Source organism: Molossus molossus, unplaced genomic scaffold (genome assembly GCF_014108415.1).
Source record: "Molossus molossus isolate mMolMol1 unplaced genomic scaffold, mMolMol1.p scaffold_m16_p_18, whole genome shotgun sequence".
Classification (NCBI taxonomy): Eukaryota; Metazoa; Chordata; class Mammalia; order Chiroptera; family Molossidae; genus Molossus; species Molossus molossus.
Window position 1 is genome coordinate 39900877 of NW_023425353.1, and position 55205 is coordinate 39956081.

Consider the following 55205-nt stretch of genomic DNA (forward strand, 5'->3'; position numbering starts at 1 on the left):
CACACGGAGCCACTGCTGTTTGCTCCCGCCTGCTCCTGGCCTCCCTGTCTCAGTTGATGGCAACTCTATTCTTCCAACGACTCAGACCAAAAACTTGAAATCATCCTTGACGCTTACTTTTCTCTCACACTGGATATCAACTCATCAGCCAGTCCTCCGTGTTCTTCCTTACAATATGTCCAGATGCTGATCACGTCTCATCACCTGCACTGATGCCACTTTGGACCACGCTCTGATCATTCTCATGGCAAAGTGCCTTAGCTGGCCCCCCTGCTTCAGCCTTTTTCTCCCCCACCGTCTAATCTCCGCACAGCAGCAGAGCCATCCAGGTGAAATCCAAGCCGATCGTGTCTGTCCTCTGCTCACAACCTCCCATCTCACTCAGAGGCAAAGCCACGTCCCTACAATGTTCCCTCCCCTTAGCTCTCACTCCTCTATCTCGCATTCTGGTCCCCATCATGCTGCACCCTGTTCCAGCCACGCTGCGCCTGCTGGTCCTCACACAGGCCAGGCACACTCCTCAGTACCTTCGAATGTGTTATTCTCTCTGCCCAAAATGCTCGTCCCCAGGTAGCTGCCTAGCCCTCCTCCTTACACAAACGCTAACTCTTTTGTGAAACCTTCCCTCACCACTTAGTGTCAAATGTCAACCCCTCGTCCATGATCTCTAGGCTCTTTCCCCCATCCGTGTTTTCCTTAGCTCCTATCACCGCCTGACCCACTGTCTGTTTTAATGAATTATCTGTCTGTCTCTCTCACTAGAATGTAAGCGCCATGAGGCACAGGCTTTGGTCTGTTCTGTGCATTGCTGTACTCCTAGTCCCCAGAATAGTTGGAGCACGAGATGGGTGCTCCTCAGTATCTGTTGGTTGAATGAGGTTTTACAATGAAGGAGCAGGCCATTCCTCTTGCAGCAGCTCTGGCCCTCCGTGCTCAGCACATAGGCATTCAGATGCTCTGTGGGCAGGAGAGGCTTACATAAGCACCCCCCCCCCGCCCCGGCCCCCCGCTTTACTCATTTTCAGGACAAGGATAGTGGTCTTCAGAAAGGGAGGAAGAGTCTGACCTGACTTGACAGATCACCTATGGGAGGCTGAGGGTGCAAATAGACAGCTAGCTCCTTGCATCTACGCCATATGTACTGCCTTTCTGAAATCAGGAGTACTCCTTCCTGCCCCTTTGGGTAGGGCAAGAAGTCTTCCTAGGAAGAAGATTCAAATCTGAACCCCTGGCATATTTCTGTTTGGGTTTGGTCCCAGCAGTGATGACTGTTATTTTCCTCTGGAGCTGTGCTCCACGGGGTTGTGCAAAGCCTGGGAACAGTGAGGGCATTAGGACCAGGAGCGAGGCGCACGCCGGGCTCGGGCTGTCTGGCAGAGGGCTCGGCTGAGCGCGGAGCTATGTGTGAAAGGAAATCAGGCACTGCCTGCCGGCTTCTCATCTGTTGATCTGACCTGACTTGAAGCGTCCAAAGGACGACGGCTGTCAGCTCTGCTGGACTGAGGAGCCACCAGCTCCCCCCAGACATCGCATAGCAACCTGACCACTCATGCAAGGGGGGAAACGAAACACATGGGACTAAACACCTGAACAGAATGGAATAATTGTTTTTTCCCAAGGAGACAAAGGGGGGAAAGGGGGGCAAACAATTTAATTTGAAGACCCCGTGAATGGGCTTTCCGAAGGCAATTAAAGAAATCCACTCAGAGAGGACCTGGGGTGGGACTTGGGTCCTCTGGCTTTCTGGTTGTAAGTGGAAGCTGGCCTTGCACACGCTGTTGGCAAATGTCAGATGGGATCAAAGGAGCAGGTTAAGTGACCGTCACAAAACTTCCAGGTGGAACCAGGAACCCAGGTTCTGCGGCAAGCTTGGAAGAAGCTGGAGCAGGAGGAGAAAGCAAACTCGAACATGACCTGTTGCATTTGGCAAGTTCCAGCAACATGCTTCTAAGGAAGCGGTGCAGGCATGGACCATGCCGACTGCAGTTCCTGCTGCTCTTCCTGATGCTGGGGTGCGGGCTGCTGATGGTGGCCGTGCTGCACCCTCCCCCGCATGCCCTGCGCCAGGCTGGCACAGCCCAGGCCGCCCAGCACAGCCCTGCAGCGGGGTACCGCCTGGACTTTGGGGAATCCCAGGAATGGGTACTGGAGTCCGAGGATGAGGACCAAGAGTACGGTCCTTTGGAGGGCCTGCCGCCCTTTATCTCGCTGCGGGAGGATCAGCTCCTGATGGCCGTGGCTTCACCCAGGGTCAGAAGGAACCAGAGCCAGGGCAGGAGAGGTGGCAGCTACCGGTTGATCAAGCAGCCAAGCAGGAGGCTGGACCAGGAGACCATAGAGAAGGACTGGGGGGCGGAGGAGGAGGACGAGGAGGTATCTGAAGAAGATGAGCTGACCCCGCTGAGCCTGGAGGAGACGCTCAGCGCCCGCATCCCCCTGCAGAGGGCGCTGCCCGAGGTACGGCATCCGCTGTAAGTAAGGCCCCTGCCTCCCCTTCCCCTCCCCACCGCCCCCGTACTGGGGTGCTATCACCAAAGGCGGGGTGCAAGCTTTCTGCACGCTGCCTCCACTGTCCCTAGGGCAACGCTTCTCAAGGTGTGGCCGCTGGACCACCAGCAGCAGCCTCACCTGGAAACCTGCTAGAAATGCAGGCTCAGACCCTGCCCAGACCCACTGAGTCAGAAACCTGGGTGGGTCCCGTGATCTGTTTCTCATCAGCCCTCCGGGTGAGAACCACTGTCCTGGAGAACAGAAACAGAGCAGCTCATACTTGTTCCGTCTCTTCCCCATCCTGGGTTCTGGTCCTTCTGTCTCTGGATCATCAGGTCAAACAGCTTTATCTGTATCGCACACAGGGCACTCGGGGCAGATGTTCTCCAAGGCACCGTCCAGCTCCGATACTGTGACCCCAGTGCCTTTTGATATCATGGCTGTTCTTAGTGTTTGCTTTTATTTTGGATCAAAATAACAACTGCAGCTAGCATTGATGTGGTCTTGCCATGTGCTTTAATCTAAGAACTTTTCATGTCTTAACGTACAAGGTTCTTACAATTCTGTTGGATGGGTGCTAGTATTACCATTATGTCTATGTTACAGAAATGAAAATAAGGCACAGAGAGGCCAAGAGGCTTCCCCACAGTCACACAGCTAGCAGGTGCCAAAGCAGGGACTTAAATCTAGGCAGAAGCTCCAGTGTGCCTGAACCACCATTCTATGCCACCCTCCTTAGTCCACTAGACTAAAGGGACAGTTCCAGTGCCCAGGAGCTGGACCACTGCACTGATGCAGTCTAACCTGGCAGGGTGACCCCACTCCCAGGAGCAAGCTGGGACGTGTGATGACATGCAGGCTGTGCCCAGGGAGATGACGGGCTCATCCTGTACACTCTTGCCCTTCTCCCCCTATTTTCCACCATCACATGACTGGCTGCCGAGATGCGGGCCTGGTTACCAGCACCCGGAGCAATGCAGCTGGTTGGTGTGGGTGATCGAGGTCCCATCCCTATACGCCACAGCTCTTCCCAGAGCCCAGAGAGTTTCCTGGGAAGCAAGTGCAACCTCCAACCCTCTGGGTGAGAGGACCCATGTAGAGCAGCAGTTGGGAGCCGAACCACATATTCCTCGGATCCTTCCTGGGGTCCCTCTCTGCCGGCCACTCGGTCGCTCACTCTCAGGGTTGTGCAAACGCAGGACAGCCCATGGGAGAGACGCCTCCTTACATTGTGTGCCTCCCTCACACCCCCCTCATCCCAACCCTGCTGTTCTGACTTCAGGTCTTGGCTTTAAAAGCTCTTTTTAGGAAACTCCCAGACCCAGCCAGGCCCACCCCCTTGCAGTTTTGTGCTCTCTGGGGTGTTAACTCGTAACACTCGTTACCACCAAATCTGAATGGTCCTCAATGTGTTGGTTTGTCCAGTGCTCGCTTCCCCTGCCGTGCAGTGAGCCCACAGGGGCAGCAATCAGTAAAGAAATGATTGCTGAATGAGTAGATACAGTTTTCAATTTTTTTTCATACAGTTTTTTCACTGGCCTAGAGTAAGAATGAGTATCTTCATTTTGTCAAAAAGAAACATTGCCTCAAACAAGAGGTCTCTTTATACCAAAGGTGTATGCGTGTGTGTGACTGTGTGTATTGTATTGTGCATGTGTGCTGTGCACATGCATATCTGTGGGTGCATTGTGTATATGTTTGTGTGTGTGTGTTGTGTGTGCATTGGGTTGTGTGTGTATTGAATGGCTGTTGTACATATGGATTGTATATAGTACATGTGAGTAGCACATTATGTGGTGCCTATGTATGTTGTGTATATGGTGTGATGTGCACAGGTATGAGTTGTATAGTATACTGTCATGTGTGTATGTGTGTTATAGGTGTGTTAGTGTTCCTGTGTGTCGGTATGCATTGCAATGTGTATGGTGCATATATATATTGTGTGTTGTGCATGTGATGTGATGTGTACATGTATCATGTATGTGTATGCACTGTGTGTTGCCTGTGATGTTTGTTTTGCATATGTTTTTGTGGTACGTGTGTGCATGTTGATTGTGTTTTGACCATTAGCAAGTGTATAATGTGTTCATGTGTGTACTATGCAAATGTGTGCATTGCATCTGCTGCATGAATGTGTTATAAATGTATGGTGTGATGGTACAAGTGCAAATGTGCCGTGTCTGTTATGCATGTGATGTAAAGTGCACGGATATGTTGTGTGTATGGCTCAAGTGTGGGCGAAGTTGAAGCATGTGCATGTGTATAAGTGTGTGTGTGTCATGCTGGTGGCACGAAGTGCATGGGTGTGTGCTTTGCATGTGTGTGGTGCGAGTATGGGTACATTTTGTGTTGTGTGTGATGTGCACATATGTATGTGTGCATATGTGTGTGCGCACCACTTTAATGGTTGCCCCTTCAAGCCAGGGTAACCAGTTTGTCTCAGTTTGCCTGGGACTTTCCTTATTTTAGCACTGAAAGCCCCTACAGGTCCCAGGCAAACCAGGAGGGTTGGTTTCCTCACCCTCAGCTTTCCAGCATTCTCACAGGACTGCCCCCAGCTCTGTCTGGAGGTGTGAGGCGCCCTCTGCTGGCTGCAGCTGGTCCATGCAGCCTGTACTGCCCAAACCTGGGCCCTCAGACTCCCTTGTCCCATTTGCACTTCAGCACTGGAGCCTCCTCTTCCCAGCAACCCTCTAGGGTACAGAAGGGATTCTCTGTTCAGTGAGACAATAACACCCCCCCACACACGCACACACCCTCCCCCCAGGGTGACAGGACTCTCCTCCTTCCACTTCTTTAAAACTAGACCAAAACAGCCCTGACCAAAACAGTTTGGCTCAGCGGTTAGAGCACCCACCTGCGGTCCGGAGAGACCCGGGTTCGGTTCCCGCTAAGGGCATGTACCTTGGCTGCAGTTTGTCCCCGGCCCTGGTTGGTCGTGTGGGTGGCAGCCACTCGATGTGTCCCTTTCACATCGATGTTTCTCACTCTCTCTTCCTCTCTCTCCCTCCCACTCTGTCTGTACAAAAAATGGAAAAATGTCCTCGGGTGAGGATAAAAAAATAAATAAATAAATAAAACTAGACCAAAACAGAACCCATAAAAGAACAGCCATGTTCTAAGCACGTCCTACCTGCAGGTCCTGCACTGTTGCTTTCTCACCAGAACCAGAACCCTCGACATCCCGCAGCTCTGGCCTCACACCACTACCCACCTCGAGCTTCTTGCAAGCCCATCCTGGTTCCCAACCCGGAGGAGCTGCACTGGCCCTGGTTCCACACCAAACCCTCATACCAGCCCTGGCCTCTGCTCACTTCGCCTGCCCGGGCCACAGGCCTTTTCTAAGTACCTGTAGGGTCACTGTTGGAGGTCAGTTTGAAAAGGGGGCACGAGGAGAGTTACCAATAATGCAAGACCAAAACAGAAAAGAAACAGCATAAAAGATCCAAAGGTAGCCTCTGGAAAGAGAGGTAAAACTATAGCAAACGTTTATTAAACACATACTATGTGTGCCTGGCCAGTGTGGCTCCGTGGTTGAGCATCGACCCATGCACCAGGAGGTCGCCGGTTCGATTCCTGGTCAGGGCACATGCCCAGGTTATGGGCCAATCCCCAGTAGGGGGCATGCCAATAGGTGTTCTCTCTCATCCATGTTTCTATCTCTCTCTCTCTAAAATAAATAAAGAAAAAAAATTATTTAAAAACATACTATGTGCTAGAGATTCTGCTAAATGGTGTTCATTTGTTTAATCTTCATGACAAACCTATAAGGTAGGTAACAGCACCTCTGTTTTATGGATGAGAAATCTGAGGCACAGAAAGTGGAGGGACTGGGGCCAGGTTATTTGACCAGGTGCGTCTGACACCAAAGTCATGCTCTTCACCTCCATGCTGTCCTTTCTGGGCAAGTCACACGGGCGGGAGGCATTTCAAGTTTTTGTGTGTAAAATGGGGAGTATTCACACCGACCGGTCCATGGGGAGACACGGAAGAGGATGTTTATCACAGCATCCGTGGTGGCAGTGAGGAGTTGGAACCACTTGGGCATTTTGTCATAGGCACAGCGAAACAACGGAATGCTTGTGCTGTGGGAAGGGAGGGTCCTGGGCAGGGGCAGGCATGAACGCGAATGAATACATAGATGAAATAAAAAGAGGGGTCCATGATGGAGCCCTGGGCTGAGGACTAAGATTGACTCCACCCTTCAATGCTGCTGTCAACAGCGGGGTGGGACAACAAGCCTTGCCCGTGCAGCCTCCTGGCATCGACAGCTTTCAACACTCCTCCAGGCTGAGCTCTCCTTTGATCATCCTGGCATCCAGCATAGGGCAATTGTCCAGGATCAAGAGGCTCCCGACTGAGAAAGTGCTTTGCAGTCTCTCCTCAGGCAGTGGCTCTCACACTTGAGCGTGCACCAGAACCCGTGGGCTTTGTGGAAACACCCGTTCTGGGCCTCCGCCCCTAGTTTCCGACTCCGTGGGTCTAGGGTGGGGTCTGAGGATTTGATTTCTGAGTTCCTGGTGAGGCTGCTCTGATCTAGGACACTCCTATGCCGAACAGGTTGGCCAGAGCCATGCTTCTCAAACTGAGATGTGTATGCAGATCACCAAGGCTTGTTGAGCACAGAGTCTAATTTGACAGGCCAGGGGTGTGGCCCAAGGTGCTGCAGCTCCATCTAGCTCCGGGTTGGTACCGGCACTGCTAGTCCACAGACATTCTTTTGAGCAGCAAGGGGCTGCACCAGTGGTTCCCAGAACTGTGTGTGTTAGATTCAACACTGCTTGTTCAAAGTGTAGGTGTTTGGACCCAGTCACTAGAGTCTCTCCATAGTTACAAGTTAAAAGCTGATGCAGGGCGGTTTGGGGAACCACTGCTACAGAAAGTGAGTGGAGAGGTGGTAGAGTTCTGGAAAGTTCCATGGAGGAAGTAGTACTGGGATTGGAAAATAGAAAAGAGAAGCACAGAGGAAGATAGTCCCCCTCATTGCCGGGGGTTCTGTACTTAGACATAAATGTCAGCTCAGCTAGAGCGGGCTATGTGCTACCTGCTGCCACCAACTCATAACTTGGGTTTATGGTTGGGCCATGTCACTGTCCTGGTCTATATGCTCACAGTTGTGACTAAATCAAAGTCACGTGGAACAGTGGGCCTGGGGTTGAATCCTGGCCACCTCTTACTACGCGACCTTGTGTAATCATTCAACCTCTCTGAGCCTGTTTTCTCAGCTGTGAAAGGGAGGTATCACCCTTGCATGAGATTATAGCTGAAATGAGACAAAATGTGGATGAGTTTGCACCCAGCCTTCAAGTCCAAACAGAAGTTGCCCTCATCATGTCCCTGGGCGTAGGCCCTAGGCGTGAGTTAGAAAGATGGAGGGAAGTTGGGGCGGGCAGCTGTGGACATCACAGCATCATCCTTTCTCTGATCAGTTATTTCCTGTCCCTGGGAGACTGTCAAATAATCACAAACTTGGGGGCACATTGGAGCTATCTGGAAATTTTTATAAACTGCTCACACCCAGGTCCTGTTTCCAGGGGGCCAGCATCAAAGCAAGGATGCCCGGAGACCCTTCAGAAGGAGGCTGTGAGACGTCAGGGTACCCCACAAAGAAGGGGGCTGTGTGCCCCTGACATGACTTGTCTCCACTGTGGAGAAGGACAGGCTGGCAGCATCAGCCTCAAGTGCAGCTCCAGCCCTCCCCACACTCTCTCTCATCCATGGGCTCCTTTGTCCATCCCTCTAGCAGGGGTGGGGAACGGGCCATGTGAGGCCAGGAAATCACCCAGCTAACATCACACGCCTCACCAAATTAGCCTGACCAAATATAGCAGGCTAATTTTTTTAAATGTTTTTATTGATTCTTTATTTTTTTTAACGGGAGAGAAGAAGGGAGAAAGAGATAAAAACATTGATGTGAGAAACATCGATCGGCTGCCTCCTGCACACCCCCCACTGGGGATTGAGCCAGAAACCTAGGCATGTGCCCTGACCAGGAATCCAACCAGGACCTCTCAGTCCATGGGACGGTCCCACCGGGCTAGCAGGCTAATTTTTAAGTTGATAATTTTGTATGGTGAATGATGTTGTAAATATCCAAATGGCCCTTGGCAGAAAAAAGATTCCCCACCCCTGCAAGGGATCATCTCCAGGCTGTGTCCCAGCCCTTCTACCCCCAGGCCTGGAGTGGAAATTGGTATTTTCAAGATGAGTCCATCTATTACAGATTAGATGGGCTGAACATTTCCTCGGAAGGTAAGACATTGGCTGTATGGTATTATCCTTCTGTTTATATTGACAACCAGCCTGTACACTCCTTGAGAGCAAGAATGGTGTCTCTTTTCATTCACTAAATAAATATTTATTTAGCAGTTATGAAAGGTAAGAAGGTCAGCAAGACTCAGCCCCAACCCGAAGGATCTTGGGGTACACTAGGGGATACAGAAAAGCAGCCAGGCCGATGCATGAATGAGCTCAGAACTGAGATATGGAAGCTTCCTGAGTGAGGGACTGTTTATCCGGTAGGAGCTGGGGACCAGTAACCTCAAAAATAGCTTTAGACAACCTGGCAGAAAACCCTGGCCTGGCAATGGGAAGGTGGGGGTATTTGTGCCACCGCCAGGCCATCTGGCACAATGCTGTGACTCACTCTCTTCGACTCACCATCCAAATGCATTTTCTGAGTTCACGGGGGTCCTGGAGCCGCATGAAGGGAGGGCATCATGCATCTGTGTGTAACACGGGCCCGACTCCCGTGATGCTGGACAGTGACGGTACAAAGCTCACATTTCCTGAGCAGCTCTCTTGGGCCAGGAGATCCAGGCAGCACCCCTGGGCTGCAGAGGCGCAGCAGCATCCTTGTGTTGGCCAACTTGGGGGAGTAAATAGGATTTGAAGCCAGGTTGATTTGATTCCAAGCCCTAGATCTTTCCTCTCCCCTGCTGCCACTCGGAAAATGGACGCCTGAGGGCCTGAGGTGGGATGGGGCTTTTGGACACGTGTGTGTGTGTGTGTGTGTGTGTGTGTGTGTGTGTGTGTACAAACTGAGATAGGAAATATGCACCAAATACCTGGTTGGAGGACAGAGAAAGTAGCTAGCCCCATTATTTAATGATGAGAACATGTTTCTCCTTGGGGCCTTTCCATGAGTACCTGGTCACATGTGGCTGCCTGATTGATTCCCTCAGCAAAGCTGTGGCCCAGGTAGAGGGGGAGGGCTGTGCACCCCCACCTAGCAGAGAGAACCCGGAGCCTGGAGAGGCGGTGACCGGACAAGGGCCCTGGTGTGGACTGCTCACCTGTTGCTATCTTGTTTATTTACCTACCTACCTACCTTATTCCCTCAAAGAACTGGAAGATACATGATAAAATAGAAAGTTGCTATGAATATAATGTTTATTCAAGATAAGTGGGATTACACTTCAGAATGCAGTATCTTTTGCCCAGCCGGCGTGGCTCAGTGGTTGAGCATCGACCCACGCACCTGGAATACGTTGCCTTTCCTTCAGTTCCCGGTACACGCCAAGCCCCTTCCCACCTCCGGGCCTTAGCAGAGGCTGTGATGTCTGCCAGGAAGGTGGTTCCCCACTCACATGCCCTCTTTCCACCCTCAGCCCTCAGCTGTGGGCCAGGCCCCACACCCTGAGCGCCTCTGCAGAGCTCTCATTACAGGTGTGAATAATGCTTTGGTTGTCTGTTTAATGGGCTCTAAACTCCATGACATCAGAGATGGTCTTAGTTTGGACTCCCCCAAAGTAGACCCAGGGACTTGTTGTTCAGGTGAAGCCAGGGGGCACTGGGAGGGGACCGGAAACATGGAGCAGCCCGTGGAAGGTGTTTCCAAGGCAGTTACCTCTGTGGACAGCTACAGCTCATCCCTGGGGAACTGAGAGACAGTTAGTCAAGGTTGCTGGATATTATTAATATGCCAACTCTTTTTTAGTCACTGGCTGAGGGCAGCTCACAGGAGGGGAGTTAATTGTCTCCTTGGAGTGACTGGGGACAGCACCTCCAGCAGTCAGAGAAAGCCCTCAGGCAATTGGACGTCAGCCTGGCCTGCATTTTAAGGAGCCGGCCCCAGGGGAATACGGGCAGGAGCAGCAGGGATTCTGCTTCAAAGATCTTACCTTTTTAACTCATCTTTCAGTCTTCACAGGTAGTAGGTTGTCAGTAGATATCTACTAAATGACTGGATGGAAAAGGAAGGTCAAATCAAAGAGAAAATTGGAAGAAAGATAGGCAATGTGTTACTCTGAGCTTCCCGGCAGCCACATTGAAAAAGGAAACAAGGATTGTTATTGTTCTCTAGGAGGAAAAGAACACCAGGTCCTCAGAGGAAGACAAGCTTTTCCTGGCACTTCCATGGGGCAGGGATTTCCCAGCGAAGCTTCCTGGAGCCGGTAGCAAATGGTAGAGAAGACAGCGCCCTCAACAGGTTTGCTCTGGGATGCAAAGCAGATTTCATAAAGCTGATTCTTGTACTGTCCTCTGAAGAAAGCTAAGAGCATGACCTAAGCATGATTGCACATAAGCCCATTTCTAAGGCAGCCAAGACAATGGGATCTAAGGAAGCTGCTTCTTGAGGACCTTCATTAATCAGCATGGGCAGTCCAGAACACATGAAGGAACCAATGAATTACATGTTCTTCAAATAACCCTTCATCATCGTCACTTTGATGTGGACACTGGAACCCAAGCCTAAACCCAGAACATTGGGTTAGCACTTTAGTCCAAGATGGCAATATAGATACTGCTTAAGAGCGCCAGGTTTGGAGTCGACCGACCATCAGCAATTTGCTGTGTGACTTTAAGTAAGTCACTGAGGCTCTCTGGGCTCTAGTCTCCTCATCTTTAAGATGGGAATGGGTACCCGTTATCTAGTGCTGCGAAACACACCACCTCAAAAGTTAGTGGCTGAAAAAATAGATAAATTAGACTTCATAAAAACTGAAAAGTTTTGTGCTCCAAGAAAGCAAAAAGACAACCCAGAAATGGGAGAAAATGTTTGCAACTCATATATCTGATAAGGTATTAGTATCCGGAATACAAAAAGAACCCTTACAGCCCAGCAATAGAAAGACACAATGTATAAATAAGTAAAGGGTTTAAATAGACATGTCTCCAAAGACTATATAGAAATGGCCAAAAAGCACATGAAAAGATGCTCAAGTCATTGGTCAGTAGAGAAATGCAAATCACACCCACGATGAGATACGATTTCACCCCCACTATGATGGTTAAAATAAAAAAGCCAGACAATAACAAGTGCTGACAAGGATGTGGAGAAGTTAGAGGCCTCACATCTTGCTGGTGGGACTGTGAAATGGTTCAGCGGCTTTGGAAAACAGTTTGGCAATTCCTCAAAATGTTAAACATAGAGTTCCCATGTGACCCAGCAGTTCACTCCTGGGTACATACCCAAGAGAACTGAAAACACGTGTCCACACAAAAACGTATGCATAAATGTTCACAGCAGCAATACTCATCATAGCCCAGAGAGGAAACACGCAAACGTCCACCAGCTGATGTTCGGATACATCAGAGGTGGTGTGTTCACAGAGTGGAGTATTATTTGGCAGTGAAAAGGGGTGAGGCACGGACACAGGCCACATCATGGTGAACCTAGATGTCTACCACAAACTCACAGACTCTTCCCAAGAGGCTCTGAGCTGACACGGTTTTGAGCAAGGTGGATGGAGTTGCGGTTTGGCTGCTCTCAGGGTATCACGTGTCACACCCTCCTCCACTTTGTGCTGCTCCCTGGGCCTGTAAGCATAGAGAGGGCTCATCCCATTTGCCCATCCTCACAAGGCTCAGTGTTACCCACAGGCTGACAAAGCCCATCCCTGGGATGATGGCCACAGAGCCCCATAAGCCCGTGCATATGCTGTGTCCAGGGGCTACACAGCCTGCCCCACCCACAGGCTGCCTCCTCCAGGTCCCTGACCCACCAGAAACACTCAGTCCCTGACTGCTCGGAGAAGCATCTAACAGGCCTGAGACACAAGGCCGTGCCAGTGTTGATAGTATTCAGCAGTGCACTCCAGAGCCATGTGGAGGGTGCTGGGCCTTCTCACAAACCACAGGATTCTCTCCGAGCCCACCACGCTTATCTCCCCTGAAACAGCAGACTGTTTCTTTTCAGCTCTCACCACCTGGCAGTTTTGCAGGTGCCCGAAGAGACGCCCCAAGGCCGTCTGTGTCCTGAAGGCTGTATGCGCTTCTCCCATGGCGCAGGCACAGGTCCTGGCTGGGCTGACGCCAGGGCACCCACCTCCACAGCTCAGGGAGGCATCTTCCTTAGCTTTATAATGTCTTTCAAAACCCACTCAGCTCTTCCAAATCCTTAGCAACCTAATAAGAGGATCCCAGTCACTCTCCTTGGCCATGCATCTGTTGCCCATCCTCTCTCACTGTGAAGAGAGAGCTCAGTTCTTTCTGTCCAGAAAACCTAGAAATTCTAGCGCAAGATAGCTGGAGAGGAAGGGAGTCTTCGGAAACTCTAAAACCCCTGCTCTCCTGGCTTTTCCTCTTTCCTTCCCCCTCTCCTACCCAAAGGGGTCCCAAAGGGTCAAGAACACAGAATCCCAAGACTGGAAGAACCCTAGGGAGTCATCTTATCGTAATAGCACATCTTCCGCTAACAGCTAGGAAGTGGCGGGGTTCCAGCATCCACACCCTGAATCATCAGGCTAGACGGCCTCTCGGCTGACACCATTCCCTGAGGTCAAAGAGAGGAAGTCAGTTGCTCTGGACCACTGGCTATTTAGCAGAGAAGGAAGCTCTTCTATGTCCCGATTTTGAGGAATGTGCAAGGAGTGCGGTCTTAAAGAGCTAGGGCGTCCGTAAGAATCTCTTTCACGGATGGAGTCCCTACTACGCAGCAGGCCCTGCAAGCGCTTGTTCCTCACGACAGCTCTGCAGTGGGCGCTCTCACATCGTGCGGACGTGGAAAAGCACACTTCCCAGGTAGCTCAGGAGGCGGCCCGTGCTACGTTGTAGAGCGTCTGTTTAAAGACCGTTACGTTTTACAAGGTGATACAAAGGCCAAACGCGTCTTTTTCCGAGATTGCTATAAAATAGCCGCTATCTATTAAGTGCCTATAATTATTCTTAGATTCTCACAGTAGGCCCAAAAGGTAAATATTATTATCCTTATTTTTCAGACGAGGAAACAGGCTTATAAATATTGAGTTTATCATTCACTGAAATTTAGAAAGCAGAAGAGTGAAGATTCAAATCTAAATATGTCTGATTCCAAAGTCTAAACTCTTTCAAGGACACACACACACGCACGCATGCACACACCACACATTTGTGCTATTTCTGGTCCTCATAGTCTCTAGATTGGGGCAGAGAAAGGGGCTAGTCCCTCGGGAAGGCATGGCCATGTTCTCCCCCGTGGTGACAAACTTTGGTCCCTATGAAACGGCACCTACGGGAATTACACCTGCAGGTCTCTGTCCCCCAATTCCTCTCCTATCTGAGGTGGAAAACGGTCAGCCTCCTGGAAACTGCCCAAGTAATGTTTTAGGTTTTTTCAAGGCCAGTGGATTTACTAAGGCAAGATTTCTTTTCATCGACCCCCACGCTCCCAGCCCTAGGATCTCCGGATTGGTCTGTACCCACGAGCACAGAGGAAATGGAGGGGACACGAAGGTCTAGAGCAATTGCGAGGGCACTGTGGAGCTTCTCCAAGCTGGCGGATTGGAGGAGGAAAGCTCCCCCAGGGCATGGGGACAGGGAAGGCAGGTGGGGGTAGGAGGGAGGCAGAGGGGGTAAGAGAAGACTGAGCATATGTGTGTGTGTTGGGGGGGGGGTTTAGGGATGGGGGCAGGGGACTGTTTTCTTCCTAAAACCTTGCCGGGAACTGGTTCTACTCTGGACATGCTATTTGAACAGCCCTGAAATCAGACAGTAAAAGTCCATATAAAGTTCATTACTTTATTTGTCTTCAGGATGCTTCTAAGGACACTGTCCTCTATTTAGGGACTTCTTTCCAAAGTTCATAGACATTTCCTTTAAAAATTAGTGCTAGCCCAGCCGGTATGGCTCAGTGGATTGAGCGTGGTCCCATGGACTGAGAGGTTCTGGTTCGATTCCTGGTCAGGGCACGTGCCTGGGTTGCCGGCTCGATCCCCAGTAGGTGGCGTGCAGGAGGCAGCCGATCGCTGTTTCTCTCTCACATCCATGTTTCCATCTCTCTCTCCCTTCCTCTCTCTCTAAAATATCAATACAAAAAAAAATATTTAAAAATTAGTGCTAGATGTAAAAACCGGTGAAATACAAATAAGAACTGCATTTGAGTTGATGGTGTTGAACTATGTCCAGTTCCTGCTTCTGAGTGATGTAGATGGTTATGTAAGACGTTATCAATGGGTGAAGCTGGGTGACGATAACACAGGAACTCCGCTATTTTTGCAACTTCTTATGAGTCTTAAACTATTTCAATATAAAACATTCAAAAAAAATTTTTAAGTGCCAGAAAGAGCGTTGTTTTTTCTTAAGAAACGTGATATGTAACTTCTCTGATGGTGACAATTGTGTTGCAGAATAAATCTCTCATTTTACTTTGGCTACCAGGAAGCTCAGAGTCTAATTTAAAATTTATTCTAGAAATACCAAAACCCTATGGCCCATATATTCATATTTTTTCTCTATATGTTGATTTTCCACACTTTTATATTTCCCTACTCCCGACTTTTCGTCTTTATTTTTATTTTAGCATTATTTTGTTGTACATATTTGTTGTGAGTGACTTCAAATCCTTTCCGGAAAGGAATAATGTGTACACACATACCTAAACTAAGCAGTAATTGGCACAGCTAGTTTACGAGATGGTCATGTGCTTCTAAAAAAATAATTGTCTAAGAATTCTGTTATACTGTTCGCTTAAAGCACTTACCTGGTATCCATTTCGCCTCCAGCAGTAGGACTTCACACTGAGTCACTTCGGGTTTCCCGCTCATTAGAGTTCCGGCCGTGGTTAGGCTCCTGGGCAGAGGACACTCAGCTAATGAGCAGTGTGGGCTGACTCCCAGTCCCTGTCGGTGGCGTTTCCCTCAGGCAGGGCCCGTCTGCCCACATTTCCATCATCACAGGTGCCTTTAGATGCTGAAAGTTTGGGGTCCTTGAGACAACCTCTATTCAAAAGCAAATAGTCCTCTGAAGAGGGTTGTGGTTTTAACAGCTAAAGCCTACCAAGGAGCGCCTTGGAGATGCGTTTTAGGGAAGGGCCCTTCGGGAACAGTTGTGAGCCGTGCACCCTGCTCCGCCCATCAGGTTGTTGTTACAATTGGTTCCACTATGGACACACTCAGAAATCTCCACAGACACAATGCAGAGCAAACACAGAGCTTCCTGGTCACCTGGAGAGGAGGAGGGAACCAGCCGGCCTCCCAGCAGGGGTAACACCAAGCACCCCCTTCTATCCAGCCATAAACCGGCAAAGTGGAAAGGACATGATAGCTTTGAAGGAAAATATCCAGCTCTGCTATTTATCACTAATGTGGCCTTTCGTGAGCATTGCCTTCTAACGAGGCTCAGTTTTCCTTTCTGTAAAATGGGGTAAAATAGCCCAAACCACAGACTCGTTACAGGTGAACATGCAGTAAATTGTGTAAAGGGCCTAGGACAGTGTCTGGCACGTTGCTGGCATTCACAAATATTTAATCCTGTCGCTTCTTCAGTAATAACAATAATAATAAACATTTAGTATGTGCCAGGTGCTCTGCTAGGTTTTAGGAATATATAAAGAAAACATATCCCTGCCCTTTAAATGGGTGACAGTTACTGTTCACAGGACACTTTCGTGTGCATCACCCTATCCAGGCCCCCAGCACTCTGTGAGGCGGGTGATATATCGTCACTGCCATCTTACAGATTAGGACAGTCCTGCTGGGAACGGTGGCAGCACCTCTCGGCGGCTCTGAGAAAGGCGTGGACCAAACGTCCGAAGAATGACTTGGGGTCAAGAGGCAGGACACAGTACTTCTGTGGGGGAACTGGGCCCCCTTTATGTGGACATTTGAAGAAAACTCAGAGAGCTGTTGAGTTGGGAAGCAGGGCCCAGGGAGTGAGTTCGAGGATGTTGAACTCTCTGCAGACTTTCTTCCCCGTGACTCTCTGTTTTCGTCCCTGCAGGTGTCTGCAGCAGCCCCCCGAGGACAGCCTGCCGGCGGCCAGCGTCATCCTCTGTTTCCACGACGAGGCCTGGTCCACTCTCCTGAGGACCGTGCACAGCATCCTCGACACGGCCCCCAGGGCCCTCCTGAAGGAAGTCATCCTTGTGGACGACCTCAGCCAGCGAGGTGGTGTGGGCTTCCTCCAGGCTCCCTCGGGTGGGAGGGGATCCTGGGGGGTTTCCATGCAAACACGGAGGTCTGGAACCTGTTTAGAAAATGGTCCCAGAAGCAGGTGCTGATAATTCATTACTGAAGAGTCCCCGGGGCCACCAGTATGGAAGTGGGGGAACAGGACAGAAAAGGTGAAGCAGACGAACAAAGCGAGAGTCTCAGGAGGGGTCGCTTCAGCCTGGTCCCCTAGGATCTCTTCCCTGGGGCCCCAACCTTCACACAGCCCAAGACACTCGAGAATCACAGGGGCGACCACTTTGTGAGTGTCCCCTGCCTCCTAGATGTGGAGCAAAGCACTTGACATGCATTAGGCATTCAGTCATCCTTGTTTACTTAGCCGAACCCTCACTTCCCCGGTGAGGAAATGGGCCCAGGAAAGAGAACTGTCAGGAGCTGAGTCAGGCCAAGTGCAGCGGAGTCAGGCCCAGAGCCCAGGCCTGCAGAATCTGCTCGAATGTTTCCACCGGCAGGAAGCTCACTTGTGGGGACCAGCCCATGGCCTGGCTGAGTCCCTAAAAGAAGATGGAGACAGAGAAACCCCGACCCGACTTCTAGGTCACTGGTACTCATCGAGTGTGCATCAGAATCACTTGGCAGGCTTGTTAAAACACGGTTTCTGGGCCCACGCCAGAGTTTCTGGGCCTGGAACTGGACTCAACAGTGTGCATTTCTAACACGCTCCCAGGGGACGCTGTTGCTGCTGGTCCATGGGCCACACTGAGAACCACTGCTCTAGTCTTTGGCTGGGGCCTGAGGATTATATTTCTGGCTCAACTAAATGGCCCACAGAAACTCTTCCTGGCCTGTGCGGAGGTCGGGTTGCTCCAAGAGAAGCCGAGCCCTTGTGAGGTCTGCAAAGCACTTTTCTAAGGGGAATGACAGAGGACAGGATGGACTGTTAATTCTCCCTAAGTTTCTCATATTGGGAGTTTGGCTAGCCTGGCCACGGCAGTGAGTCAGCTAGCCAGAGGCCTGAGGAGTGCATCCGTCTGTAGATTAGGCAGGACGAATGAGCACGTCCTGGGCTGAGCTGGGTTGGCTGGTGATGGTGCCCGGAGACTCTCCAAACCCTCAGCTGGGGCAGTGTCCTCAAGAGCAGGCCTGTGGTCCCTCCCACATCAGCTGCTGAACTGTGTTAGTTTCCTTCAAGACACTTCTTTCGCGTGTAGACAAAGGAGCTTGGCCCCGGCGGTGTGAGCTACCTTCACACCCTCAGCTCCTTCTGCTTCCACTGAGCCACACGTGGAGTACTTTTGGCCTCCTAATCACAATGAGGCTGCTCTGGCTCTGGGCATCACATCCATATTCCAGGAGGAAAAGAGTGAAAAGCAGATGGGCAGAGGCCAGCCAAGTTTAGAAAAATTCTGTAAAAACAATAGTTTTTCCAGAATCCTCTTATTTAGTATATTTCTACCAGAATTAGATCAAAAGATTACTACTACTAGCAAAAGAGTCTTGGTAGGTGAGTGCTTTTAGCTGCCCTGAACCGAAGCTAGTTTCTGTTCGGAGGGTGGAGGGGAGAATGCTGGGGAAAACGACTAGCTGTGCTCAATACAGCGGAGTCTCCAAGGGGCTAGTTCGCAGATGTCCGAGCTCAGAAGCTTGAGCAGCTTCATTAACAGAGGCCTTTCTCTAGGGAATGAACTTGGAGCTAACAAGCCCACCAGAAAAATAATTACAAAGTAATGTCAGCACAACCTCTTACCGCTGAGAGATGCAGCGGTCAAGTGGTAAAACATTGTACTGTCGGTTCCAGGACAACTCAAGACTGCTCTCAGCGAGTACGTGGCCAGGCTGGAGGGGGTGAAGTTGCTCAGGAGCAACAAGAGGCTGGGCGCCATCGGGGCCCGGATGTTGGGAGCCACCAGGGCTACTGGGGATGTGCTGGTCTTCATGGATTCCCACTGCGAGTGCCACCCGGGCTGGCTGGAGCCCCTCCTCAGCAGAATAGCTGGTGACAGGTAACTCACCCCCGGGGGCCTGGGGGCCAGAGGTGGGAGTGGGAGAAAGTCTGCAGCCTCAGCCACTCACAGAACATCTGTCCGTCACTGAAAAAGATGAGCATTGGAGAGGAATATATTCCTGAGGGTTGTTCACATGCTTGAGGCTTTTAAGAAGCACAGGGAGGCCCTGGCCGTTTGGTTCAGCGGTTAGAGCGTCGGCCTGCGGTCGGGAGAGACCCGGGTTCAGTTCCCGCTAAGGGAACGTACTTCGGTTGCAGTTTGTCCCCGGCCCTGGTTGGTCGTGCGGGTGGCAGCCACTCGATGTGTCCCTTCACATCGATGTTTCTCTCTCTCTCTCCCTTCCTCTCCCTTCCTCCCACTCTATCTGTACAAAAAATGGAAAAATATCCTTGGGTGAGGATAAAAAAAAAAAAAAAGAAACACAGGGAGGTAGAGTTGAAAGGGAGATTACCAGTCCAACTACCTTGTTTTATAGACACAGACTGAGGCATAAAGAACAGTTTCTATTAAGTTGCAAATACCCCTGAGAAGGGTCACAGCTCACCATGGTTATCAGTGCTTTTGATGAAAAGGCAGCCATTTAGCCTGGCTGGTGTGGCTCAGTGGATTGAGCATCATCCCAGGGACTGAGAGGTCCCGGTTTAACTCCCAGCCAGGGCACATGCCGAAGTTTCGGGCTCAATCCCCAGTAGGGGGCATGCAGGAGGCAGCCGGTCAATGTTTCTCTCTCACATGATGTTTCTCTCTCTCTCTCTCTCTCCCTTCCTCTCTCTCTAAAAAATAATTTTTTTAAAAAAGGCAGCCATTTTGATCAAGATTATAACACAACCTAGGAAAAAATCTCTAAACTTTGCTAGAGTACTCTCCTCCAAAAACAAAGCATTAGACGGGGTGATTGCTAAAGTTCCACCGAGAACTAGCATGCTTGGTTTTCTGGTTTATATAAAGGGTCCTGAATTTTCTAACTGAAATCAGCCCTTGGACAATGAAGTCGGAGAGGGCTGCATTACACACCCCTTAGCCTATCCTTTAAAATGTCCGTTTGACCAATTTCTCTGTTCTCTTTTCCCCATCTTGCTGTCATTCTCTCCTGGCTTCCTTGATCCACTCAAATAGTCCCTAAACATGTCAACCATGTCCCTCATTCTGAACGTCCCACTCAGGGAAATCCACATGGTGGTGATGAGCTCACCTTTGACCACGCCAGGCGTGTCTTGGGCTGACAGAGGCCTGCCACACAACGGGAGCTCAGGACATGGTTTGAGGATGTCCAGCCAGACAGGGCTGAGGCCTGAACCAAGCCCAGCACTTTATTCTGGCGCTCCTTCCCATGGGAAATGTTGACGGTCTCATTTGAAGTTGAGGATGACCACACATACGAAAAAAACACGTCTGGGCGAGGAAGTAAAGGTGTGAGCATTTCACCAGATGGAGAGGGTTTCAAGCAACATGAAGCAAATGGTTCACAGTCCACATTCCTTTTTAACAGAGAATAACCAGAGCTCGAATGAACTCATGAAGCATGCATTATGCCCAGTTCTGTGACACAGATTCCTGCCCACTCCTGGCTGACATCTCATACCAGGAGATAGGTATAAATTCAGCACTAGGACCAGGACAGGTCAGCTCACAACCCCTGCGGGGCTGCCTTGGATGCTGGTCTCCAAATCACAAGGACTGTGTGTCATCAGGTGGAACCTGAAGTCGGTCCCGCCCATCCCCCACCTGACTCCCCTCTTGGTATCACAGACAGATGACTCTCAGAGGGGCCTTTAAGATCATCTGATCCTGTCTCCTGATTTCACCAGTGAAAACACTGAGTTCAGGGAGGGCGAATGGGTTACAGAGAACGGCCACTTGACAGCCAGGCTGTTCTCTTTGCTACTCTATGCGGACGTTCCGGAAGCCAGTAATTAATATTATTAAGCCTTATGCATGTATAACCTAACAGACTCTTTACACACACTCCTCAGTGAGCCCCCATGAGATGCCGCAGGTATTTTTGCTTCCATTTACAGAGGGGGGTCGGGGTTCAGAGGGGCGAACAGGTGTGCGAGGGTGTGCACACACTGTGGCGCTGAGCTAGGTATTCTGACTCTGGGTCCACTCCTCTTTTTATTGCATATGAATTTTTCTTTTAAAGAATGGGAGAAGCTGATCAGGGAGACACATTAGTCATGCCCGCCCCTGCTTGTGGGACATATGTTAAAACGCTGGTTAAAGCCAGACCCTCAGGACGTCTGCTCCTCACACTGGCGCCGTCTTCACAGATCTGGAGATTTCTCACGCTAGGCTGAGAGAGAAAGACTTGGCCATACCTCTGCCTCCTCAGCTATAAATAAAATGGGGCTTCCTGAGAAGGCGTCCATGGTGAAGAGGTGGTGAGTCCATGGAATTCTAATTTCCTGGGCCGTTCCCCTCCCCTCTATCAAAGTCTCTCTCCCCATATTCTCATTCTCTTTCTCTGTGTGTGTCTCTGTCTCCCTCTGGCTCTCTGTCTCTCTGTCTCTCTCTCCGTCTCTCTCTCTCTCTCTCTCTCTCTCTCACACACTCACACACACACACGCATATACACATGCCTCTGGTTCTGACCCATCTGGCTTGGCTTTCCATTCGCGTCGGTCTTCTGTGCTTGGACATCTTTGGGTCAGCCCACACCTCAGTCACCCTTCCTGCGCCTGGGTTTCCCTGGCCTGGGTTTCCCTGGCCTGGGTTCCCGGTGCCTGGGTTTCCCTGCGCCTGGGTTCCCGCGCCTGGGTTTCCCGCGCCTGGGTTTCCCGCGCCTGGGTTTCCCGCGCCTGGGTTTCCCTAGGCCTGGGTTTCCCTGGCCTGGGTTTCCCTAGGCCTGGGTTTCCCGCGCCTGGGTTTCCCTGGCCTGGGTTTCCCTGCGCCTGGGTTTCCCGCGCCTGGGTTTCCCTGGCCTGGGTTTCCCTAGGCCTGGGTTTCCCGCGCCTGGGTTTCCCTGGCCTGGGTTTCCCTGCGCCTGGGTTTCCCTGCACCTGGGTTTCCCTGCGCCTGGGTTCCTGCGGCCTGGGTTGCCTCCCGCGCCTGGGTCCCTGGTTCCCTAGGCCTGGGTTTCCCGCGCCTGGGTTTCCCGCGCCTGGGTTTCCCTGCGCCTGGGTTTCCCTGCGCCTGGGTTTCCCTGGCCTGGGTTTCCCTGCGCCTGGGTTTCCCGCGCCTGGGTTTCCCTGCGCCTGGGTTTCCCTGCGCCTGGGTTTCCCGCGCCTGGGTTTCCCGCGCCTGGGTTTCCCGCGCCTGGGTTTCCCGCGCCTGGGTTTCCCTGCGCCTGGGATTCCCTGCTCCTGGGTTTCCCGCGCCTGGGTTTCCCTGCGCCTGGGTTTCCCGCGCCTGGGATTCCCTGCGCCTGGGATTCCCTGCGCCTGGGTTTCCCTGCGCCTGGGTTTCCCTGCGCCTGGGTTTCCCGCGCCTGGGTTTCCCTGCGCCTGGGTTTCCCTGCGCCTGGGTTTCCCGCGCCTGGGTTTCCCTGCGCCTGGGTTTCCCTGCGCCTGGGTTTCCCTGGCCTGGGTTTCCCGCGCCTGGGTTTCCCTGCGCCTGGGTTTCCCTGCGCCTGGGTTTCCCTGCGCCTGGGTTTCCCTGCGCCTGGGTTTCCCTGCGCCTGGGTTTCCCTGCGCCTGGGTTTCCCGCGCCTGGGTTTCCCGCGCCTGGGTTTCCCTGCGCCTGGGTTTCCCGCGCCTGGGTTCCCTGCGCCTGGGTTTCCCGCGCCTGGGTTTCCCTGCCCCGGGCCAGCCCGCAGGCCCTCACAGGTGAGGGTGTGAAGCACAGCTGCCTGCACCGGCTCTGAGTTCTCCTCTCTCCCCACGGCACACGGAGAGGCCCCTTCCGAGGCGGCTCCTCACCGGTAAAGCAAAACGGGAGACCCGCCGGGTACAGCCCCTAACAGCTGCTGCTCGTGCCAGAGCGAAGGGGCCCCAGCTGCCTCGGAAGCTCCTGGCCAGAGACACCTGGCACCAGGTGAGGACCCCTTCCCCCAAAGCAGAAAGGCCTTTAGGATTTCGTTAAAAAGGTGTAGTGGGAATGGTGAGTAAACAGTAACGAGCCATAAGTCAACTATTTCAAAGTCACTGCTTCCTCAAACCCTGGTCGGGGAATTCAGGGCCTGGTTCGTAGCCCTGGTCCCTGCCCCTGCCCTCCAACAGGTCTGCAGAGAGCCGTATGGCAACTTGGTATGAACTGGTGAGAGGAATCCCTTCCTCATGACCCTGTACCCCCGTTCCTTAGAAAATGTCATAGTATACTCATTTTGTTAGAACAAGACCCTTTAATGCTACCTGCCAGGAAACGTAGAAATAAATACGCACATTGACAGTGCCTGTGACATTTGAGGCCTTCTTTAGGCTGGGGCAGTGCACACCCTTCATGACTACATAGCAGTTGTTTTTATTTTATTTTTAATCCTGACCCGAGGACATTTTTGCATTTATCTTCAGATAGAGTGGGAGGGAGAGAGAAAGAACCATCGATGTGACAGAGACACATTGAGTGGCTTCCCCCCACACGACCCCAACCAGGGCCGGGGACAAACTGCAACCAAGGTACATGCCCTTAGCGGGAACCGAACCCGGGACTCTCCGGTCCACTGGAAGACGCTCTAACCGCTGAGCCAAATCGGCCAGGGCGAGGAGCAGTTGTGTTTAAGGCACTCTTAGGACATGGGGATCGGTAGCTGGTTTCTACATAAAGTAACAAGGATGCAAACCTAGAGTAGCTGTCAGCGTAGCTGCCGACTGCTTTGTGCTGACTGCCAACGCCAGTGGCCAAGCCAAGGAAAGGGAGCCATGGCTCAAGAACAATGAAGATTTCCGAGGAGAAAGAGGCAGTCCTCGGAGCAGTGCTGAAAGGCAACACCCTCGTAAGGGTGATCCTAGCTCAACAGGCTGTCCAGGCTGTTTCCCGCTTAAAGCTTGGTCTGGGCCTCTATCTTAGAGACCCTTAGTCCTAAGGGCTGAGCCTACTCAATGGGGAGAAACAAGCTGGGGCAGGGGACTGACCACCTCCCACCTCTGTGCCCGATGAGGGGTTAAATGATATAAGGCAGTCTGAAAAATCCCATGTGTGTGTATGTGAGTGTGGGTATGTGAGTGTGAATATGTGTGAGTGTGTATGAGTGTGTGTGTATATGCGGTTAGTGTGAATATGTGTGAGTGTGTATGAGAGTGTGTGGTGAGTGTGTATGTGTGGTGAGTGTGTATGTGTGGTGAGTGTGTATGAGTGTGTGTGGTGAGTGTGTGTGTATATGTGTGTGGTGAGTGTGTGTGTGTATGAGTGTGTGTGTATATGTGGTGAGTGTGAATATGTGTGAGTGTGTATGAGTGTGTGTGTATATGTATATGTGATGAGTGTGTGTGTATGTGGTGAGTGTGTATGAGAGTGTGTGGTGAGTGTGTATATGTGGCGAGTGTGTATGAGTGTGGTGAGTGTGTGTGGTGAGTGTGTGAGTGTGTATGAGTGTGTGGTGAGTGTGTGAGTGTGTATGAGTGTGTGGTGAGTGTGTATGAGTGTGTGTGGTGAGTGTGTATGTGTGGTGAGTGTATCTGAGTGTGAGTGTGTGAGTGTGTATGTGTGGTGAGTGTGCATGAGTGTGTGTGGTGAGTGTGTATGGGTGTGTGTGGTGAGTGTGTGAGTGTGTATGATGAGTGTGTGTGTGTATGTGTGTGATGAGTGTGTATGAGTGTATGTTTGAGTGTATATGTGTGAGTGTGTGTGTGTGTTGAGGAGCCGCCCCCCAGCCCAGCAGAGGGAGCAGCCTCCTGAGGGTCTGATGCCCTGAGGAAGGTCCTCCACACCCCCTCAGTGTGACCCAGTCCCGGGAGGGCTGGCACCAATCCTGGAACACACCTGAGTAGCAAGAGCTCTGGGAAGAGAGCATTCAGAGCCTCTGCTTCTCAGTATAAGAAGCTTTTTACAAACACCAGAAAGCTGAGTGAACTTCCCCAATGACTTTACGTATTGTAGGCCTGGAGGAGCATCCAGGCAGAGGGAAAATAAAGAGGGATAAACTAAACTAGGGCTATTCTTTCTGGTAGCGAAAGGGTTGGTTGCTCACGTGGCAACTGCAGTTAGCTTTTGAGTATCTGGGTGGCAGTTTATTCGTTGACCTGATATGGACTGAGTGTTGGTGCCCCCAACCTCCATTCATAAGTTGAAAACCGAACCTGAACCCTGGGCCCAGAGAAAACCGAGCACACAGGAAGCTGTGAACGAGGTGTGGGATGACCCGAGCCACAGAAGACGAGCCAAGCCGGGATTGGTGTTGCAGTTAACCAGCCTTTGCTGACAGCTCCGCTGCCTCTGTCTGTCTTTTGATATCCAAACACTTGACCTCCTGGAGCTTAGAGAGGCTCAAGAGAGGCTCCACCGTGTATCTACCTGAGAGTTCAAACGATTCACAAGTGAGAGAATGATAGAGCGAGCAGACACTTCCAACTCTTTCCAATAGCAATAGCGTAGCTTTGTTCTTCTGCTTCAAATGAATTCCAAGAACCACAGACGCATTTGTAGGTATGAAACCCAAAGCTAACTAACTATAGGACTGTTTGTTTTTGTGTGTTTTTTAAAATCACCCTTTCTGAGTCACTAGACCAGTGACTCCCTAATTCAACCCTGGTTAAGCAGCCGCTGTAGTCTATGGGAATAGAAACCAAAACAGAAAACTCTTTTCACTTCCTTCATTGACATTTTATTCTTCATCTCTATCCAAAATGTACTCAGAGAGGCTTATGATTAATCACGTATGTGTCTGGTTAAAAACAGAAGGAAAAGGAGATTTCAGCAAGAAAAAACTGGTGTTGGGGGTAATGCAGTCAGCAGTAGTGAGCTTCACACATGACTCCAAGCTTCCAGCAAAACAAAGCAGAATTCGACATTTGATGAATTTTCGAGTTCACCTTTTCTGATAAAAGTAATGTACACTCTGTCCAAAGGGCACAGCTCCGAGGTCTAGGACAAACTGATTGTGTGGCCACATTAATGCCAGGTCCTTTCTTGTCCCGTTATGATTACTAAGTTGGCACAAACTTGATGGGATTCTCCAGGATTCACACAGCTCCCTGGCTCTTGATGCTGAAATTCCACAGAATGCTCTGCCAACGGCCACAGTCACACCCCTGCTCAGTTCACTCCCCAGTAAGCGGAAACTTGAGAGGAAGGCCGGGTATACTCTTTTCATCTTTGATCTTGCTTCTCAGTTTTCTTAGGTCAGTGCAGGGTGCCCCAAAACAGAGGAGACCAAGAGGGATTAAGTTCCCCTCACCTTCCAGAGGAAACAACGTGAAAAGGGCAGGAAATGCATATGTAAAGCCCACGACTCCTCACGCGAAGGTCCATCACGAAGGCTACAGATTAAAGTAGATCGTTGAATCCCAGGCCCACCCTGGTCCTCTCCATAGGGTCCAGCGGCCTCCGAGATGGAATGAACAGAGATGGAAATCGATGGGAGTGTAAACACAGTGTGGCTGGCATCTCTCCTTCCAGAAACCTCACTTTCCTTAGAGTGGTTCGGGCCAGCCACCCCTGAGTGCAGGCCTGACCTATCCCATGGCACAGATTTTAGAAGTCAAGAGAGGCCAGAAAAAAATTACGATTGGGATATTGTCTAGGAGGAGAGCAGCTGCTGGTACATCTGAATGATTTCCTGCTTATTTAAAAGGTGAAGCTTCTGACTTGCACCAATTTCCCACATCAAGCTCTCTGAAGTTGTATCTTAGGCTATGCAAAAAAAAAAGGGGCGGGGGATAAAATGCAATCACCAACGGCATCAGTCAATTAACAAATAAATCTGAACTCAGTGCCTGGCTGTGCTGGTAGACACCATGTGCTCACATACAGTAACAGCAGGGGCACCTCTGGGGCTTGGCAGTCCTGATCCCTCAAGCCAGTCAAGTATTACGATATAGGGAGGAACAAGAACAGACCCTACAGACCCTAGAGCAGGTGACATGGACCCTCTGAATCTGTGTGCAATGTTTTGTATATGTGCATATGATTATTTTTCTAAGGAGGGGGTTCATAGTTTCTCTTTAATTCTCAAAGAGGTTAAAGATCCTCCAAAGAAGTCGAGTCATAGCCCTAGAGCACTACAGCTGAGAAAGACCTTTGTGGGAAGTAGTTCAACCTCTCATTTTATAAATGAAGCAACTCAGACCCAGAGACGTTTAACAGCTATCCCGAGGTCACATAGCTCATCAGTGGCAGAGCTGAGCCAAAGACTCCATTATCCTGATTCTTAGGTATAATTTTTTATTTATTTATTTATTTATTTATTTATTTATTTATTTATTTATTTTTGTATCCTCACCCGAGGACATTTTTTTACATTTATCTTTAGATAGAGCAGGAGGGAGAGAGGGAGGAAGAGACAAAGAGAAACATCGATGTAAGAGAGAGACATCGAGTGGTTGCCACCCACACGACCCCAACTGGGGTCGGGGACAAACTGCAACTAAGGTACGTGCTCTTAGCGGGAACCGAACCCGGGACTCTCCAGTTTGCAGGCTGATACTCCAACCGCTGAGCCAAACACGCCAGGGCAACAGAGGTCTTTAAAGAAAGAAAGAGGCAGGCACACTCTTTAATGAAATGGGCCCTCAATTTCTTATGGGAAAACATTTTCTAGGACACTGCTGACAACAGAAGTCACATGTAATTTAAACATTTCTAGTAGTTCTGTTACAAAGTAAAAAAAAATGAAATTAATTTTTATATATTTCAATACATTCAATAGAGCCAAAACATTACCATTTCAATATGAAAATGACTTGTTTCATACTACGTTTCCTAAATCCAGTGTGTTTTCATACTTACACCACAACTCCGTTCCAACAGACTATATTGTAGGTGCCCAGTGGCCACCTGTGGATAGTGGCTGCCATGTTGGGCAGTGCGTGTCCAGATTACATTTCGATCCCCCAACAAGTGAGTGGCTTGCGTTCCTTATTTGGTTCCACGATTCTCTCCAGGAGCCGGGTGGTGTCTCCAGTCATAGATGTGATTGACTGGAAGACGTTCCAGTACCACCCCTCCAAGGACCCGCAGCGGGCTGTGTTGGATTGGAAGCTGGACTTGCACTGGGAAGCCTTGTCGGAGAGCAAAAGGAAGGACCTCCTTTCCCCCATCAGCCCCATCAGGTGAGGCCCCTTCACGCAGCCTACTTCTCCTTTGCTTCCTCAGGGCGGGCTCGGGAGCCCAATGTTCTGGGAGCTAATCCAGGCTCCACTAATCCCAGCAATGTACTTAATCTGCGCCTCGGTGTCCTCAGTAGTAAGTTGGAAATGACTGCCTCTGGTTACACCTTTTCCTGTTTAAACCCTTCTGAGGGATACCGTTGTTGTCTTAATTCCCTTATTCGGGGCTTCTGATCTCCTGTGTTTAAGCTAATACTTAAACTTTCAATACATTTAAATAAGTCCTGTGTATTTCCTGCAGGGTAGACAGGACCTATCTACTACCACAGCCCCTGGCGGATATCTTAGAACTGGGTGAATGGTCATGAAGCAAACAGAATGGGTGAGGTCAGGGTGAGGGAAGAAAGAGGAAGACAGAGCGGGCCATGGTCCTTTGTCCGGGCCTGGGGTTGCCTGCCTTGGGGTGTCTTGTTTAACCATGGAGTTCTTCCCAAAGGCCTCAACAGAGGGGCTCAAGCCAGAGGGTCGGGGTCCTCAGCTGGGGCCCTGGGGCCTCTCTACAGGAGCACTACCTGGGGGTGGGGTACAAAAGGTCCAGGCAACCACAGCTCTTTTCACAAAATACTGGGATTTCTGACATGGTTGCTCCCTTGTCATTAAAAGTACTGAGGTCTGTCTGAGCCCACAGTCAACTCTCAGCCACCAGAGCCCGGGAGGCCGCCCTGATGTGCTCCGGGTTCTGAACCCGTTCCTGTCTTCCCTCTCCAGGAGCCCCGTGGTGCCCGGCGGGGTCGTGGCCATGGATAGACATTACTTCCAAAACACTGGAGCATTTGACCCGCTCATGTCACTGCGGGGTGGTGAGAACCTCGAACTGTCTCTCAAGGTATGCCCTGGACCACGGCGGACCCAGGTGGGCGTGCTGGAGTGTGGTCAGGGTGTGGAGGCAGCCATTAGAAATGCCACTGGTCGGGGAATTAATGTGATGCGTCAAATCTCCCATGTCTTCCCTTTCCACAGCTCTTGTGTCCTACCTTGGTTTTGCCCCCAGCCTCCCTCGTGAACTTGACTATCAAACCTGTCCACAGGAAAGGGCATTTAATCAGCCATCTACACCTTAGTGCAGACATTCCCCTACCTTCTCCGTTCTCAGCATCCTTAGCTTCTCAGTAATTTTCCCAGCACCCATAGACCAAAGCAAATCCCAAGTATTCTTTCTGTATATGGAGTAGTTCGGTCCAAGCAACTTAATAAGTATCTGTTCTAGCAACTTAGCACCTGCTGGGCACTGCACACTTCTCTAACCTTGGAATCTGACTGGACACCACCACCTTCAATTCCTGTCCACGTGCATGTGAGCATGATATTTGCTTTTTCATCAAGGCAACCTCTGAAAACCCAAACCAGTAAAGAAATAGTCCACTAGCCCAGCCAGTGTGGCTCCCTGGTTGAGCATCAACCCATGCACCAGGGAGTTGCCGATTCGATTCCCGGTCAGGGCACATGCCCAGGTTGTGGGCCCGATCCCCAGTGGGGGGCATGCAGGAGGCAGCCAATCGATGTTCTCTCTCATCGATTTCTATCTTTCTCTCCCTCTCCCTCTCTCTGAAAATTAATAAAGAAAAAGAAATAATCCATCAAAAGTACAGCAATAGCCCTGGCTGGTTTGGCTCAGGGGTTGAGTGTTGACCTGTGGACTGAAGAGTTGTGGGTTTGATTCCGGGTCAAGGACTCATAGCTGGGTTGCAGGTTCCATCTTCCGCCCTGGTCAGTGTCGGTCGGGAGGCAACCAATCAATGTGTCTCTCTCACATCAATGTTTCTTTCTCTCTCCCCTCCCCCCCTTCCACTCTACCTAAAATTTAATGGAAAAATATCCTCGGGTGAGGATTAACAACAACAAAAAGTGCAGCAAAATAATGTTGAACCCATGAGTTACCTCAAGCTTGTAGTTTGCAGGACATCCAGCAGATGTCACTATACTTCTCTCAAGCATTTAAACCATCCCACAGGGCCCTTTGAGTTTGCTGGGGCACCCTGGGGTGCCTGGGCACACAGGCTGGGGAACCCCAGCCTCAGTGTGTTTCAGTTCATATGCTGCCTCTGAGAATGTTTTCATTGTCACCTTTATCCCCCAGTGTGCAATGAAAGTCTTCCTGTCCATGAATTCTAGGCTTTGGGAGTAGGCGTGAGAGTTGGTGGATAGCTGGGAGAACTCTCCCGCAGCAGGAAAGACTGGCTAAGGAAAGCGAGCTTTGATCTCCCCATGAAGAGTTTCGGTGCCTTTGCAGCAGGAGACTTCATGAGCTTTTGGAAATTTCTGACCACTAGGGACACCCTTTTTCCTGAGGAAGCAGCCTTTGGAGAACAGGGTGCTAACTCACTCAGCCACATCTCCGTGGGTGCTAAGTCTCTGTGTGTGTTTCAAGGGGCAGTGTTCAGGGAGTCACGTGGGAGTGGCCCCCCACCCCACCAGCTCCATCCCAGGACAGTTGCCCTCATTCTTCCTACCTGGTGGCTCCCCTGCCCAGAACTCCCAGATCTGGAAACTGCTGCACCCTGACGACTATACTTACCTTGGCCGTTTTGTGCCCATGGTTTCTTGTGCATTTTGCCAGCCCCCAGCAGCCCCTTGCGCCCTGTGTCTTGGAGGGGAGTGCAGAGGTGCATATTTTGTCTTTTGATGGCAGGCCTGGCTTTGCGGTGGCTCCGTTGAAATCCTGCCCTGCTCTCGGGTGGGGCACATCTATGAAAATCAGGATGCGAACTCCCCACTCGACCAGGAGGCCACCCTGCTAAACAAGGTTCGCATTGCTGAAACCTGGCTGGGCTCCTTCAAAGAGACCTTCTACAGGCACAGCCCAGAGGCCCTCTCCTTAAGCAAGGTAAGCAGAGCCCGGCGGGGGTGCCTGGCCTACTACATGGCCACCAGCTGTCTAGAGGAAAACAGAAGCTTTCTGGTGTGTGCTTCCCTTGAGTTGTCCCTCTCAAGCAGCTCTTCTACCTGGTGGGACTGTCCTCCGTCTCTCTCAGCATCTCCAGGGGGCACTGCAGCTGGTCTTGGCCTGGAACCCGCTGGTGTCTGTGGGATGGCATCTATGGGAAGCAGTCCTTCATCGTGGGCCCCAAGGAGAGACTGGGCAGGAAGTAAGGGATGGAACAGGTCTCAGGGGCCTTTTGTCCTGAGCAAAGTGCTCAAGGCTGTGAAATTATCCGAGACATGAAACAAATATAAGCATAAAAGTAATCACGAAGGATCCAAAACAAGCCACAGAAAATAAAGATGTTTAAACACTGAATTAAAGTCCACAAGCACTGTATCTTCAGCTGGTCAACTGTTACTCAACTTTAGTTCCTATGGAGTGACACAAATGTTGTGTCATGTGGGAGTGGGGGCTCCAAAGGTAAGATTTCTAGGACCCATCCAGGTCCTGTAAGAGCTCCTGCAAGCCCCTGCTCAGCCCACACTGATGAGTGTGGTGCACACCCTGGTCCATGTTCATTTGATGACATTCACAAGAAGAATAGCACCTCCTACTGGTAAATGAGAACTTTTTTTCTGACTTTTTTTTTAAATCCTCACCAAAGATATTTTTCTATTTCTCTTCAGGCAGAGTAGGAAGGAGGGAGAGGGAGAGGAAGAGAGAAAGAGAGAAACATCGACATAAGAGGGACACATCGACGGCTTGCCTCTTGCACGACCCCGACCGGGGCTGCGGACGAACCGCAACCGAGGTACGTGCCCTTGGTCGGAATCGAACCCGAGACTCATTGGTCCAAGGGCCGATGCTCTGCCGCTGAACCAAACCAGCCAGGGCTTTTTCTGACATTTTTTATTAATTTCTATTAATTCATGTCTTAGAAATGTCCTATTGCTTACTTTAACATCAAGGTTTAAATAATATCCCTGCCTCCTTGTAGGTATTTGATAGCATGCATTTACTTTAAATCTAAATAGCTAAACACTCATTTTGCTGTAATGATTTCTATCCTTCCATCCCCCTTCATGCCCCACTCCCCAAACCCTCACTTCAGTTTTGAGATCCTGAAATCTCTGTGGTTGCACCAGGTCATTGACAGCATGCCCCCATATTTGAAGCTGGGTAGACTTACCAGTCTGTCTCATCACCAAGAAAGGCGAAGGTGATGGACCTCTCGTGAAGGAGTGTCTCTGCTTTAGTAGCAAAGTCCAGCCCCAGAGAGGAGCTGGGAGGACTCCAATGAACACTGACAATGGGAAGAAACTATCAAAAACCCACAGCAGCCCTGGCCGGTTTGGCTCAGTGGTTAGAGCGTCGGCTTGTGGTCCAGAGAGACCCGGGTTCAGTTCCCGCTAAGGGCATGTACTTCGGTTGCAGTTTGTCCCCGGCCCTGGTTGGTCGTGCGGGTGGCAGCCACTCGATGTGTCCCTTTCATGTCGATGTTTCTCTCTCTCTCTCTTCCTCTCTCTCCTTCCCACTCTATCTGTACAAAAAATGGAAAAATATCCTCGGGTGAGGATAAAAAACAAACAAACAAAAAAACCCCACAGCAATTCCTTAGAGGGAAGAGTGACAGCTCTCTTTGGTTTACTGATGGGTAAATATGATGACTAAACAAGAAATTCCTGACTTAGAGAAGTTGTTCTCAAACCCTCTGTGGATAAATGGTTAAATGCAAATTAAGTGCCTCGACCTACTGAATCACCGGCGGGGTCAGGGCCCAGGGACCTGCATTCCAAACAAGTTCCTTGGGCATTTCCGAAGAAGGTGCGCAGAGGATTGTACTTTGAGAGCATGCAGAGAGCGCTCAGTCCGGCACTCAGACCCTGCTCTCCCCAACATTTATATCCGAGGACTAAGGGAAAACGTAAAATCACAACAAACTCACTTCGTGTTAGAACCCTTGGACCTCCAGCTGCCGCCCCCCAAGAAAGAATCATCTCTCTCTCTCTCTTTGTTTTTTGGTTTTTTAAATCTTTCCTTAGTACCTCTCTCTTCCCTAAAAATATCCAGGATTTGGTACTAAATTTCTGGGTAGGGTTCTTTATGTCTTATCAATACAGCCTCAAACATTAATTTATAATAAAGTCTTAAGGACTTACCTTGATAGCCATCCCAGGACAATTGTATTTTAAAGGAGAATCTCAAAACAGAGAGATTGTGTAGCCTGAAGGGAGGATTTGTTAATGGAGGACATGAGCACCTAGAGGGGAAGAAAGGTAAATTGGCTTTGTCTCCATCCTGCTCCATGATTTTCCAGCTTCGTTCATCCCAGTTGCCCTGGGGTCAGTTTCTGCCTCCGTGAGGCCCATCATACTGTTGTTCCACACCAGCCTAAGGTACAAAGCCCCATCACATCTTGCCAGCTGCCTCAGAAAAGTCATCAAAGCCTAGACATTGTGTCTTTGTAGACTGACGATGTTAGCTCTTGTGGGAAGGAAGTGACATCACCTTCCGTGTTGCTGGTCCCACCGCTCTCTCTAAGGAAGACCCATCCTACTCTGTTCCGTCCAAACCCTCTTCTCCTAAGGCATGGCCCTCTCCCCGTCGGCTGCCCTGGGCTGTGGGGCAGCCTCATTCTGTCCCAATCCTTCAGCTTCTGCCTCTTCTAACCCTCCTCCACCACATGAGTTCTGCTATGCGACAGATTCTCCATCCCCAGGCTGTGCTTCTCCTCCCCAGGCTGAGAAGCCAGACTGCACGGATCGCCTGCAGCTGCAAAGGAGACTGGGCTGTCGAACATTCCACTGGTTCCTGGCCAACGTCTACCCCGAGCTGTACCCATCTGAACGCAGGCCCAGGTTCTCTGGAAAGGCAAGGCATGACCTGGGGAAGATGAGGAGGAAGAGGAGGGGTGGGCAGCTTCCCCAGACAGGAACTGGATGTTCCCATGGTCTTCTATGCCCATGGCCGACCAGTCCAAGCTCAGTGGGGCTGCAGAGGTTTCCGTGCCTGCCCTGAGGGAGGTGACTGGGTTGCCCCATACCCCACCCCGAAGCCCTCAGCAGGACAGGAGGTCTGTCCCTTAGGGTCAGTGGCTTCAGCTTGACCTTGCTCATTGTTGTGGCCTGAACATGGCACCTTGAGCTACACTCCAGAAAGTGAAGGAGAGGAACCGCACTGACAGAGGGTGTCTTTACACGGAGGGCGGGATTCACTTCCGTATGGATGTCCACTTTCAGCTCCACAACACCGGACTTGGCTTCTGTGCAGACTGCCAGGCAGAAGGGGACCTCCTGGGCGGTGCCGTGACGCTGGCCCCTTGCAGCGACAGCCGGCAGCAGCAGGTGGGTGGTCAGAGTTCTCAGGGTAATGACCAGGGAAGACCTGCAAGTGGTCTCCCATAGGATGTCCCTCACTCCCCCATGGGACATCTCCTTTCCGTGGTCCCATGGCCCTCGATGGCTCACAGTCCCCCACTGTGATGCCCCATTCCAGCCCCACCCACCCCACCCCAGCTGCAAGCACATGGACCATCATCAGAGAGTATGAGCTTGAGGGGAATGGAAATGCTCTTGAGACAATGCTTTTATCTGACAGATGAGAAACTGAGGCTTAGACGGTGGCCCTCCAGGGTTCCGGCAGGTATAGGAAATGAGTCCTTGAGCTGGGTGGAGGCTGTTGTGACTGAGGAGCACACGGCCATGTGAAAGGGCAGCCCCTGTCCCAGCCTCAGTAAATGGTTTCATTTGTATGAAAGTGGGTCCAGCATTTTGAAATCATCCAATATTTTCAAAGACACTCAAAAATCCAGAATTTATGGAAATGCTCCCTATTAAAATTAAAAGCTATAATCGGAGTTGGAAGAAAAACTGTACACAGGCAGATTTCCACCAGGGTACCATTTGTGAAATACCAGGACCGGTCCGAGGTCATTAGCCACCTAGAACCTGAGGCGGGGAAAGTGGGTCACCGAGTAGGGGCTGTAGGCTCAGCAACACTGACAGTGCACTGAGGGACCCCAGAGAATAGTCCTCATTTGCAGTGGCGCCTCAGACCCGTGACTTGTGACTTAGTCTGAGGTCTCGTTTTCTGATGCTGAGTCCTGTCCAGAGTAGATGTGCTGTGTCCCCCCGGTATTTCATGGGAATCTATGGAAGCCAGCACTTTACCCCAGAGGGGGAGGGACCTATAGGGCACCACGGAGCCAGGTGTGTGTGTGTGTGCGGGGGGGGTGGGGCTGGATTTGGAGCAGACAGGACTCATGGCCTCGCTCCCCATGGGTGGGGGGGGAGGGGCTGGATTTGGAGCAGACAGGACTCATGGCCTCGCTCCCCTTGCCAGAGGAGGACTGACCCACACACATCAGACAGAGCCATTGGCTCCGGCTTTCAGAGCGCTGGCCTCGTTCAGAACATTTCTTATGCACAGAGCAATGTGTTTTGTGAAATTCTTTCCACAGAAAGAAGGGAGCAGAGGACAGACACCCCTGGGGTGAGGAGGCAAACAGCACACAAGCTCACCTGGGATGCCAGGGCTGGCGGGAGCTTCTCCCCAGAATGGAGGCTCTGATGTCTTGTGTGGGGAGGGACAAGAGACAGCACTGAAGGCCAACTCCACAGATTTCCCCAAAGCCCCCTCTGCAGTGCGGCTGGGGTCCTCAGTACCCAAGAGGAGTGGGGCTGCCCTGGTGACAACAGAAGCTGTGGCCCGAAGGGCAGCCAAAGAGAATTGCTGAGCATGACTGGCAGGCATGCTACCCAGAGGGAGAGGCCCATCCTTGAGCCCGAGGTGCTGCTGATGGGTCTAGAGAGCCCAACACAGACCAGGCTATTTGAAACACACACTGAGAAACCCAGGTGGTACCTGCTTAAAATCCAGGCCCAGAAAGGATGGGTCAGTCTAGTGACTGGTCTACTCCTTGGATATGGTTCTTAACCTTTGTAGGTTACATCTTGTGGTTGCCTTACTGGGGGCAGGACCAACCCCGACCCAAAGCTTTTGGATGACTCCATACATGCAACAAGAGGCAATGAAAAGCCTCCTTGTTCTTCACACACTGAGACCTTCTGGGGGAGCAGGGCAGGCTCCCCAGCAGGTCTGCCGCTGGCTTGAGACAGCAAGAAGGGCTGACTGGCTCTGGCTCTCACGTGGTTGGGGGTGGGCTGGGATGAGGGTTCCCAGGCTCCGGCGGGGGCTTACCTGGTTTGAATGTCCCACTGACACCGAAGAAGGGAGCACCAGGCTTCCCCGTGAGCTCACCCAGAAGTGGGGCAAGAGGAGAAGGAGGGGTGGGGTTTGGAAGTTCAGAGGTCAAGCATGAGACATGTTTGCTACAGGTTACATGTTTTGTTTTGTTTTTAAGAAGTTGATGAACTCTAAGGACCCTTTCCCAAGGAAAATGCATATAAGAATTTCCACACAAAGTTGTAATAATTTCAAAGGTTCATGGAGTCCTTGAAGCCCCCTAGGGCCTATGGGGCTCTAAAATCGCTGGCTTATGATTCCCAGAAAGCTAAATGAGAGAGTCAAGGTGGAACTCCGTCTCTTCCTGCAGCCCCTCAGCCACTGGGAGACTATCCCAAGTGTCTAAGGAAAGAAGAAGAAGGCCATTGGGTCAGGGGAAGCATCTAGATGTAGCAGGGTCATTCCAGCATCCATGTGGGCCCCTTGGTCATCAGACAGATCTCCTATATCTTAGGGCATTTCCTCTTCTCTTCAAAATTTCCATTATGGAATAACTGCCCAAGGTGGTGGCAGCTTCCGTGTAAAAACTGTGAAAAGTTTGACTAGAAAAATCCACACATGACAAGGGAGCTTGCCTGTCTCCATAAGGGTCTTTGAGTAGGAGACACTTACTCTCCCCTGAATTTTTAAATACAACTCTGCACCTAATGTGGGTTTAGGGTTCAAATTTACACTCACAGTGTGGTCTGGGAACCCACCAGCAGGACCAGCTGCCTAATTTGTGGGGCCCAGTGCAACATGAAAATGTCTCTAATTCAGCATTTATTAAGAATTTTAGGACAGTGACAGTACAGCATTAAACCAAGTGTATTAAACCAAGACATTAAACCCTTCTAAGCACGAGGCCTCTTGGGACAGCACAGGTCCCATGCCCATGCAGCTGACACTGTCCCCAAGCCACAAAACTCATGTGAAAATTGGTTCAGGCTGTGCTTGGCAGGAAGAAACAGAAAATGGTGCTGTCAGGATGTGTCCTCCATCCCAGGCACACTGACTTCCCCCAGTTGACGCCCACCTGCAAAGGTGTGCACAGCCCAGTACTCCAAAGCACCGAGGAGATAATGACCGGGAGCGAGGACGGTCAGCAGATACAACTACCAGCAGGAAAATTGGTTGCAGGGCTGGGTCAGATCTCTCTAGGGAGTGGCTGACTTGGGCCTCCGAGGGGTTTCTCATCTGCCCTTTCAGGAGCACACTCACAGAGCACAGCATTCTTTTTTTTTTAAGTATGTTTCTTTAATATGTTTTAATATGTGTTTATTGATTTTTTAGAGGGAGAGGAAGGGAAAGAGAGAGGAACCTCGATTGGCTGTCTCCTGCATGCCCCCTACTTGGGATGGAGCCTGAAACCCAGGCGTGTGCCCTGACCAGGAATGGAACCAGGACCTCTCAGTCCATGGGACAACGCTCACTCCACTGAGCCACACCGGCCGAGCACACCCAGCATTCTCTGTGGCCTCACCTATGATGTAGTAAATAGAACAGTGCAGGAACACACCAGAACGTATGAATGTGAATGTGAGAGCAGCTGCATATGGAACGTCAGAGGCCAGGGCTAGTCCGACAGCACGTTTATGGACTTGACTATGAGATACAGTCTTGTTGACCACCGCCCCACCCCCAATATCTGAAGATTGCTCCTAGACCTCAGCTCTATTCTGAGCTCTGCTTCCCTCATCTGCAGCTTCGGAAAACATCTTCTGGCCGTGCTAACGATCGTTCCCTCTCTCCCAGCACCTGGAGCACGCCGGCAGGAAGGAGATTCACTTTGGCAGCCCACAACACCTGTGCTTCGATGTCAGGCGCGAGCAGGTGATTCTTCAGAACTGCTCCATGGGAGGCCCTGCCATCCACCCGCAGCACTGGGACTTCCAGGAGGTAAGTGTTCCATTCAGAAGAGCTTGGCCGTGCTGGTGGTCGGCGCCGTGTCCAAGCTCCTCCAGAGGTCAGGTATTACCATTCAGACCTGTGCCTCTGTTGTTTGCATTAATGGCTTGGCACTAAGGCCTCGGGAGGTAAAGCCAGCTTTGCGGAAACGTTGGGCCACCAGAATCTTGCAATGTCCTCATTTGCCATGTTTCTGTACAGCTCTGACCTTGTTTGTGGCAGAGAGTGGAGACCGTCCCTTTTTGAAGTTTATTAGGTCACAAGTAGGACCACGAGTACATTTTTGAAGCAGGCAACCAGCTCATGAGTGTGGTTTTAGAGTGGAAAGGCTCTCCCCTCGTCCACCATCGATGTAGATATCGATGTAGGTATCACTTTCTTCCTTTGCAAATCCCACTGTGGACACGTCACCATTTTAGTAAGACCCTGATTCCTATTACCCAGGGGAGAAAAACTCTAGATCCTTTTCAGAAGTTTGCATCAATAAAAAGAAAATAAGTAAAATATAAGTACTTAGGGAGAGTGCGTGGGTCCTCCATACAGAATTGGGATAGAATGATGACAGTATCAACATTAACATTAAGTGCCCATACACAACTTTTTCTCCACCACAAATCCTTTTTGGAATAAGTTAGGGTATAAATATACAAACAATATGCAAATATACATACATGCATCTTTTTTTTTTTTATTTCTTTCCTTCAACTTCTTGGGAATAAAGAGGGTGAAATGAGCAGAACTCTGCACATTGCTATTCTTAAAGAAGGCTGTGAAAGAGTAAAACCACATGATGGGAACTTGAACTGAACTCACAAGAAGCAGTTGAGAATGAAGCCTGCGGGGCTTTGGTGACAAGTCAACCCAGGACTCAAGGGGCCTGCACATACTCAAAGAAGTCTTAGAAACCAAGTTAAGGTCTTTCGTGAATGATTATAAAGTATCATTCTGAGAAAGTCCTGTGGATAAGACATTTTAGAAACAGCATTTTAAAATAATATGTAAAAAAATAGCCATGTGAATAAAATAGCATCTTTGTTAATCCTCACCTGAGGATATTTTTCCATTGATTTTTGTTGTTGTTGTTGTTGTTGTTGTTTTTAGATAGAGTGGAAGGGATGGAGGGAGAGAGAGAAAGAAACATCAATGTGAGAGAGACACATCGATTGGCTGCCTCCTGTAGGGCCCTGACCAGAGCCAAGGATCAAACATGCAACTCAGGTACATGCCCTTGATTAGGAATTAAACCCACAGCCCTTTGGTCCATGGGCTAATGCTCTACCGCTAAGCCAAACCAGCCAGGGCCATACATCATCTTTTAGGCATTAGAGAATAAGACTTAGACAAAGTATTATTATTCCATCATAAAAAGGAATGATGTACTTACTGTTAATAGATTCACAATAGCCAACAGGTAGAAGCAACCCAAGTGTCTAATGATGGATGAATGGATTAACATGTACATACAATGAAATATTATTTAGACTTAAAAAGGAGGAAAATTCTGTCATATGCCACAACATGGGTGAACCTGGAGGACATCATGCTAAGTAAATAAACCAGTCACAAAAAGAAAAGTACTGTATGATTCCACTTATACCTAGAGTAGTTAAATTCACAGAGATACAAAGTAGAATGGTGGTTACTAGGGGTGGGGTGAGGAGGGAGTTGTTTAATGGATATAGAGTTTCAGTTTTGAAAGATGAAAGAGTTCTGAAGATCTGTTTCACAACAACGTGAATATACTTGACACCACTAAGATTTACACTTACAAATATGGCTAAGATGGTAAATTTTAGTTACATATTTTTACCACAATAAAAAATAAAGAGAAAATACTGTTTTATGCTGCAACATACATGGATGAATCTTGAAAATATTATGCAATGTGAAAGAAGCCAATTACTAAAGGCCACCTATTTCATGATTGCATTTATAGGAAATGTCCTGAATAGACAAACCCATAAATACAGAAAGCATATCAGTGATTTATAGTGGCTGGAAGGAAGGAGGAATTGGAAGTGACTGCTAAGGAATAATAGTTTTCTTTTCACAGCGATGAAAATGTTCTGGAATCAGATAGTGGTGATGGCTGCATATACTCTGTGAATATACTAAAAACCATGAGTTATAAACTTTAAAATAATAAATAAAACAGTATGTGAATTATATCTCAAAAATGCCTAAATAATAAATAAACAAATAAACAGACATTATCAGCATTGCCAGTTAAGGCCGTTTAACTTTTTATAAAGACATCAATTTCCCCTTGTAAAGAGCATGGCTAGATTCAATATTAAATCTGGTAGATTTGGGATAGTTTTTGAAACATGGCTCATTTTGGCTTCCAGTAGATGCTTAAAGTCTTACTCTCTACTGCAACCTGGTGACAGCAGTACTAAATTGCAGGATTAATAAAGGGCAAAGATGAAATTAAATCGTTTTTAAAGCAGAAGTTTGCAAGTCACTGACAACAATTAATTTCACCAATACAATACAAAGATTGCACATGATTTTTACACTGGGCATTCTACTAACCAGAACTCTCTAAGATATGGTATCATTAACCAACCACAGCAAAGATAAATGGATTAATGGCCCCAAGCCTCTGAATAATATCGACATTTCAGAGCTTTCTAAATTGCATTGTATTTTAACCAAAAGACTACAGTTCCTTACCAGACCAGTTTACATTACCTCTGTTATTCTCTTAATGACCAGCACGCACCTTACAAATGTCCTTCTTTGCTGACTGACTGAGGGGGACTGATCGGTTTTCTTTCTTTCCCTTCTCTTTTCAGAATGGAATGATTGTTCACATTCTTTCTGGGAAATGCATGGAAGCCGTGGTGCAGGAAAACAATAAAGATTTGTACTTGCGCCAGTGTGATGGGAAAGTCAGCCAGCTGTGGCGATTTGACAATATCCACGCTGTGGACGAGCGATGAATGCCAGAGTCGAAGGGAAAAGAGGATTGGCCCTTGCAGTTCAGCCCCACGAGAACTGAGAAAGCACATGTTTTCCATGAAGCCGACCTGCGTGTGTGTACGTGTGCTGGTAGAGAAGAAGGCTCCGTGAGTGAATATGGGGAGTCTTTCCTTTCTAGCACCTATGCCGTTATTGACTGCTGGCTGTTTTAGAAAAAAGAAAAAAAATGCATTCATCGTCTTCATCACTGGTAGATGACCATTACATAGTACAGAAGATTCTTCATTTTTCTCCCACTGGGCATGTAATAATAATTGCTTTTATCTCTGCCTAAGAAAAGAGGCCTGGCCCTGGCCGGTTTGGGTCAGTGGTTGGAGCGTTGGCCTGTGGACCAAAGAGTCCTGCGTTCGGTTCCTGCTAGGAGCATGTACCAAAAAAAAAAAAAAAAAAAAAAGAAAAGAAAAGAGGCCTGGACATTGTCTGGCAGCACTTCCAGGATACATAAATCCAATTGATCCATTCATTTCAAATGGCCTCACCTTGGACTGTCTGTGTAGCCAACTATGAAAATTAAAGTCTGAAGAGAACATTGTGGCCTGGCACACCAAACACTTTGGATTAGGCTTACTAGGACAAAGTTCATGTTCATTGGTTGAGCCACAGCACAGAAGAAGGAAGGGAAGATACCGAGAGAGTTGGAGAGAAGATGCAAGAGAGCTTTGGACCATTTCTCTAGCTCAACCCAGCAGCTGAAAAGAGTGTAAACCTGGGATAGGACGTTTTCATGTTAATGAGAATTTCCTCAGAACTTTCTACCTCCATTCACCCTACCCTAGCCCTTCTCTAAGTAAGTTAACCACACCAGATTCTCATGCAACGTACTTCTCGTTAGTCACCGGTCTTTGGAAGGGTCAGCTCTGACTGAGGATTGTCATTAACAGAAGTGCATACACTTGAGAAACTCTCCTGATACCGTTGCGGGGTTTGTATTGACTGGATCAGAAATAGAAACCTTTGCAAAGAGGCAAACCTCCTTGAGGGGGACATGCCAGTGTCTGAGCCAAAATTTGTATAAGATGAACCAGAGTTGGGTGTTAATGTTCATGAAGGCTGACAGGGCCATTTCTGAGTCTGTAGGAACTGTCTGGGACCCCCAAGTGTGCCCACAGGTTGAACATTGACAACTGTGGGAAGAACACACCTCCACTAGAGCAGAGTCAAGCTATCAAGAGCTGCCTGGCTCTCCTTGCTGTGACCTGGCCTCGTCTGACTGTAAGAGTTGCTGAGCAGGTTGGCTCTGCTATTCAGAAGACACATTCATGCCCATTCTCCTCCAGACAGAGTCCACGCCTCCTGTGCTCAGCTTAGAAACCTCCCCTCAAAGACTGTGGTCTTCTTTGGGCTGTTTCAGAATGCAGTGTGTTTCAAATAAGAAAAACTAGCTAGAAAGTGAGGGTTTCCAAACAATACGTATCATAATTATATATTCCTTCTCTGCCTACTCACTGAGTTTCTCCTTCCTCTGAAGATTCTTTCGACCTGTGCTAGTAACCACTAGCCACATGTGGCTATTTAATGTAAATACATTAAAATGAAAGAAATGTCAACTCAGTTCCTCAGTTGTTCTGGTCACATTTAAAGTGCCCAATAGCCACATGTGGCCAGGGGCTACTGCGTTAGAGAGCACAGATATGGAACGTTTTATCATCACAAACATCTTGTTGGATAGCACTGATCTAGACAGATTCATCCTCCCATCAGGAAAGAGATTTCAGCCCTTGTCTGTCTTCAGACGTGTCTCTATTTAAAACAAATTCCTCTAATATCCTGAGGTGGAAACAAAGCTAATAATTCTCAGACGACAACCTTGTCAAAGGGAATTAAAGGTTGAAAATTAAAAATTAAACAAGACCTCTATTTTTTTTAAGACCTCTATTTTTTTTTTTTAAGGAACTTTATTATTGGCATTGTGGGTATTTGAAGTTGCTGGAATAAATTAATATAATTAAATAAAAGGCTGAATTCAATTGTATAAGTTGTGTTTCACAGTAATTAACAAAAAGACCCAGATGGCTTATTGTTTAATTGGTTGAGCAAAGGAAGAATGTGGTGTTTCTTGCTTCCTTAACCATCCCCATGATTTATTACTTTATTACAGGAATGGCTGTCAACTCAGTCCCTGACTGGTACTTACAGACCCTTAATTTAAACAAAACAGATGCCTCCATTCAGTTCTAAAAGAAATTCAACCTTTTCCTCTCAGTGTGATCGAGTGTTCAAATTCTCTTCTTTATGGGCTCAGTTCTGACTTTGTCCATGATGATCAACTTAAAAGTAGAGAAACCTGGCAGTTAGAAGATTTGATTACTGAGTGTGAGCTTCTTGAGTCCAGCTGAATCGTATGATTGAAGTTTATTGTTTGGGTTTTAAGATCTAGTTCATCACATCACCACCAAGTTTGCTATTATTAAGTATCCCGTTGGGGACAGAGAGAAGTACTCAGCCAGCAGTCTACAGTCCTATACTCTTTATGCTATTTGACAACAATAAAAGCAGATGTCATACCTGGAGGGGCCCTGATCTAGTTCCTCTTCGGTCTCAATGCCATAGATCCTTCTAGCCAACTCAGAATTCCAAGTCCTATAGACATCAAGATCCCCGAGGCCCATGATGATGGATATCACTGCACCAGAACTGGACATTATTAGAGGTACTTTGAGAGGATTCCATTTTCTACTGAAAGGCCATGAAAAGAGCCAGTTGGCCACCAAGTGATCTGTGAGCAGTCACCAAATCTGGACAAAGGCAACCCACAGACATGAGGCAGACTTGAATGCTACATATTGGGTCTACTATTTATTATTGTTCTTCAAAAACTCTTTTAAAAATGCAGCTTGTTGATGACCAGTTCCAACGAAACCCCATAGCACCTCCAAGTCCTGCCCTGATTATTAAAATGCCTTATTTAGACATATTTCAAATGATTACGTTAAGCACAATAGCCAAGGAGGTGCTATTTCCAGGATTCTAGAATTCTCTGCTATTTCTGTAGAAATAATAGCTCTTCCAATCTCCTTGCCGGTTTTATCCCCTTCTCCCATGAAATGTGCTTTTTAGATATAGAGGTGTGTCTATATCTAAATGTTAGCACTGTTTTAACATTATGAGGATGTTTGCTGGTGTGGTAATTATTTCCACAGGTCTGGGATGCTTATATTCTCTCATCACCAAGACATCTATGTGATAGCAACACGCCATGCCATCACAACAGATAAGCAGCTTGTCTGAATTTATTTGGCTTAAAAATAGTCATCATGATCACTTCACCCCCTAGCGTATTGTTTGCAAACTCAGACCTAACAGGTCAGACTCATGTTTGAAAATTAAAATTCCCCAACAATTCCCAAACTATCCAGCTACCTCTCAGTCAGCTCTCTGGACATCTCTGGATGCCCCGTCTCTCATCTCTGATCAAAGCTGTTGCTCCAGCACCCGTGTTCTGTGGCGTCTTTCATTTCACTCTCTCTCTTCCTCTCTCTGGCCCTCTGTGCCCTTCCATTACCAAGTCCAGTTGACCAAGACTGATGGAGTGAACAGCATCAATCCTCCAAAGGATTTCTGGAGCACTGAGCAAATCCATTAATTGCTTAAATGTCCAGCTCTTCTCAGCCTCAGCTCCTCTCCTGGAAGAATCCAGAGTATGAAGGCACAGAAATGCTATTTCCTATGGAAGTGGATGACAGGGCTACTAGAGGTGCTGCTGGTAGTGGTGGGAATACGGCCCTGGTCTCGAGGAGACAGCTGGGGCCCTGGCAGGCAGTGGCCTTATTTAGAGGCTCTACATAGAGATAGTAAAGGGGGACCCTCTGGAGATGGGCGAGGACCTGAAAATAGCCGCATCTAAGGGCCAAACATGAGATTTGATTATTGGAAGACAAATCCTGCCAAAGCCCAGAACATAATTCTATTAATCTGTAAGTTTAATTAAAGTAAAGTGAAAGGGCAATTAGGAAAGAGATTCTAAATTCGCCCTTCAACGCTGGAGTCTGTGACAGTGTTCTCACCCACCCACCCCCTCGGGTCTTAAAGCTTCAGTGGCTCCTAAGAACTCCCTTTCCAGCTGTCTTTCTACACTTCTTTGCCTGAGGATTTTCCTCGAAGCCAAAGAAGGCTGCCTGAAGGTGTGGAGCAGGCCAGACGTGCCTTGAAAGTCACCCGTGGGAGCAGCCTTCGATCAACGATTGACAAGAGTCGTGAAAAAACCTCAGCTCTCTGGTAGGATAACTCGGTGGTGCGTGTTCTATACCATTCCAGACTTTACTGTGGGATTAAGTTCTAATCACCTACCGCGGGAGCTGGCTTGAGAATACATCTTTAATTGGCTACATTCCCTTCCCCACTGCCCTACTGATGCCTCCTCAGCTCACCTTCCAGACAAACCACCTGCACTCAAATCCTTTCCCTAAGACACATGGCCTGGCCTCCCAAAGCTTCCCTCTACAAGAGTCATTTGCTCATCAAATCCACTCCTTATCGGTAGTCCCACCTCATGTAAGATACCCCATCTCCCCTGAATTGAACATATCCCACCAAACTGCAAACCAGAGTATGGGCTTCTGGGTAGTTGTGTCCCAGGAGAAAGAGACTTGGGATGGGGCAATATGCTCAATCCTTATCCCAAACTTATCAATACATCCTTTCTCCCTGAGAAAGAATGAATGTGGGATAGAAGGAAGCCACAAATGTTCTACTAATTCATGTCCCTCCTTATAAAAAGCTAAAACCTAGGGCAGCAAGGTTCTTCCTGCCTCACAAAAATGTTCCTTCTTATATTTTCGTTGCTCTTCTGTAACTGGCACAGACCAGTGTTAGAGGATGTGTGGGTATACTGTGTAAGTTAGGGTGGAGAGCATGAGTGCTCTCCTTGATAAAGTGAGGGGGCTCAGCTACGAGGCGGGTGTTGAGGAAGGAGCGGGCCAACAACATGGTGAAGACCTAAAGAGCAAGATTGATCAAAGAGGTATTCCTGCCCGGCTGGTGTGGCTCAGTGGTTCAGCATCAGCCCATGAACAAAGAGGTCACCGGTTCTATTCCCCATCAGGGCACATGCCCAGGTTGTGGGCCCAATCCCCAGTGGGGGGCCTGCAGGAGGCAGCCAATTGATGTTCTCTCTCATTGATGTTTCTCTCTCTCTCTCCCTCACGCTCCCTCTCTCTCTAAGATCAATAAAGAATAAAATAAAATAAAATAAAATAAAATAAAATAAAATAAAATAAAATAAAATGAAATGGAGGTATCCCTAGTGGGGGTGGAAGGAAATTGACAGAGGTATCTCCAGAGTTAGGTGTCTAGTCCTCGGGGTTTGCCTTATCTCAACCATCTCCAGCGTTTCGCCAAGACTTGCCCACTGACTTGTGTACTGTGTTGGAGGATGGGGATCGAGGAACAGGGCTGAGCTCCCTGAAGGGGATGAAGAGGGAAGAGCAGCCTTTGCAAGTTGAGAGACACCAGTGAGTCTGGGAGCTCAGTGAAAGCAGGGAGACATTGGTAGAGAGAAGAAGGAACACACATTCTTGTTCCACACCACCACACAGTCCAGCCAGGATAAATTCACTTAGGTAAAATAGGTTTTAAAATTATACTAGACTATGGGCTAGAGCAGGGGTCAGCAAATGTTTTCTGTGATGGACTAGATAGTAAACCTTTTTGGCTTTGCGGGCCCTACATTCTCCATCACAAAAGCAGCCATGGACAGTAATAAACAAATGAGCATGGTAGTGTTGCAATAAAACTTTATTTACAAATCAGGTGGCTGGCCAGACGTGGCCCACGACCATAGTCTGCCACCCCCTGGACTAGAGTATTTGGCCCAACTGCAGAAAGAAAGAAATACTACAGATTTTATATTTTATACAGACTTTATAACATTACAGAGCAAGATTACCAAAGAAACTGTAAGCTTGGAAAAAAGGAAAACAAAGTGTTTCTGCACTATAAATAACAAAAAGCAGAGGGAAACAATATACAGCACGTGTTCTTATTGTAAGCAGACTCCAATCCTTTTAAGAAAAAAATAGGAATAAACAAAAAATAAATCATTTTTAAAAATCAAGATGTAAAATGTTGACACTGTAGCCCATAGCCCTCTTTATTTGGGGAACATACAGAATCCACAGGCCCTCACCATCAATAGAGGTTGAGCAGAACAAGTTTTCCTATGAGACCCCAGGCTGCAATGAGAACAGCACTGTGGAAGGGTGGGCTACTGAGTAGCAGAGTAACTCAGCATGTTAGCCAAGCCAGGGGGGTTAAATTGCACTAAGAGATAACATTCAACATTCCAGTTTTTATGTTATTGTGGTGAAGACACTCACAAAGGCTAATTAATGCACACACCACCCGACACACAATTCTCTTGCAATTGGGATGTGAAGACAATCAGATACAGGCTCTTATGAGGGGCAAGAGCAACAACCCCTGTGTATTTATTTAAGCTCTGATCCTCGGCATTCAATTTAGCCAGATTCTAAAGCACAAACAGTAAGAGTGAAGCCAAGTAGAGAGACTTCCAACAGCAGGGCTTGAGGCCAGGGCTGTACCAGGCCAGCAAACCTCATTCCTATGTGCCTAAGCCAACACGAGCCCATAAAACATGTTTGAAGGCCAGAGTGAGGGTGCCTCCTGCCTGGTACAATCTATCTTTGAGGCTGCCAGCCCATCATGCCCTTGAAGTGTCAGGACCGGCATGTCCGAGGCTGGCTCCAGATGAAAGAGCAGCCGGAGGTGCCCCCTCCTCCCCACACTCATGGACGGTGCCAAAGCTGTCCAACCCCATCTCTACTTTGCATCCTGTCGCTCTCCTCTTGTCCCCACTTGTCATTGTCCATTGAGCCTTCACCATGCACAAGGGACAAGCAGTTCTCAGCTCTGAGGACCCAGGGGGATGCCACAGTTGAAGTCCATCGACTCTTGTTTTGGAGAGCCCTTGTTTCCCCCCATGCTGGGCAGATGCTCAGTAATGAGAAGCCCCTGCTCTTCACTGGGAATGTTATTTCCTTTCCTGTCCACTGTTTGAGAATATCCTTGACTACTCCCCACAGGAGGCCCTGGCACACAGCTCTAGGCGGTGGGTTGTTGTGCCTGGTGGTGGATCTGTCGCTATTTCCCCGAGGGTCCACCTCTGTGCCCTGACAGTGACATCCCCTCCAGATCCGGTTGGGCAGTGGCCCTCCCGGTTGACCAGGGCTCCGGCACACTCCTCCAACCCATCTGCCACTTTCTTGCACAGTCTCCTTACCCAGCCGGCCTAGCAGGTGGGATCCGGATGAAAACAGTCGCATGTTGCCTGAAGATGGCCCTTGTCCTACATTGTATTCAGTATGGCTTCTGATGGAATTATATTCCAAACTAAGCAATAGCTTTTTCAGCAAAGATTCATGGTCCATACTTCTTTGTTTCCTCCTTAGCTCTTACCACAGGGCTGGATGATTCACTCTGGATTCTCTCACGGAAGAGAAATAACCAGGGGTTGAGATACAGATGAATGACATCTCAAGAACTGGTGAACAATCAAGTTGAAAGCAACTTTGGACACTAACTGGGCACGAGACGGTAAGACCCGCGTGAGTGGACATGTGCACCCGTCGACAGCGAGAACGGTGACAACAAGCACAAGTGGTAAGCCATTATTTCTCCTTTTTTTTCACAATCGGCCAGGGACGTAGGCACCATTATTAGCCTTGTTGAATTATTCCATTCTCTAGTTGGGGAAAGCGAGGCTTACCTATTAAAGCAACTTGCCCAAGGCCGTCCCGTGAGAAAGGGATGTGGCTGGGTCACGAACCCAGGCTAGCTGGTTCCAAGGCCTTAACTTTTCATCTCTGCCTGTGACTGCCTCCTGGTGTGTGTGAGTGAAAGACAAGTGAAACAGCGACCTTCCCAATGGGAATGGGTGAAAATAAAGGCCTCCTTGTTTTAGAATCTGCCAAAATTAGATGCATCCGTTCAGACGAGTTTAGGTGCAGGTAACAGAATAACCGGCTCCCAGAGCAGAGAAGCAGCAATCTTTATTTGGCTGTCTCACGTGCCCAGTTCTCAGGTAGGCATCATCTGTGGACCGGGGCTCTTTTTAACCTGCCAGTCACCATCCCTGTAGGCTTTGATTCTGGGGTCTCTCTCTTCCCGGTTACAAGCCGGCCACCACAACACCAAGCGTCACATCCTTGCCCCAGTATCCCAAATTGGGAGGGAGAGAGGCAGCAGAAGGAAGCTTTCCTCAGACATTTTTGTCTCAATCAAGAAAGCAAGACTTTTTTTTCTTGGAAGTCCCCCCAGAGACTTCCCCTCTGTCTTACTGGCCAGAACTATGACACGTGGTCGCCTCTGGCAGCAAGGGAAGCGTGCAAAGTGTCTAGAAAGGTACCCCAGCAAATGGGGAGAGAGCTAAGCAAACTCCCACCTAGAACCTAACTGGGGTTCTATGAGCCAAGAACATGGGAGGTTGACTGACGGATGGCCAGTTATTGTCAGTATTTGGGGATGACTTCTCTCTCAGGTAAGACTGGGTCCCCCTTCCCTTTCCCTCCCCTCCCTTCCCTTCCCTCCCCCTCCCTCCTCCTCCTCCTCCCCCTCCCCCTCCTCCTCCTCCTCCTTCTCCCCCTCCCCCTCCCCCTCCTCTTCCTCCCCCTCCTCCTCCTCCTCCTCTTTTTCTCCTCCTCCTCCTCCCTCTTCTTTTCATTATGAGATGACAATGCAGGAACCTGAGACAGAAACCTATAAAATCCTGTGCTAACAACTCCCAGATATTATCCAATCAGCTCCCGCCCTCTGCTCAAAGGTAGGAATCTTTAACTGCCTCAGAACCAGCTCTGTTTTCTCGGTTTGGGGTACAGGGCCACCTGGCCCTCACCCTCTACCACCAGAGTTGGTCAAACATTCTAAACAGCAAAGGTGTTCTGATCTCTTTTATTATACACCTTCTGGAAAAAATTGTGACCCTAAAGTACTACTCTTTTTCCTTTAGCTTTTTCTCTGAGAGGATGGTTTCTACTTTCTTTCAAAAAGAAAAAAAAAAAAAAGCCAGTAAGCATAGTTTAGAAAAAGTGAGAGGAGGGAACTTCCCATGGGGTTTATAATGATTTTCTTCCTCTGTTGTATCTATTGTATGCCATATGGGAGTATCTGATATAGGAAGTTGCTTGGGAAGTTTGCTTGAAACAACAGTTGCAGCCTGTTAACCGCATCTGCTTCCCATAAGCGGGAGAAGCCACTGCACGAAAGTGTCAAGGGGCCTCTGGATTGTCTCAAGGCGTTCCCATAAGGCAGATGTTTGAAACAAAACCCTCCAAGCCCTTGGTGCTAATCCTCCCCCCTCAGTCCGGTCAGTAACCACAGAAGGTAACAGAATCTGGCTGATGCCCAGGAGAGCTGAGTTAGAAAAGTGAAAACCTGAGCTCTGACAAATTCCAAATTTCAAGCGGGGCTTGAGGGGGTCTGCAAAGCACAAAGTTAAGTTCCTGAATGATAGGTTTACTGTTAGCAACCTTTCTAGAGTGAATTCTAGACTGTGAGGACCACTTTCCAAATTAAAAAGCTATAAATATTTATTGAACATCTACGATGTACCAAGAACATTTCTAGGTCCTTGTCCCAAATGTTTTCTGAGCTCTTAGCTTGGATGACCTTGATGAGTCACTCATAAATCAGAAAATTGCAAAATATCATCTTCCCTGCATTATGTCAGTACGGACTCAGAGTTGGATATGTACTCTCTCATTTCTGGGAAGGCAAGGATATTTCAAAAACAATTCCAGGAAAGCAAATGAACATGTCTTTCGATACAATTGCCAAGTGCAACACAAAATAGACCTAAATTTGTAAACAACAATTATTTTTCTAAAATTGCTACGGGAACATGCCCACCATTCAGCACCCCTTAATATATATATATCTCTGAAGTAATAATCCACCTATGCTCCGATAATTCCCAGGGTTTTTTCAGCCTTGACTCTTCTCTTGAACCTTGGGTTCATTCATTCAAGCACCTTCCACCTACAATCAGAGTCCAGGTGATCTGGCTAAAGCACTCCCTGGGATCCCTTCCATGGCCCCATCACCTTCGGCCTGCCCACATGGCCCTTTCCCGCCTGGCTTGCACCCCCGGGACTCACCCCCTTCCACTCATTGCCCATCTCTAAGTACCTCGTCCCCAATACGACGCTCTTCATTGTCTTTGTCTTTGCCATGCTGTTCCCTCTGCCCAGAATGCCCTTCTCTTCTTTCACTGGCTTGTTTTTATCCATCATGCAGGACCTAGGTCACATGCCATCTCTCCAAGAGAGTCTTCCTGAACCCCAAGGCCCCTCTTCTGGGGTCTGGGTATGTCGGTCGTCTGAACATGGACCACTCTGGATGAAAGTGATCACGCACGTATTTCCTCCTCCAGACTACACAGATTGTGCACATCTTTTCGCCCGAGTTCCTAGTACAGTGTCTGACCCTTGTTAGACACATAAGTCACGCGTCTTGAACTTGAACTAAAGTGACGACATTTTTGGGGTATGCCTAGAGTCAAGTAGAATGAAAGCCAGAAAAGTTACAGAATTTAAATGCAGACACCTAACAGGTCTTATTTGAGGTCAAATTTAAGAGGACTTTGTCCTGATCACTTTTCAGTCTTTTAGAGTCTTTAGGGAACAAGGATTCTGAATAAGTTAAAACACACACACACACACACACACACACACCACTTTTTAAAAAGAATGCACAAATCTAGTTCATTGAGAAAACTTTTTTTGCAAAAGCAGAATCCTGTTTTTAAAATGATGTATAGACACAGGTAAGCCAGAGTGAGCTGCCTAGAAATGGACTCCGTACCATTCATTATTCTCCATAAGGAGAATAAGGAGAAAACTTTCAAAATGCCTGGAGGCAAGAGCCAAGGAAGCTGACGGTGCAGAGGGCAGGGCGTAAGCCCCCACCTCCCACACGGAAGGTTCAGCATGACACCTGGAGTCTGTAGTTTCAGAGCAAAGCAGGAGGTGGGGGCCTGGGGAGGACATTGGTTGAAATCTGGGGGAGGAAACACCAGTTACAAACCTGGGAGGAACGGATTCAACGAGCAGTGTGTGGTCTTTACACTGCAGCAGGAACGAATTCAATCCCCCAACTCAACGATATTCTCATTTTGAGCTCCTCGGGGCTGGGCGGCGGAGACTCAGTCCTGGAGAATGGAGACCTCCCTCCCCGGACTGGGTCTGAGCCCCGGGGCTGGCACAGTGTCAGGGCATCAGGGCTGTGTGGGCACCCTACTCTGAGGTGCCTACAGAACCTGCTCCAGCGCTGTTTCCTGACGGGCAGCGGCTGGGACACTTCCCACCTGCTCGCCTCTGAAGGTTACCTACTGGCTGAAGGTTACCTGTGGGGACATTAACTCTCTCCAGTGCACCTTGCAGGCTGCATTTGCAAGCATGACCTTGTCTGATGTTGCTGTTCTGTGACATTGCGGGTTAAGTGAGGAGGGGACTCAGCACCTAGGTGTGGGTGCCAAGCCTAGTGGTTGGCGCCTTTTCCTTTCTCAGGCTTCGGAAGACGCGGGCTCTGTGACCTCAGAAGAGTGGCGGTGCCCTCGTTCTGTTCGCCCAGCTGCCCAGCTCTGAGCAACAATCAGCTCGCGGAGCACAAGGGGCAGCCCAGGCACAGACCGACAGGGCTCTTCCGTCGCTCGGAATGTTCTTTCCAAGTGTGTCTGGAGACAGTTCAGCGGATTCTCTCTCCCTCCTTAGTCACTCACTCGAGGCTGCGTTGCTCTTGGTTGAACCTTGGCATGGTGCCAGGAACAGGGAAACTGACAGGGCTCCCCATCCATTTCCTGTCATTAGTTTGAGGGTGACAAAGCATGACGGTGACAGCTCAGATAACCTTCCCAGCCACAGAATCCTTAAACCAAATGGAGCCTGGCCGTCAGGGCGGAGGGTGACAGGCATTCTACATGTTTCAGACTCTGCTGTTGGCTGCAACCAGGGAGAACTTTAAATGGGACTTGGGGCCTGTGGGGACATTTCTGAAGCAGGGTTGGTACATGGCCACTTATATGACTACCAAGTTCAAGACGGTGATGCTGGGGACACCTGTGGTGCCTGCATCCCATGCCCTTAGCCACTTCTGCTTTGAGCCACCGCTCCTGGACCATGCGGTGGGGCTCCGAGTCCCTGAGCCCCTTGCCAAGGGTCTTCTGCACACAGTCCCAGGGTCTTCTCTGGGGGCAGAGTTGCTCACACTGCCAGGATGGGCACAGGCTTGCCAGGAGACTTAACACCCCAGTGCAACTCTCAGTCCCTGACAAACAGGAATCAGAGGGTAGGCGCCCCACCCTCTGTCTTTCAAGTGAATAATTCTAGGAGGCATTCTGGACTCATCTCAGGAAGGTCCCGCAGAATTAAGCAGCAACTTTGATAATGGGCCCCTTATCTCGGATTTATGTCCTCCCCATTTCACTTCCTCCCTCCCACACTCTTGCTTCCCGGGTTCACCTACTCCATTAACCATCTACAATCCTTCTCTCAGGCTCTGCTTTTGGGGGAACCCAAACTGAACCACACAGGGACACAGTCTTCCTTTACCACACAGCCTTTCTAGGCTAACACAGCTCACATCAAGTACATTCATTCTGTAGCTTAGGACCACAGGACTAGAACAGCCTCCCCCCCGCACCCAGATACCTCTGAGAATCCTGCCACAGGGCCTTTGGCCCTGCTATAGGGCTGGACCTGCATCCTAACACAATCGAGAAGTTTTTTTCCAGTTTTCGTCGGTGGGTCGGTCTTTCTAGCAGGAGCCTACTGGTGGCAAGTGACAGAAATACACATGAAATGAGCTGCATCCTGTAGAAGCAGGGAGGATGTGTGGATGGCTACTGAAGCATCTCATATAATTGAAGGAAAGGCTGGGCAACAAAACCATGGGAGACACAGGGGAGCAACTGGGTGTCAGAGGAGAAGTCATGCCACTGGCTTCTTCACATGGAGAGAAAGGTGATCCCAAACAGCTCAGGAGGCCCGTATTAAAGAGAACACATAATGGTAATGTGAACAAGTTTTTGCAAGCTCCAGGAAGAAGTTTTATCACTGTTCTTCACTGATTAACCCAAGTATCTATAACATACCTGCAATATGGTATATGGTTAATAGAGATTTGATGAATGAATGAATGGGAGGAAGAGATAATGTGAAAGAGAGAAGATGGGGTGGGATTGGATGAAATTATTTATCCCGCCACCCCCAGCTTTGGACTGTTGCTGCTCCTTCCAGGGGTTACGGCTGGTGATATATTCCCATCATCCCTCCGCTCAGAAGACTGCTGTGGCTCCCCATCACCTGTGACAAAAACTGACCTAATTGTATTACATGCAGTTCCCCTAAGTCCAGTTCTAACCACCCTCTACTCAGGGCACACTGGCCTACAAGCCTGGGCTGTCCTGAGCCGGCATCACTGTCCCTCCTCCAGAGAAAACATTATCCATGTTGTGAAAGGGATTTTAAATTGGTTTTATGAGGTAAACATATTACCTTGTCCACATAATACCCTATAGCAGATCCAGGTGGAGAACAGTAAATTCTGAATACAAAGTAACACTCTTCTTACTCTAGAGGGGACAGTAGCTTATCATATAGCTAAATAGAGAGATGTTTCTATCAATGAATAATGGCAATGGCAAGATTATAGGAATAAAATGTTTTAAATTAAAGTTAGAAGGAATAATTAAATTGTAGCTGATGAGTTGTGTGGCTGGTGGCTTATAATTTTGCTAAGAAAACTGAACTGAGTATCTTCACAGTGTTCTTTTATTGCCACATACCTTACCATCATTTTACATCTTCAACATGTGACTCCTCATACATAAAAGCATTGGAACAAGAGTAAATTTTGAATGAATTTGGAACTGGGGGATAGAGGATATGTCATACTCCAGAACCATGGTAGTGTGTGTGTGTGTGTGTGTGTGTGTGTGTGTGTGTGTGTGTAAGACACTCTTCTGTATTGTAGGATACTTGGGGACAAAGTATTTATGAGCCACAGGCACAGAAACATGGCTCAATAAAGATGTATTGAATGAATGAACGGGAGAAGGGTAGCAATCATTGAACATCGACCGTGTGTCTGACACTGTGCAGAGTGCTTAGCCCATGTCATCTCATTTGATCCTCACAACTGCCTGCAGGGTGATTTACAGAAGGGGAAACTGGTTTGCCCAAGGTCACAAAATTAACAAAGGATTCGAGTC

The 55205-nt window shown here is 49.0% G+C and overlaps 1 protein-coding gene across 1 annotated transcript; it reads left to right on the forward strand.

The window, feature by feature from the left end:
- The first annotated feature begins 1437 nt into the window (after window positions 1-1437).
- Window positions 1438-41295, forward strand: GALNT15 (polypeptide N-acetylgalactosaminyltransferase 15). Its single transcript, XM_036266809.1, has 10 exons — window positions 1438-2471; window positions 16630-16796; window positions 18598-18802; window positions 27781-27948; window positions 28714-28831; window positions 30635-30829; window positions 33608-33739; window positions 34108-34212; window positions 37847-37990; window positions 40798-41295. The coding sequence occupies exons 1-10, from the start codon at window positions 1942-1944 to the stop codon at window positions 40942-40944; spliced, it is 1911 nt and encodes a 636-aa protein (XP_036122702.1). The 5' UTR covers window positions 1438-1941; the 3' UTR covers window positions 40945-41295.
- The last annotated feature ends 13910 nt before the right edge of the window (window positions 41296-55205 follow it).

Bases quoted from the DNA above. Each gene is read 5' to 3' on its own strand.
- GALNT15 (XM_036266809.1), top strand. From the start codon at position 1,942: ATGCTTCTAAGGAAGCGGTGCAGGCATGGACCATGCCGACTGCAGTTC. The intron at 2,472-16,629 runs GTAAGTAAGGCC...TCGTCCCTGCAG, and splicing joins CCCGAGGTACGGCATCCGCT to GTGTCTGCAGCAGCCCCCCG. The intron at 16,797-18,597 runs GTGGTGTGGGCT...TGTCGGTTCCAG, and splicing joins GGACGACCTCAGCCAGCGAG to GACAACTCAAGACTGCTCTC.